The 72,089-nt window shown below is 47.7% G+C and overlaps 1 pseudogene; it reads left to right on the top strand.

Annotated features, from left to right (window-relative positions):
- The first annotated feature begins 35,681 nt into the window (after nt 1-35,681).
- On the top strand, nt 35,682-48,042 carry LOC119459241 (uncharacterized; annotated as a pseudogene).
- The last annotated feature ends 24,047 nt before the right edge of the window (nt 48,043-72,089 follow it).

Here is a 72,089-nt window from a genome sequence, read left to right on the forward strand (position 1 = left end):
TGTGGTGGGCGTTGAAATCACCGCAAAGGACTGCATGTCCGCCGAGGCGTGCTGCAAGCCGCACCAGGCTGGAGGGGTCCCACTGTTGTCCAGGACGAACGTAGACGCTCGCCACGGTCGTGTCCTGTCTGTCAAGGCGTACCGTGACAGCACAGCACTCCATGGCGCCGCCTACGACGTCCGAGACTGGGGTCACCGAGTGGGCCAGGCTGCTGCGGACGTAGATGGCAGTCCTCGGCTTCCCCTTCTTGTGGGCACCCTCCAGGCAGGGAGCGTCCGTGCAGCTCTGCGTCGAGCTGGTGGTGGCGCCAGAGTAGCCCGTGTAGCCCGGCAGCCGCAGGTCCTCGGCCACAGTGTACACCTCCTGCAGTGCGAGGACGTCGAAATCACACCGCAGGAGGTGCGCGCACAGCTCTGCATGCCGCCGCCGCAGTGAGTTGGTGTTCCATTGGAGAACACTCGGGCGGCGACGGCATTTCCCAGGTGTGGCTGGTGAGGGATCAGCCATGCTGGTTGACTGTGGTCGGGACTGCCACTGCCTGCAGGCAGATGGCTCGGAGGGGGCTCTCGGCAGGCAGCATCTCCCCGATGGCCTTCAGGGCGAGCTGCAGGCTGGCAATGATCTGGTCCCGAGGGTCCGGGCCAGGCATTGCCAGTGATGGTGGGGCTGTGGTGGGCTCGGTCCCAGGAGTGGCAGGCGGCTGGCGTCGCTGCTTCCCTGGGGCCGGTGTTGGGGGCCATCCGGGGGGGGGGGCTGCCTTCTGCTGGGGCGCCTGTGGGAGGCCGGCCAGTGTCTGTGCATACGACAGGCCCTGCACAGGCGTTGAGGCGGCCTTGGCCTGCAGGGTCTCCTCCCGGACACCAGCGCGGACTGCCCGGCGGGAGAGGGGAGCAGGGGCAGTTGCCAAGATGGTGGCCACCCTGCGTTCCTCCTGCCACCTGGGGCAAGCAGGAGTATTTGCGGGGTGGTGGCCACCGCAGTTGCGGCAGTGGGCCGCGTTGGGGCAGCTGTCACCCTGCTCGTGGGACCTCCCACAATGACGATAGCTGGAGGGCGAGTCGCAGGAGGCAGCCACGTGCCCAAAGCGGCCACACTGCTGGCACTGCAGTGGACGCGGTCTGGACGGTCGCACCCTGAACCGGAGCTTGTAGAGGCTCACATGCTCAGGGGGAACCGGCCCCGCGAACCGGATCGTAATGGTGTCAGCCTCCCTGGTGGCAGCCAGCACTGCGACTCCCGACTCGATGGCCCCCAGCAGGTCCGCATCTGCGGGGATGCCGTCGGCGCCGTGGACAAATCCAGTGCTCCTGCCTCGCTCGGCAGGCTGCCGGGCAGTCACCGGTATCCCCCGGATCTCCGTGGTGGCCAGCAGCTCCTCCAAGCACCTCGGGGTGGGGGCGTCGGCGGCCACGATGTTGCGCCTGTGATTGACTCTCACAGCGGCAACACCTGGCCGCGCTGAGAGCACCGCCGCAAGAGAGAGGCGTGGTGCTCTTCTGAAGGTGCCACCCACCACAGATGGGCGGAAGAGGGCCGTGCCAATGACGGCGGGGTCCACCGGGATGGCAGCACTCACTGGTGCCCTTGCGCGACGGCGATCGGCCCTGGACAGCACCAGCTGGAAGCCCTCAGCTGGTGGTGCATGGGTGGATGGGGCCTCCTGTGCAGCAGCCTTGGCTGTGGGTGAGCCGGTGCCCGCCAGAGAGGGCCTCGGGGCTGGAGGAGCAGCAGGGGGGGAAGCCTGTTTGGGTAGATGTAGATGTGCAGAGCTTTTCCCCGCCTTCTTCTGCTTCTTCTTCTTGTTTTTTCCCTCCTGCCTCGGTAGAGTGGGGCGGGGGGGATCCCTCAGGAACCTCGCCGCTGGGTGGGCGAGGCCGTGCTGCGTCGGACCGGCTGGAGCTGAGTCTGCTCGGGGATCGTGCGCGAGCCCCAACGGCACAGACTCGGGCGCGTCACGAGCATCCGCCGTAGCAGACGACGCAGCAGGGCTCGCGCCAGCCTCGCCGGCAGCCGGAGGAGCGACCGTGTAAAGCCCCTATATTTATAAAAGTAGCGCCATTCTTAGATCTTGCCGCCACCGCGCTTACCCCTGCGCTTCCTCCTCGCCCTCTCTTAGCCGCCTCCTGTCGCCCCAGCCTCCTCCGCTCCCCCATTGGCCAATCCGTGTCACGTGGAAGTTTGCGTCGCGCTTTTGTATATTTTTTTCTTTCCAGCGAGCTCCGACTGCCATTCTCGGGCCTGTGCGACGAAAGTGTACGCACAAACGGATCAAACGTGTTATGGACAAAAACTTCGTTGTGATGGCATGCTGCTGCGCCTTAAGTTGCCGTAACCGACAAGGCGAGGGCAAAAGGCTTTTTTTGTTTACCATCCGGCGTGCGCAAACGCTTGCTGCACACTTGATATTTGCGCCGTCTCGCATCGTCGCGTTGCTACTTCCAAAACGGCATTATTAAGACCAGTTACTGACTGACGAAGCAAAATCGCGTCTCAAAAACGTCTCCGCAGGGCGCGATCGAAGTTTTCCTCGGATTTCTTCTGGTAGCGCGTTCTGTCGTCTGCCACGGCAGGCCCGACGCAGGCGGCGCCACTGTCGATATCGCGCCTCGATCGCGCTGGTCGCGCCGAGCGCGATAGTGGAACGGAGGAGGAGGGAAGTGGATGGCGCTACGTTTATAAATATAGGGGCTTTACGACCGTGTTGATAGGCGCGCCCTCCCTCGGGGAGAGCGCGAAGGAGGCAGCGGACGACTCGCCGGGCGTCCAAGGGGCGGCGCTGGCGCTCGAGGGGAGCAGGAGAGCCGACGCGGCCGGATGGATGGATGGATGGATGAGGCTGAACCCTTTAAATCGGGCGGTGGCATACGCCACCTAGCCATGGCTATTAACATAATTTGTACTTTGTGGTGGGTGAAATTTCACCCCTGCCTTAATTTTATCCACCAATCAGATAACCTCTGTTTGGTTATTACTACCCGCTTAAAGTCTATTTTGCCTTCACTGTCCCTAAACCCCAATGCTTTGAAAAAATCAGCCCCGTTGCCTTGCACTGTAGGGTTAAGCCCCTTACAGAAAAGTATGAGGTGTTCAGCCGTTTCCTCTTCTTCTCCACACGCACAGCACAACGTGTCTATACCTTGGTACTTGACTCGGTACATCTTAGTCCGCAATACTCCCGTCCTGGCTTCAAACAACAAAGAGCTTCCCCTAGAATTATCGTAGATATTTTCTTTGGCAATTTCTTGCTTGAAAGTTCGGTATGTGCCCAGTGCTGATTTCGTCTGCATCCCTGTTTTCCACAGACCCCTCTCTGTTTCCTTAACCTTTTTCTTAACCGCTGTTTCCTGGTTTGCACCCCTCCTGCAGTCCAAATATTTGATTGACAGTTTTCTGGTCAGCTTCCTCCATTTTGTATCAACATTCCTCATGTACAAATAACTGAAAACTCTCCTTGCCCACCGCTTTTCTGCCATCTCTCTCAATCGCTCCTCAAATTCTATCTTGCTGCTGGCTTCCCTGCCCTCGAATGACGTCCATCCCATGTCACCCTGTACCCCCTGATTTGTTGTATTTCCGTGTGCTCCCAGAGCCAGTCTACCTACCCCTCGCTGCTTAACTTCCAACCTAGCTCGAACCTCTGATCTCATGCACAGGACCGCATTGCCGAAAGTCAAACTAGGGACCATCACCCCTTTCCAAATCCCTCTCACCACTTCGTACCTATTGTAATTCCACAGTGCCCTATTTTTCATCACAGCTGCATTTCTGCTACCTTCAGCCGTCACATATTTTTCATGTTCCGTTAGGTACTCAGCCTCATTGTTTATCCACACTCCAAGATATTTGTACTTATCCACCACCTCCAGCGTAACCTCCTGTATCCTATGCTCGCTGCCCTGATTATCATTAAAAGTCATGACTGCCGATTTTTCTTTACTAAACTTCAAACCTAAGCTATCTCCCTCTTTACCACAGATGTCCATTAATCTCTGCAAGTCTTCCTTGCTGTCAGCCATAAGTACAATGTCATCTGCATACATCAGTCCTGGTAATCACTGTTTAATCCATTCTCCCTGCTTGAAATAGGAAAGGTTGAAGCCAAGTCCGCTCCTCTCTAATTTTTTCTCTAATCCTTGTAAATACAGCATGAACAACAGAGGTGACAGAGGGCACCCCTGCCTAAGCCCCTGCTGTATCTCTATAGGCCCAGATACCTTGTTTTCCCATTTTATAAGCACCCTGTTACTTTTATAGATATCTTTTAAAAGATTTCTTACTCCATCTTCCACCTCTAGAGTGCCCAGTATGTCCCACAAATCCTTTTGGATTACACTGTCATAGGCTCCCTTGATATCCAGAAAGGCAAGCCATAGGGGCCTGTGTTCCTTTTCTGCTATTTCAATACACTGTGTCAATGAGAACAGATTATCTTCTAACCTTCTTTGTTTTCGGAACCCATTTTGTAGTTCCCCCAGCACCTCCTCGCTCTCCACCCATGCCTGCAGTCTGTCCTTTATAATCTGCATCACCACCCTGTAAACCACTGACGTCACTGTTATGGGACGGTAGTTGTTTATGTCGGCTTTGTCCCCCTTTCCCTTATATATCATGCTCATCCTGCTCAGTCTCCACCCGTCAGGGGCTTTACCGTCCATTATCATTTTGCTCACTGCCTCTCTTAATGCTTTCTTAGATTTTGGGCCCAATGTCTTTATCAACATAATTGGGATGCCATCAGGACCTGTGGTAAGTGGTTCTTGAGGGAAAGGGAAAGGTTGGCGCTATCTTCTGCAGCCCTTGAGGGAGCACGGCTCAGCGCCATCAGGACCTGTCGACGTGCTACTAGGAACCCTCTTCTCTGCCCTTTCCCACTCGCTTTGTGCCAGTGGAGCCACTGCACTGACTAGTCCATCCTCACCTGATTGAGCACATGCTATGTTTCGTTCTTTAAATTTTTCTGTCATCATTGTTCTTATATGTTCCATTGCCTCATCTCCCTCTAGTGGAACACCATGAGCTGTAACTATAAACCTCTGCTCTAGGCTAGTCTTATTACTCAAGGAGTTGAGATGTTTCCAAAATTTCTTCGCTGCTTTTCTATCCTTTTTGTTTACTTCTGACAACCATTGGCTCCCCTTTCTTCTGATCTTCTCATTGATCAAATTGGATGCTTCCCTTCTACAGTTTAAGAAGTTGTTCCATTTTCTGCCTACATCAGCTTCTGGTTCACCCCTCTGCTTTGAATATCTGTGTTCCCTGGATGCTTCCTGGCGTTTCTCTATGGCCTTCTTAACCTCCTCATCCCACCAGCTCTTGGGTTTACGTCTTCTGTTCCCTTTTGTCCTGACTCGTACCTTAGTAAGCTCTAGCTCAAATAGTCCTGTTAAATTTGCATATGTTCATTCTGTTTTTGTATCCTCTGAAATTACTTCCTCAATTTGCTGGGTTGCTATTTCAAGCTGCTTTTCCGAGTAAAATATCCCACCTGGTTGTTCATCTTGCCTCCTACCTACTTTCATTTCCCTTCTAAAACTCACCTTAAAACGTTTGTGATCACTACCTAGACTTCTGGAGCCATATTCATCTATGCTCATTACATTTAGCCTATCGTGCATCCTATGTGACATTAGTGCATAATCTATCGTCGACTGCAGGCTCCCTACCTCCCATGTTATGTGCCCTTCACACTTCTCAGTACTGTTGCATACAGCTAAGTCATGCATTTCACACATATCCAGCATCATGTTGCCTGTTGAGTCTGTGTACCCGTCCATGTCTTCTATGTGTGCGTTCATATCTCCTAGTATAATAATCTCGCACCCTTCTCCTAGCTCATTAATGTCACTTGATATGCATTCCAGCATTTTTTTGTTTTCCTCTTTGGCATTTGCTCCTGTCCACAGGTATACAAAACCAAGGAGTGTCTGCTCTCCTGCAACTTTCCCTTTTAGCCATAAATGCTCCTTGCATTCCTGTTTGACCCTTTGCCAGTTCATACTTTTATGAATGAATGCACCAATTCCACCCCCTTTTCTGCTGCCCTCTGTTCTATTGCAATATTCCCATGCATAGTCAGGATTACAGGGAGGTTGCTCCATGTCCCTAAGATGTGTCTCCGGCGGATCGGCGGGGGCGCCATCTCGTGCCGCGGGCGGTGACGAGGAGGCGGCAGACTCCCCCGGGCGCCGGGAGATGGCGTCGCTGTCCTCCCTGCTCTAAAACTTTACCCTGCTCTCGTCGCTGTCCTCCCTGCTCCCGTCGGCTTCACTCGTGAGAGTGAAGCCGACGGGAGCGGACGTGTCGAGTCGAGGTGCCATTTCAGCGCAGCAGGAGCAGCGTGCCAAAGAGATAAGTTTTGTTATTTTATATTTCACTTTTTGGTTTTTTAGGATGGTTAGTTTAGCCAAGCAATCTTTATAAATTATTTTAAGGCTTTCTCACTTTCTTGGTCTTCTCGCTTAGATAAAAGTAGGTAAAGAAATTTTTTCCCACATTTTTTCCAACCTTGTTAGTACGAGATGATGGTTGGTACTAGGGGGAACCCACGCGTGCATTGTTCTGAGTGCGAGCGTTCCTACGCGCTGGAAGAAACGCGGTTTAAGTCAGCACGCGAAGCGAATGGTGCAGATTTTATCTGTAGGATGTGTGTGCTAGGGTCGCGGCTAGACCGCCTAGAGCAAGACAAGGATAAGTTAGCTAAGCGGGTTGGAAAGCTAGAAAAGGAACCTAAAATCGAGCAGAAGCAGAGGAAGGAGGCAGAAGAAAAGCTAGCTAACGCAGAAATCCAGCTGAGCGCCACCATTCTGCAAAGCAATGATGAACGCATCGAGGCGAGCACCGCGAACGGAGCTGGCTCCGATGCGAGTGCAGAGACAGCCGAACCCGCCACGCCGGGAAGCAGTGGCGGAAACGTCAGTGATAGTCACGAAGGGGATACCACTGACGCGGCCGGGGAAGGAAACAAAGCCAAGGGCAAGGATAAGAAAGGAGGGGAGGGCATTGTTACTTCGGGGGCAGCTTTCGGCGGTGAGGGGGAAGGAAAGCGTCGAGTTGTCTTTGTTGGGGATTCCAACATGCGTAAAGTAGAACCGGCGATAGCAGCGAGGGTAGGGGCAGACGAACGAGTCCAGGTTAGCGCGCTTCCCGGAAAGCCGATTAGAGAGGTGATAGCGAAGGCCAAGGAACGCATGTGGATGGATGGATGGATGAGGCTGAACCCTTTAAATCGGGCGGTGGCATACGCCACCTAGCCATGACTATTAATGTGTGGGACACAATGGAGGAGAGACACCTAGTGGTGATAATGGGCGGAGTGATTGACGTACTGAACGGACGAGGAGCAGGAATCACAAAGCAAATAGCCAAAGGGGTCACCGACCTGCGGAATGTTTCAAAGGAAGTACAAATCGCGGTGTGCACGGTGCCAGAGGTTGAAAGGCAGGGTTATAAAATTGAAAGGGCAGTTCTTGCAGTAAACAGGGAAATTTGGACTCTAGCTAAAGCAATGAATTTTACGGTCATTGACATCAACCGAGAAGCGCACCGAGCAGGCCGCGAAGGAGCTTTTGTGCGTGACGGGATACATTTTAGTGAAAGTGTAGCAACACCGGTCGGAAGTCGATTCGCGGCACGAGCTGTAGCTTTTTTAGGCGGGCCCCAGGCAATCAGGAAGCAGGATTGAGTATTGAACATAGCGAAACACCAGTAAAGGGCAGAATTAGGCGACCAGGAGGCAGAAAGGATAAGAATAGAGAAGGTAAAATTTGCTACATTAACATGCAGGGTGGTCGTAAGCAGGAAAAATGGCTGGAAATTCAAACGCAACTGAATGATGAAGCGATTAGCGTGTACGCCTTGACCGAAACGCATCTACGAGATTTGGAGCAGCCGCCTGTTATTGACAACTTTGTATGGGAAGGGTGCAACAGAATGACCGGGTCAAGGAAAGGCGGAGGCGTAGGCGTACTAATTAGGCGAGGTCTGAAGTGGCGAAGGGTAAACGAGACATGTAAAGAGCATTTATGGATTAGTGGTACATGGCAAGGTAAAAAGACGTGGCTGGGAGTAGCTTACCTATGGACAGGTAGTGATAGCACGGAAAAAAATAAGGAATTGGTCGATTGCATTAGAAGCGATATTAATGAGTTCAGTAACTCGGGCCAGGTGTATTAGTGGGAGATATGAACGCGCACATGGACGATTTAGACGGATATACTGATTACAACGGCTCTCTAGTGCTGGATTTGTGTGATGAACAGAACCTTATAGTAGTTAACAGGGACAATAAGTGTCATGGACAGGTAACGTGGCAATGCGGAAACAGGCAGTCATGTATCGACTACGCCTTAGTCTCAGAAATGGTCAACGAACAACTGGACCAAATGATAATAGACGAAAATGGAAAAAAATAGCCTGGGAAGCAATCATAGACGTTTAGCATTAAAGTTTGGGAGAGATACCAGCACAGAACATGAACCAATAGCCTCAGAGTTTTTAAAAATGAATGACGAGCAAATAACAGAGATCGCAAACAACATAGAGAAGAAAATTGAGGCTTTTCCTACAGCAGTCTGGGAATATAAGGAACTGGTGGAGGTTATGCAGCATGAAATAAGGCGGACACGGCAATACAATTGTTGGATTGGAAAAAGGAAACCACGTAAGTGGTGGAACAAGGAAATTAAACAAGGTATAGAAGAGCGTAAAGAGGCATCTAGGGTTCATCGAGAAGCCAAAAAGTTGGGATTACAAGTAGAAGAGGTGCTGCTGAGATGGAATACATACAGAGAAAAGAAAAGGGTTGCGAGTGAGCTCGTGCAAGGGAAAATTAAATGCGCAAGTGAACGTTGGGTGCATAACATTCACAAAAGAGACAAAGGCGCCCCCAAAAGATTCTGGAACCATATAAAAGCACTCGGAGCTCCAACTAGAAACTCGCAAACGGCTATAAGGGATGAAGACGGTAACATCTATGAAGGCGATGATGCGCTGCGGTACATCACAGACGTTATCAGGCATAACTTCGGTACGAGAAAAAGCATAGTTCAGACAACAGAGAGGCTTGAGAGATCAAAATTCAGCATAGAAAGCTTTTATTGGAAAAAGGCAGCAGGAAATGTCCCTAACAACACGGCAGCAGGACCCGATGAAATCCCAATACAGCTAATCAAAAACCTCGGTTCAAAAAGCAAGGCACTGCTGACTAATGCCATAGAGCAAGTGTTTAGAACAAAGAATATTCCCGTTGGATGGCGTGAAAGCAAGATGAATCTCATTTACAAAGGCAAAGGAGATAAGGATAAGACGAGCTCGTACAGGCCAGTTACAGTAACGTCGGTGATATATAGAATGGCAATGCAAGCCATAAAATTAGAACTGTCGAAGTGGGTGGAGGAAAACGGTGTATTGGGGGAACTACAGAATGGGTTCAGGCTAGGCAGACGCTTAGAAGACAATATGTTTGTACTAACTCAGTGCATAGAGATTTCAGTAGCTCAGAAAAGACCTTTATGGGTAGCATTTCTAGATATTAAAGGAGCTTATGACAACGTAGACAAGGAATTGTTGTGGGGTATTCTTCAATACGAAGGCTTAGATGACGATTTCGTGGAGCTGCTGAGGGAGATATATCGAGACAACCAAGTACAAGTGGCATGGGAAGGCCGAAAAGGAAATGAAATGGTGGGAATTCACCAAGGATTGAAGCAAGGATGCCCTCTGTCACCATTGTTGTTCACGCTTTACGTCAAGGGCATAGAAAGACGACTGGAAAACAGCGAATTAGGCTTTGATTTATCCTACATGCGTAATGGACAAATGGTGCAACAGAAGGTCCCTGGATTGATGTACGCAGACGACATTGTGCTACTAGCGGACAATAAAAAAGATTTACAGATACTTGCGAATATCTGTGGGAACGCAGCGACAAATCTGGGCCTTAAGTTTAGCACAGAGAAATCAGGGATTATGATCTTTACTGAACACACGAGTAACTTCGTGGTGTCAATTCAACAGCAAGTAATACCCATAGTGAAGCAATATTACCTCGGCGTACACATAAACGAAGGAAAGAATTACTCAAGCAACCACCAAGATAATCTGAAAACAAAGGGGAAGCGGAATGCAGCATTAATGAAACACAGAGCACTGTGGGGCCACAATAAGTATGAGGTGGTGCGTGGAATCTGGAAAGGAGTAATGGTGCCAGCGCTAACATTCGCAAATGCCATTATATGCTTAAAATCGGATATATTGGCGGGTTTGGAAGTTAACCAAAGATCAGTAGGCCGGTTGGCTTTGGGAGCACACGGTAATACGACAAATGAGGCAGTGCATGGAGACATGGGTTGGGCCTCTTTTGAAGTCAGAGAAGCACAAAGCAAAATTAGTTTTGAAGAAAGGCTCAGGAACATGGATGAAAATAAATGGGCGGCTAAAGTGCACAAGTATCTCTACATGAAAAGCGTGGACACAGAATGGAGGAAGAGGTCAAGGAAGTTGGCAACCAAGTACAGGATAATCGAAACTGTAAATAGACAACCAGGGGTCATCAGAACGAAAGTGAGAGAAATAGAGACCGTGAATTGGATGCAAAGAATGGAAACGAAAAGGACAATGGAGATTTACAAGAATGAGAAGAAAGAAATTAGAAGGGAAAATCTGTACGATAACACAAAGGGCAGTGCCTTGCTATTTGAGGCTCGAGCCGGTTGCCTAAGGACGAAAACATATCGGAACAAATATTCGGAACTAGATGAGACATGTGTGTGCTGCAGTAAAGATCCAGAGACCACTCAGCACATCCTAATGGAATGCGACGGGGTCCACCCAGCGAGAACCGTAGGTAACGTGCAACTCCCAGAAGCGCTTGGGTTTAAAGTGGAAGGAAACATAAACAGATCAGCCGTAGAGATAGCCGTAGAGAATATGCTCCGCGGCATATTCAACGTACTTTCGCTGCGGGCGCCGAGGCCGATTGCGCATAGTACGCGCTTAAAATAGCGCTTTATTTCAACTGCAAATTTATGTTTAAACCATTTTGACAAGCATATATATTTGAGGCATGGATTATACAACACGACGTCTTCAATTTTGCTGTGGTTGTCAAGCGCGTCGTCTGCTAGCGAGCGCGCGTTCGCTACGCGTACGCTGGCGGACGCCCAGTTTTTCTCTCAGAACCTCTGTGCAGTACATTTTTTAATGGTTTAGTTGCTTCGGTGCGCCCATGACTCTTGACGGCCGGTGCCAAACGTAGTTTTAGCCAGGTGAACTGCTGTTTTTACCACTGTCCTCTAAAAGTAACTGGTATCTCCGCACCATGAAGGCTACGTAAGAAAATTTTATTATTGATATCGTGTCATTTTACACGCGCTTCTTGTTGGTGGATATTGATCAGGGCCAATGACCGCAGAAAACAAATTAGAGTGAAATAAACCAGATTTATTGACTGTGTGGCGCGAAGAATGACCAATGTATTTCTAGGTAATTAAATCAAAGGGTAGATTATATATACATATATATATATATATATATATATAGGTAAGGGAAAAATAACAAATAGTCTAAATGCAATAATTCAAATGAAAAAGTGAGAACTCGCGACCGGAATAAGCGCACGTGTTTGCAGTAACAAACACACTTATTAGTGAATACTGGAAATAAAACTCTCATTCGCAGAAATAATGTTCATAGCAGGCAAAATCATCTTATATATATATATATATATATATATATATATATATATATATGTGTGTGTGTGTGTGTGTGTGTGTGTGTGTGTGCGTGCGTGTGCGTGCGTGCGTGCGTGCGTGTGTGTGTGTGTGTGCACGTGTCATTGATATACTGTACGACGCCGAATAGTCATTTCCGTTCGAATGTCACGCATGACAGCACTATTGAAATCTCAAAGGTGAGTGACTGCATGCAAGTGAGGACTGTTATTCCGAATGATTTTGCTGCTGGAGAGTCGTGACTGTTGCGTAGAGGCGCAGTTCCTGAGAGAATTAACGGACGGATGTTAATAAGTCCTGATTAACAAGTTCCTAGCTCTCATTCAATATAAACGCCCCGTTTTGGGGCAGCCTGTAAATCTGCTAACTTGATTCAGACAAAGAAAACTTTGTTTGACAGTCTCACCATGTTTGCAACTCATTAAAACTGGGTGCCCCATGTGGTACGTACACTTATCTTCTTCAACGAACGCAATAGATCTGCACACATCTCTGCGTGTATGTGGGGACATGCCGTTCCTTTAATTGTTTCATTAGGTTCGTTATGATAGTGTACCGGATAACTGAACGCAGCCGTTTATAATATACAAGCTGCAGAGTTGAGCGGTCATACATTTAGGAACGGCATGTATGACCGCTCAACTCTGCAGCTTGTATATTATAAACATGAAATATAGGATAAGCGTAACATGTTTTTCTCGGAAATCAGACTCGAGAATAATTTATGTTGTTTACATCCCCAGAAATAAGCCGAAGAACGCAGCCACCTGCTTTTTTCTTTTTTTAATATAGGCAAATTTTTCGGTTTTACGTGACAAAACCACGATATGATTATGAGGCGCCCGGTTTAGTTTTTGCCACCTGGGGTTCTTTAAAGCACACCTAACACGAGTATTTTTCCATTTCGTTCCCACCTGGATTGAACCCGCGAGCTCCAGTTTAGCAGCGCAAAGTCGTATCCACGATATAGGCACTACTTAGGCTACCGCGCAGGCTTTTTTTTTTCTTTTTCTTTTTTGAAGTATCGACTCGAAAAAAAAATTCCACGTACGGCTTACGGCCAAAGATTAGCATATAGAATGGCTAACTATAAAACCGTTTTCGGCGCTCGAGGTCCGACTGCAATAAATAACCCCGTACCAATTGCTGCGCATTCTGTTACGCGAGAAAGGCGGAAACTTGAATGGAATGTTGCACTGCAGTTTACTCTTTTTTTAAATCTATATCAATGATTCCCGTAAATCTAAGTACAAGGCGCCGGATGGGGCAGATATGCTTTACTTGTTTGAAGCGGCAAGCAGGAAGGTTACATATGTTGCTTCGTCTGCGTTTCAAAAGACCTACTGATAGAAAACTATATGGGTAACAATACACACGAGAGATACGTGCTGCTTGAAGAACGAGAAAAGTATTTTTTCTCTAAAGAGAATCGTACAATAACATAGTAGAATGAAAGCCGACACTGCCGCCGCAATGCACGCGCAATCATCGAGCGGCATTAGAAAATAATAAAAAATAAATAAATAAAAGAAATAAAAGGAATTTATTCTTAAGGCATAACTACATGTTATATGCAATTATGAACCCCATTTGATTGGTCTGAACGTAAATACCAGCGCGCGAAGTTGTACGAATGACCCTGCCGAGCGGTATCGCCAGCACTTTCCAACGGCGCGACCTTGATGCGGCCCAATCCACTTCGACCGCAGCGCCGCCCCAGCCGCTCCTCCCACTCGACTAGAGTGACCTAGAATATGGGAGAGTGTCCAAAGCGCCGCGCGAATGCATGGGAGGAGCGAGGACCTTTTTGTGTGAACTCCCGCGCCGCGGCGCTGCTGTACCGGACCCGTGGGCTTTCGCCGCTGCGGAAGCCGCGCCAAGGCGGCGGGCGTCTGCTACGAGCCTGATATTTTGGTTGCTATTAGCCATGATTTGGGATATATTAAGTACCACGTCACCGCAAGGTAATACCGCAGTGACCCACCGCATAGAGAACGCGTTTGCCGGCTGTGAATACGGGTATTTTGTCTATTTCCTTCTAGCTTGCTTGGTCCGCGCTTACGCGGCTGTTTGAGTAACGCATTCCGCGCGCTTACATCATTTAGTTATGCGTGGAATGAGCAACGTGAACGTGCTGCAGAAGAAAATAAGCTGAAGACCGCGATAATAACGAAGAGAACGTAGCAGATATAGCCAGCTCATGCTCTATCGTTCCCCTTCTTTTATTTCATGCATTCGATTTGCTTTACAGGACTGCATCCCGCGCTCTGTTGTTTCTTTATTAAGGCGAAATCCTTAACTGGGCTCTTGGGAAGCGGAATGTGTCTGTTGGCCGATGCCGCGGTACCAAAAATAAGTACAAACCGCGTAACTCGCGCGGCTCGTTCACTTGGTATATATACCAAAGTGTAGTGTGGAAAGGCGCAAATGTGGGACTAAGATGACTGATGGGTCATGACATTAGTAACTTGACATACTTGCACTCACGTCCACAATTAACGATAACAATATGACGTGTGGTCATATGACGACGACCAGAAATCCCTCTGATGTTGTGGGTGTGGCGATAAAAACGTGTTGATTGCCAATATCGATCTCAATTGCGTGTCAAAATTGTCCATATATCATGAAGAACTGAAAGCACAGGTAAAGGGTACGGCGTAATGATAATAGTAATGATAATGTCTGGGGTTTTACACCCAAAGTCACAATATGGCTATGAGAGACGCCGCAGTGGAGGGCTCCGTTAATTTCGACCACCTGGGGTTCTTGAACGCGCAACTAAAACATATGTACACGGGTGTTTTATGCATTTGGCCTGCATCGAAGTGTAAGCCACCGTGGCCGGGAATCGAACCCGCGTCATCGAGCTTAGCAGTCCAACCTACCATAGCCACTAAGCTATATAGCACGGCGTGTATTGAACCTTTTCGCGGCGCTCCCGTGGGCGCTGCCATGTTTGATTATGTGGTGACGCGACCATTGCGTGCCTCAGCTGCCGCCGTTGCCTCCGTGTTTACAATGCAAGCGCGTGACGCCGGTGCGGCGCAGCAAACTTCCGTTTCGACGCATATCGTAGACGGTGACTGTGTGGACGACACGAAGCTTTGGCCACAGCTTTAGAGGACATGTAAGTGCTTTCATAGCTAATTACGCCTTGCCCAAACGGTGCGAGCAGCGTATACGGTGCTTGCACTAAAAGCGAGGCTAGAAATGTATTCCAAGCTGTCCAAACTTCCCGCTTATGAATTAAATCAGGATCACTGTTCTTTATTTGGCAAACATTTTGAAGCAGCGGTTTGTCATGTTTCTGACTCAGTAATACTAAGTTCCTCGGTGAGGGTATACTATCTGATTGTTTATTTTCAGCCTAATCGCGCTCGCGAGTGTGCTCTGCTGCGATAGATTTGTTCTTGCGGCGCACAAAACTTGGAATGTAAATGTTCTGTACTTTGTGGTAGCTTGTAGCAAAGACATATCGCTAGTCCCTCGCTTACTCTGTGGGCCGTCACGCAACGTTCAGCTTCCAACATTCGTGTCTTGGTGTAGTCGCCGTCACTCACGCTTCAGCACATTGATTCAAGTGTGCTCACATTCACTTATTATTGATACGTTAGCGATAGGGTGCGTGTAAGTTTGCGTGCGAGTAGGGGTAGATGTGTAAATAACGTGCGAAACACTTACTATGCCAGTAAGTGGCGTTAATTCCTTTTGTGACGAGCGGTACTCACTCTTAAGTGCCGGCGTTGCGGAGTTGAAGTCCTTTCTTTGGAGGTTAGCTATACAGCGCTGGCGGATGAATTATCCTTTTTTATGCTCAAGGAAAGCCGTGCATCGCGAAGTGCCGACAACACAGGCAGTCCTTATGTAGCAGCGGCGACACAGGTTGATTCCATTCCTTAATATGCTAATCACTATTTTTGCAGCTAACTACCATACGTGTCTTTCCTTTATCGTTACACATCTTGCAGCATGAATTGGGCTCAGTGCATGAGCGAACACCCACTTGCATTTCCGGCAGCTGATCGCATAGTAGCAGGGCAGAAGCAGTAGTGGTTTCGTATTCGTGCGCATTCGCCGAGGCAACGTATGGCGCGCCGCCGAAAGCGCCATCTCGTTCCTCTAGAGCAAACTGCTCCGCGAGAAGGGTCAATAGGTAAAGGGTACGCGAGAAATATGCGCGGCAAAAAACTAGACAAACCAAAATAAATGAAACGCTAACAGTGCAACATTGTGTACGTATGCCTCATTTCATAATTATAAGCGAACGTGAGTTAACGAACGTGGTGCATTAAGAAGTGACAACTCGTCGCCTTCTTGTGTTGCAAGAGCGACAACACTAAGCGAATTTTAACATGAAAGTAACTTTAGGAATATTTATTGCGTATGCTCGCTGGTTCGTACACAGTAAATATACTAATTACTGATCAATAACTACGTACTTGTAGTTATGTAATGAAAGAGGCAACACATCACCTGAACATAAACTTTTCATTTTTTGCGGTTATTGAAGGTAACTATTTTAGGGATATGTAGACAATAGCGATATTTGTAGTGCATCAAAGACAGTAATTTTCAAGACGATTTTCCACTCAGTATAAAGCAAGCACAAACATCGTCACGCGCCATAAATGCTTGTTAGTTTACGTAAAAAATCACACGTTACGCAATAACTATGGTATAATGAGAAGTTACATGTTGGTAATTTAAGAGAGGATCCACGGATTATTAAAATAAGGCTATTGCAGTAGTAACTTTTACATAACAAATTAGTAAATGGCTTCTTCTTTCTGGGGTTCTTGCCAAAACCAGTTCTGATTATGAGGCACGCCGTAGTGGAGGGCTCCGGATTAATTTTTGACCGCCTGGGGTTCTTTAACGTGCACTACAACGCAAGCACACGGGCGTTTTTGCATTTCGCCTCGATCGAAATGCGGCCGCCGTGGCCGGGATTCGATCCCGCTACCTCGTGCTCAGCAGCGCAACGCCTTAGCTGACTGATAGCTACGCCAGTAGTAGCTATCTAGTCATTTCAATGTAGAAAAAAATATTTGTTTAGCTATGGTGGCTGGATCGAATGGCTTTTCTTTCGAATATCTCAATTTGAAAAAAGCTTCGCTCACGGTGAACCTTAAGGTACATCATGCCCGAAGTTTGTATTGAAGAGATAGCGTACAGCGAGAACTGTTCGTGTACGCAGTCTCTGAAGCGAAATAAGCCAACAATATTGCGGCGTCAGAGCCGTCTTTGCTCTTTCTCTTGCTTCCCTTACACCTTCTCACTCTGCTCTGTTCATAATAAAATATTGTCGTGGCTAAAAATATTCGAATAGACCCGCCGTGGTTGCTCAGTGGCTATGGTGTTGGGCTGCTGAGCACGAGGTCGCGGGATCGAATCCCGGCCACGGCGGCCGCATTTCGATGGGGGCGAAATGCGAAAACACCCGTGTGCTTAGATTTAGGTGCACGTTAAAGAACCCCAGGCGGTCCAAATTTCCGGAGTCCCCCACTACGGCGTGCCTCATAATCAGATCGTGGTTTTGGCACGTAAAACCCCATAATTTCATTTCATTCAAAAATATTCGAATAAATACACATGCATATAGCTGTAAGCCACTACTGACCGTGAGCAAAAAGCGCGTAATGGTGAGCGAAGTGGTCACTGCACGCACGTAAGTATTTCTCTTGACTGCGCGAGTTATTTACTTTTTATTGCGATAGCAATTATATGGACACTCAAAGCAGATTTCTGCCGTTGGCGTCGCCGTCGCAGTGAGGTTCCGTATGACGTCATTTGGAGAAGAAATCGTCGCCGCGCGCCGAACGCTGTATGTGCGAGTGAAAGGGCGCGAGGGGCGCGTCTTTCACGGGGAGTGAACGCACGGCGGAGAACAAACGCGCGTTCTGCGCCGTGCTCGCTTAAGGGCTGCAGAAGTAGGCGTCTCTGTTCTCCTTCACAATCACCATGTATGTAGAGCAAACGCGCCTTCTTCCGACGAGCGAGAGGCCGTGGGGGAGGGGTAGGGAAGGGAGGCGACGTTTAGCTGCGGCACGCAGTGCCTATTTATATCAGAGGCTCCGGCAACAGTCACCAACGCCGCACGCATTTTGAGCGAACGCGGGCAAAACGCCGATGGCGTCGACAACAGTTCTGCGTGTTGCCGATGCTGCTGCATGTCCAAGTTTATACAGCTGATAAAGCTAATATCATTACTCCGTATAGCTCTCTACAAGTTTGCTATCGCAATTGATGCTTCGCCTTTCAGGTGAAACTGCGACAACTTTTTTCGTTACTCTTATTCTTGCAAGCATGGTGCTATTGCCCGCGTACACATGCGAATAACGTTTCCTTTTTTACGTTCTTTCCTTGCGCGGGCTCATTTAGCGCGTTTCTACGCACGCACAGTTACCGTAATACCGTTCCCAAACTCTAGCACCGGAGCTAGGCCGCGCTGATGAGTTTGATACGTTAGTTTTTTGCATTATCTTGCTGCCCAAGCACAAAGAAACGCTCAAATATGGGTAAACTCCATGCAGCACCACACTGTAGAAGTTAAATAGAGTTCAAGTGCTTTGCGTGGAAAATGAACGTAAAAAACTACAGCGCGTAGCAGACGACCCTCGCTTCCCGCGCGCTTCGCGAGCGCGAAAAGCCCACGGGTCCGGCGCAGCAGCGGCGCGGCGCGGCAATTCACAGAAAAGGGCCCTCGCCGGAGCCGGCGCTTTGAACACTCTCCCATATTCTAGGTCACTCTACACTCGACCATATTCTAGTACACTCTAATGTATACTAGAGTGTACTAGAATATGGTCGAGTGGGACGAGCGGCTGGGGCGGCGCATGCTTTGCACTGAGGCGCCCGACGTGGAAAAATACTGGGGCGGCGCTGCGGTCGAAGTGGATTGGGCCGCATCAAGGTCGCGCCGTTGGAAACTGCTGGCGATACTGCTCGGCAGGATCATTCGTACTACTTCGCGCGCTGGTATTTGCGTTCAGACCACTCAAATGGTGTTCATAATTGCATATGACATGTATTTATGCCTTAAGAATAAATTTCTTTTTTTCTCTTGTTTATTTATTTTTTATTATTTTTTAATAGCGCTCGGTGATTGCGCGTGCATTGCGGCCGCAGTGTCGGCTTTAATTCTACTATGTTATTGTACGGTTCCCTTCGGAGAACAAATATTTTTCTCGTTATTCAAGCAGCATGTATCTTTCGTGTGTATTGTTGCGCATAAAGATTTTCATCAGTAGGTCCTGCGAAACGCAGAAGGAGAAACATATGCAATCTTCCTGCTTGCCGCTTCAAACAAATAAAACATAGCTGCCTCATCCGGCGCCTTGTCCACAGATTTACGGGAAGTATTGTGATAGAAAAAAAAGCTGCAGCGTAACATTCCATTCAAATTTCCGCCTTGCTCGCGTAACAGAATGCGGAGTAATTGGTACGGGGTCATTTATTGCAGTAGGACCTCGCGAGCGCCGAAAACGGTTTTAGTTAATTAAATCAAATCAAAGGGGAATTTTATTAGACAATAATATAACAAAATGCATACAAAGATATTTGGTCCCATAGCCTTATGCTTAGCCATTCATATGCTAATCTTTGGCCGTAAGCCGTACGTGGAATTTTTTTTCCAGTCGATACTTCAAAAAAAGAACAAAAAAGAAAAGAAAAGAAAGCCTGCACGGGAGCCTAATTAATGGCTATATACTGTATAGTGGATACGGTCTTGAGCTCGCGGGTTCAATCCAGGTCGCGGAATTCGATGGGAACGAAATGGAAAAAGACTCGTGTACTTCTATTTAGGTGCGCGTTAAAGAACCCCAGGTGGCAAAAACTATATAAGCCGGGTACCTTAATCATATCGTGGTTTTCCCACGTAAAACCCAAGAATTTGCTTATATTAAAAAAAGAAAAAAAGCAGGTGGCTGCGTTCTTCGGCTTATTTCTAGGGGGGTGTCAACAACATAAATTATTCTCGAGTCTGATTCCCGAGAAAAACATGTTACGCTTATCCTACATTTCATGCATAAATGTAATGCCGTTCCCAAATGTATGACCGCTCAACTCAGCAGCTTGTATATTATAAACGGCTGCTTTCAGTTATTCGGTGCGCTATCATAACGACCATAATAAAACAATTAAAGGAACTGCATGTCTCACATATACTTAGAGATATGTGCAGATATGTTGCGTTCGTTGAAGAAGATAAATGTGGTACCACACGGTGCACTCAGTTTTAATAGGTTGAAAACATGGTGAGACTGTCAAAATCCTTGTCTGAATCAAGTTAGCAGATTTACAGGCTGCCCCAAAACGGGGCGTTTATATCGATTGAGAGCTAGGAACTTGTTAAGCAGGGCTTATTACCACCCATCCGTTAATTCGCTCAGGAACTGCGCCTCTGCGCAACAGTCACGACTCTCCGGCAGCACAATCATTCGAAATAACAGTCCTCACTTGCATGCAGTCACTCACCTTTGAGACTTCAGTAGTGCTGTTATGCGTTACATTCGAGCGGAAAGGACTATTCGGCGTCGTACACACACACACACACACACACACACACACATACATACATACATATATACATATATATATATATATATATATATATATATATATATATATATGATGGTTTTGCCTGCTATGAATATTATTTCTGCGAATGCGAGTTTTATTTGCAGTATTCACTAGTAAGTTTGTTTGTTACTGCAAACTACGTGCGCTTATTCCGGTCGGGAGTTCTCACTCTTTCAATTATTGCATTTAGAAGATTTGTTATTTTTTTCCCTTACATATATATCGCGAATATATATGTCTATGTACCCTTTGATTTAATTACCTAGAAACACATTGGTCATTCTTCGCGCCACGCAGTTAATAAACCTGGTTTATTTCACTCTAATATTGTTTTCTTCGATAATTGTCCCTGATCAATATCCAGAAACAAGAAGCGCGCGCAATATGACACGGTATCAATAATAAAATTTTCAACGTAGCCTTCATGGTGCGGAGATACCAGTTACTCTTAGAGGACAGTGGTAAAAACAGCAGTTCACCTGGCTAAAGCTACATTTGGTACCGGCCGTCAAGAGTCATGGGAACACCGAAGCAACTAAAACGTTAAAAAAAATGTACTTCACAGAGGTTCTGCGAGAAAAACTGTGCGTCCCGCGCTCGCTAGCAGACGACGCGCTTGACAACGACAGAAAAATTGAAGACGTCGCGTTGTATAATCCCTGCCTCAAACATATATGTTTGGCAGAATGGTGTAAACATAAATTTGCAGTTGAAATAAAGCACTATTTTAAGAGCATACTATGCGCAATCGGCCTCGGCGCCCGCAGCGAAAGTACGTTGAAGATGCCGCGGAGCGCGTCTCCGCCCAATCCAGTTCGCTCGCAGCGCCCTCGCACTATTTTTCCACACGCGGCGCCTCAGCGGCAGAGCGCCGTTCGGCCCATTCGACCATTGTCTAGTACACTCTCATGTATACGCATATATACATATATATTAGAGTGTACTAGACAATGGTCGAGTGGGCCGAACGGCGCTCTGCCGCTGAGGCGCCGCGTGTGGAAAAAAAAGTTGTCGCAGTTTCACCTGAAAGGCGAAGCATCAATTGCGATAGCAAATTTGTAGAGAGCTATACGGAGTAATGATAGTAGCTTTATCAGCTGTATAAACTTGGACATGCAGCAGCACCGGCAACACGCAGAACTGTTGCCGACGCCGTCGGCGTTTTGCCCGCGTTCGCACAAAATGCGTGCGGCGTTGGTGACTGCTGCCGGAGCCTCTTATATAAATAGGCACTTGGTGCCGCAGCTTAACGTCGCCTCCCTTCCCCCCCCCCCCCCCTTTCGTGCGTCAGAAGAAGGCGCGTTTGCTCTACATATATGGTGATGGTAAATGAGGAAAGAGACGCCTACTTCTGCAGCCCTTAACCCTTTGATGCCTAAAACTTTATTTCAGAAAGGAGCATCACAGGTACTTTAGCATACATAAAGGACGTACAAAATATGCGAATTATGCTGTCAGAAAAAAACTTATGTTTACTGATGGCTGCATAATTAGGTGTTGCTCCAGAGCAACGTTGGGCATCTGTGGTCCTACTTCACATGGAATGCCTTGAAGCAGTTGCGGCTTGGAAGGAGGCATGGGTCACTACTTATGTCACTATTATTTTATTATATTATATATTTCTTTATTATTATTATTATTATTATCTTTATTATTATTATTATTATTACTATTATTATTATTATTTTCCATTATTATTTACTCCAGTCAGTGTCATCAACCGAAAGGTTTTCTTTCCTCCATATTCTGCGAACGTTTTCTTTCTTTCTCTTGCGCTGAGTCATCAAGTCGGCACGAGAAGTAACCGGCAAACCTGCAACATTTGCGCTTGACATTATTGTCAAGCTCTTTATCGCGAAGATTGGTCACTATTTCTAGTGAAAAGGTATCAATCAATTTTCGAGTATCTCTCGGATCATAGCCGGGGTCGTCCGGGTCGCTGTCGAAGTCGACGTCGGACAATTCACCGCCCGGAAGAAAGATAAGCTCCTGAATTTCTTCATCAGTCAGCCACTTTTTTTTTCTTTTGACATCGCCATGTAAATATGAAAGACAAAAAATAAGACCTTATGACGAACCCTTATTCTATTCGGTAGAATGAGCACTCTAGCTATCGCTTTGCTTCACCTTCAGCACAGCAAAAAACTGCCACAAACGATATCATACATGTGATCACGCCTCCGCATATGCCCATTGTTGCTCCTGGGCAACACCACTTTTGGCGAGTAAAAGTTTGTTGTACAAATTGCGGCCACACCGTTTAGCCTCCTCATAAATGTCGTACGAGGCCTTATGAGCTATTCTAAGTATGACAGTTGTCATAGTAGTGTCCTATACCGCCGTAGCTGAACAAATTTACTCGCGTGTGCGGTCCTTGCGCTGGCACCTCTCAGAACAGTCAAGAAAAACAACAACAAAGGAGCGGTGCTGCCATCTCTACGTATTTACTTCAAGCTCAAGATGCTCGGTAGTCTTGGTACATTCCGTAGATGGCGCCAGTTTTATCGTTCAGCAGGGTGGGTTCAAGAAAAAAAATTGTTTTTAGGCTGTTGCTCTTGGGCAACAGTGGGCACCAAAGGGTTAAGGGAGCACGGCACAGAACGCGCGTTTGTTCTCCGCCGTGCGTTCACTCCCCGTGAAAGCGCGCGTCCCTCGCGCCCTTTCACTCGCACATACAGCGTTCGGCGGCGCGCGGCGACGATTTCATCTCCATTGACGTCATACGGAACCTGACGGCGACGCCGACGGCAGAAATCTGCTTTGGAGTGTCCATATAATTGTTATCGCAATAATAGTGCGAGGGCGCTGCGAGCGAACTGGATCGGGGTGGAGACGCGCTCCGCGGCATTTTCAACGTATTTTCGCTGCGGGCGCCGAGGCCGATTGCGCATAGTACGCTCTTAAAATAGCGCTTTATTTCAACTGCAAATTTATTTTTACACCATTTTGCCAAACATATATATTTGAGGTATAGATTATACTACGCGACGTCTTCAATTTTGCTGTCGTTGTCAAGCGCGTCGTCTGCTAGCGAGCGCGCGTTCGCTACGCGGACGCTGGCGGACGCCCAGTTTTTCTCGCAGAACCTCAGTGCAGTACATTTTTTAATGGTTTAGTTGCTTCGGTGCGCCCATGACTCTTGACGGCCGGTGCCAAATGCAGTTTTAGCCATGTGAACTGCTGTTTTTACCACTGTCTTTTAAAAGTAAATGGTATCTCCGCACCATGAAGGCTACGTAAGAAAATTTAATTATTGGTATCGTGTTATTTTACACGCGCTTCTTCTTGGTGGATATTGATCAGAGACAATGATCGAAGAAAACAATATTAGAGTGAAATAAACCAGGTTTATTAACTGCGTGGCGCCAAGAATGACCAATGTATTTCTAGGTAATTAAATCAAAGGGTACATAGACATGTATATTTACGATATATATTTGTAAGGGAAAAAATAACAAATATTATAAATGCAATAATTAAAAAAACACCGCATATCCACGGGGTGAATGATGATGAGTGGGCGAAGCTCCGGAGGGAATAATCGGTAAACCGTGAATCTTCCGTGTAATTGGCCCAGTCTCGCCGCACTAAATTGAACGATTGACTTCCACCAATGACACGCGCCATATGTGACGTCATTCCTATTTTATAACAGCGCCCTTCATTATAATTGCACCATCTCCCGCTTAAGGGGACGCTAGCACAAACGCGTTAGAAACGTGCAGTACTCTCTAGCAAGGGGGAGAGGCCACAGCGTCTTACGCAGCCGTTTACACATGCCGGAACGTGCACCGCGTTTGCCGACGCCATCACATGACTGCTGAGAGAGTATAACCCCCGTATTCATAAAAGCTCCTCGACTTGAACTTGACTTGCCACCGCCTTCAACGCGTTTCGAACGCGCTGCTCAAGGCGTTGGCAAGTCAAGTTCAGGTCGAGGAGCGTTTATGAATACGGGGGTAAGGCGGAGAGGCCACAGCGTCTTACACCAGCTTCTTACACGGGCCGTAACGCGCTAGCACAACCGTGTTAGAAACGCGTAGTCTTTCGTTAATGTTGGGTATTTATTGTCATCGTGGTGCGTGTGTCCATGTGCGCTTCGTGGCGTTGTGGTTAGCGCCGCGCGTTCGGAAGCGAGGGGTCCCTGGTTTGATTCCGCGCTACGGACACAACTTTCGGAATTGTTTTTTCTCATAAAAGTAGACGTGGCTACCTACTACTACGACGACGACTACTACTACTACTACTACTGCTACATACTACAGAGGAGGGACAGACCCACACCCTAAGGAGCTTCGCCTCTAAAAGTGAGAACCCACGACCGGAATAAGCGCACGTGTTTGCATAACAAACACACTTATTAGTGAATACTGGAAATAAAACTCTGATTCGCAGCAATAATATTCATAGCAGGCATAGTTCATATATATATATATATATATATATATATATATATATATATATATATAAACTTAACGGCTGCGTTCAGTTATCCGGTGCACTAACATAACGACCATAAGAAACAAAGGAACGGCATGTCTCACATACACGCAGAGATATGTGCAGATCTGTTGCGTTCGTTGAATAAGTACGTACCACATGGGGCACCCAGTTTTAATGGGTTGCAAACATGGTGAGACTGTCAAAAAAGTTTTCCTTGTCGGAATCAAGTTAGCAGTAGGGAGCCTACATACAAGCGCCGTTTTAAACGGCGCTTGCATTTAGGCTGCCTAGTTAGCAGATGTGCAGGCTGCCCCAAAACGGGGCGTTTATATTGAATGAGAGCTAGGAACTTGTTAAGCAGGGCTTATTAACAGCCGTCCGTTAATTCTCTCAGGAACTCCGCCTCTGCGCAACAGCCACGACTCTCCGGCAGCAAAATCATTCGGAATAACAGTCCTCTCTTGCATGCAGTCACTCACCTTTGAGATTTCAATAGTGCTGTTATGCGTTACCTTCGAACGGCAATTACTATTCGGCGTCGTACAGTATATCAATGACGCTTGCGCGCACGCACGCACGTACGCACACACGCAAACACACAAACCACACACGCACACACACACACACACACACACACACACACACACACACACACACACACACACACACACACACACACACACACACACACACACACACACACACACACATATATATATATATATATATATATATATATATATATATATATATAAACTTAACGCAGTCGTTTATAACACACAAGCTGCAGAGTTGAGCGGTCATACACTCTTAAAAAAAAGGTCGTCATATTCACTAAGTAAATACTAACACGTTACTAGTCCCAAAAAGCACTACCTTCTTAGTAAGTGCAGGTAGTAAAATGATGGTTAGTACTTTTCACTAGCTGCTGAAGCTAGTAAAAAGCACTAACTTAGTAGTAACTAAATACTACCTCGGTAGTGCAGTTACTAACACAACTGAAATATAATTACCAGCAATACAATGGGACCTATTCGATTTATAAGTGCCGCTTGCATTGTCCTATGAAGTGGATGGTATTGTAAAAGCATAAAAAAAGTAAAATAATAAATGTACATGAAAGGAACCGCGTCCTATTGCTATATATTAAGGCATTAATTGGTGGCACATACATATACGTAATGTAAATTTGCCAAGGACATGAAGCCGCACGACTCCGAGTAAGAACGTACTACATATGTCCAACAAGCAACGACAAGCAAGAAACATATAGAGGACGACCAAGGTGCTACGCAACTTTTTTTTTCTTTATTGCCGGGCTTCGACACAGTACACGAAATGAACAAACAACAATAGACAGTACGCCAGATCGCTCAAGTGGCCAAAAAGCCACTGCGGCCAAGTGTTGTTATTTTAAAATTCCCTGAGCAACTGCGGTAGGTGCATTATGCAGACAGCGCGCCATTGAGGAGAGCAAAACACAAAATCACAGACAACTCCTCGTCCCAAAGGAAGTGAAACATGCGACTGAAACAGGAGACCTGTTAGCTTTTATTGCGATAGCAATTATATGGACACTCAAAAGCAGATTTCTGCCGTCGGCGTCGCCGTCGCCGTCGCCGTGAGGTTCCGTATGACGTCATTTGTAGAGGAAATCGTCGCCGCGCGCCGAACGCTGTATGTGCGAGTGAAAGGGCGCGAGGGGCGCGTCTTTCACGGGGAGTGAACGCACGGCGGAGAACAAACGCGCGTTCTGCGCCGTGCTCGCTTAAGGGCTGCAGAAGTAGGCGTCTCTGTTCTCCTTCACAATCACCATGTATGTAGAGCAAACGCGCCTTCGTCCGACGAGCGAGATGCCGTGGGGGAGGGGGAGGGAAGGGAGGCGACGTTTAGCTGCGGCACGCAGTGCCTATTTATATCAGAGGCTCCGGCAACAGTCACCAACGCCGCACGCATTTTGAGCGAACGCGGGCAAAACGCCGATGGCGTCGACAACAGTTCTGCGTGTTGCCGATGCTGCTGCATGTCCAAGTCTATACAGCTGATAAAGCTAATATCCTTACTCCGTATAGCTCTCTACAAGTTTGCTATCGCAATTGATGCTTCGCCTTTCAGGTGAAACTGCGACAACTTTTTTGACAAACAAGACACAACCGGCAGAAGTACCAACTGCGTGACTGACAATAGCACAAAACCTAGACGTGAAACGCCGCACCATGCTCTCGGTCTCCTCGACCACTTCGACCTTTGTCTCTTGTATACCAAGCATATCGATACCTTGCTCAGTTAAAAGGCGCAGTACTTGGCTCTTCTTTTTCTTCGTGGCTAAACCTCACAGATTTATACTGGCAACTTTAAGCGTAAGAGCAGAAGCCATTTTGCAGCGGTTAGAAGAGAACGAGAGCATAGCGCTTACCTTTCGCGTCTAGCGCGTCGCTAGACGCTTTTGTTGTCACCAGTGCCGTCTGTTTGGGGAGGTCGGCCTTGTTGCAAGGCCTGCTTTTCGGCGGCTCTTGCGTCCGTCGGTACAGTTGGTTTTGGTCTTCAGCCTAGTCGTCTCCCTTGCGTCGTTTTCGTCGGAGGCTCCTCGTTGCTAGTGTCTGTCGCTTGATCCTTCTCGTTCCCGCGTTCGGCGTGCGTGCGTTTCGCTGCGCCGGTGACGCTCGTCGCTCGGGCGCCGCTCTTAACAAGGGGCTCCTGGCTGCTCCCTGGTTCCGATGTGTCCGGCTCTGGTCGGCCCTCTGCATCACTCGTCCCTCCGCCTTCTGTTCCTTCACCGTGTGTCGTTGGCGGTTGTTTGCTTTCTTCGTTGGACAAATCTTTGCCTCTTGCGTCAAGAGCCGAAGAATCCGGAGTCGCTGCTGGCTTGTCTTGCCCGGCTCTTTTTGCAGCTTCTTCCGCCTCGGCGACATCCATGAGGTGGTCCGCCACCTCCTCCGTCGATGCGGATCCTGTAGCCGCTGCGTACGTCCGTACGCACTCCGCATCACCATGGCCGAACCGTCTACATTTCGAACACCGTGGTATCTTGCACTCTCGGCGTACGTGGCCTGTGCCGCGGCAGCGCAAGCACTGCATCGGCCGTCCAGGCGCCACTACCAGGGCCAGCTCTCCTGCAACTCTTATCTGGTGCGGCAGATCCTCGACCTTCATCCCAGGCTTCATCTTTAGAAGCACGGTTCTGGTCGTTGAACCTTTTTCCTGGACGCCTTGAACACGCCACCGCTCACGGGTCACTTCGGTCACTTTTCCAAACTCCGCTAGCGCCGTCCGAAACTCCGCTAGCGCCGTCCGAGAACTTTTCCATCGGTCCGGTTTTTCTCGCGTCTCTTGCGCCTGCGCTCGCCAGTATGGATCAGTGTCTTTATAAAATTCCAGCGGCACCCCCAAGTACCTTGGTGGCGTCGTAACCCAAGCCACGTTGGCAAATGTGTCTGGGGTCGAAGGCCATTCTCCGTGCCAAAATCCCAGGCACTTACCCCAGTTTACCCCACTTCCGGTTACCTCACTGAAGCGCTTCACTCCTTCGACTGTTCTGGTAATACTTTCCTTGTCCCTGCAAAGAACCGCGACATCATCTGCATAGGCGAGCAATTTAACCTCGGTCGCCTGTAGATTGAATCCATGGATTGCATCGTTCTGTATTATATTAAGACATAGCGCTTCTATGTAGATGTCAAACAGTAGAGGGCTGAGGGGGCAACCCTGGCGTACAGAACGTCGTACGTTTATGGGGTCCCCCAGCAATTTGTTAACAATTAGCCTCGTAGTGCAGTTGCGGTACGCCAAAATCGCTCCCTCCCGGATGACTGAACCGATATTGATGTTGTCCAATATGCAAAACAAAATACAATGTGGCACACAATCAAAAGCTTTTTCTAAGTCCAACTGTAGTAACGCCACACTTGCGTATGTGGCATCACAACATTCGAGTACACATCGCGCCTTGTGAATGTTGTAAACAATGGAACGACCTTTGATCCCACACGTTTGGTGAGGGCCGACTATTTCGCCTATAACCACCTGTAGTCTCCCAGCAAGAACCTTCATATACATTTTATAGTCCACGTTTGTCAGAGCGATAGGTCTGTACGACCATACCTGCTTAAGTTTATCTACTTTATCAGTTTTCGGAATAAGTACAGTATGTGACGTCCCAAACGACTTCGGCAATGCATTTACTTCATATGCCTCATTAAATACTGCAGTCAGCAATGGAGCTAGTTGTTCCTTGAATGCTTTATAGAAGGCTGCGCTCAAACCATCGGGCCCAGGTGACTTCCCAGGGTTTAAATTATCTATTGCACGCTGAACTTCTTGCTCGCTAATGGCCGTTTCCAGTCTTAGTTTTCGTTCCTCGTCTAGTCGTGGTATCGCCCTCTAAAAAACTTCTTTAAACCGGTCCAAGTCAACATTCCGCTGATCAAACAATGCCTGATAATACTCAAAGAAAGCTTGCCCGATTTCTTCATTATCTGTCGTGCTGCGTCCCGCCCATTCTATCTCACTGACGTGATTCCGCTTTGCGTGCGCTTTTTCCATCCCTAACGCCCGCTTTGTGGGCGTCTCCGCCGCGTCTAGTTTCTGCGCTCTGGCGCGGACAAGCGCTCCGCGATAGCGTTCTTCTGCGTTCAGTACTAGCTTTTGTTTGATCTTTCTGACGTCATCCATGTATAAGCCAGGCGCGTTGCACTCCAGAGCTAGTAATTTTTCCAGCATAGTCTTTAACTGCGTTTCATTTATTTTTTCCTGGTAACGCATGCAGCTCGCCCTTTCAATAGCTTTTATTTTGATCTGTTGCTTGCATAGTTCCCATTCCTGGCCCAATTCATGCATTCCACAACCAGTGACTTTACTAATTTCTTCCTCCGCACCTCTGGTGAATTCTACATCATTGAGCAGTTGGTTGTTCAATTTCCAAAGGTCCCACTGGAAACTGCTGCCTCGTTTTTTGGTTCCAATGGAACATTCAACCATGCAATGGTCCGAGAAAGGCGCAGGCACTACATCATAGCCATGGCACTTTGGGACCAAGCATGCAGACACGTAAATCCTGTCGAGTCGAGCATGGCTGGTACCCTGGAAATGAGTGTACTTAAGCTGGCTCTTGCTCACCAGACAATCGCCCGCATCCTCCAAAGCAAAATCGTCAATTAAGCGAAAAAGAACCTCAGTACTTTTATCCCTGAAGGTGCGCCCGCTAGTTTTGTCACTGGCGCTCAGAACACAATTGAAGTCGCCCAACAGGATGAGCTGCCTTTCCGTGTTCAGATGTTGCTGAACGGATTCGAAAAAGGCCGCCCTCTCATCAACTGCGGTAGGTGCATTATGCAGACAGCGCGCCATTGAGTAGAGCAAAACACAAAATCACAGACAACTCCTCGTCCCGAAGGAAGTGAAACATGCGACTGAAACAGGAGACCTGTTAGCTTTTATTGCGATAGCAATTATATGGACACTCAAAAGCAGATTTCTGCCGTCGGCGTCGCCGTCGCCGTCGCCGTGAGGTTCCGTATGACGTCATTTGTAGAGGAAATCGTCGCCGCGCGCCGAACGCTGTATGTGCGAGTGAAAGGGCGCGAGGGGCGCGTCTTTCACGGGGAGTGAACGCACGGCGGAGAACAAACGCGCGTTCTGCGCCGTGCTCGCTTAAGGGCTGCAGAAGTAGGCGTCTCTGTTCTCCTTCACAATCACCATGTATGTAGAGCAAACGCGCCTTCGTCCGACGAGCGAGATGCCGTGGGGGAGGGGGAGGGAAGGGAGGCGACGTTTAGCTGCGGCACGCAGTGCCTATTTATATCAGAGGCTCCGGCAACAGTCACCAACGCCGCACGCATTTTGAGCGAACGCGGGCAAAACGCCGATGGCGTCGACAACAGTTCTGCGTGTTGCCGATGCTGCTGCATGTCCAAGTCTATACAGCTGATAAAGCTAATATCCTTACTCCGTATAGCTCTCTACAAGTTTGCTATCGCAATTGATGCTTCGCCTTTCAGGTGAAACTGCGACAACTTTTTTGACAAACAAGACACAACCGGCAGAAGTACCAACTGCGTGACTGACAATAGCACAAAACCTAGACGTGAAACGCCGCACCATGCTCTCGGTCTCCTCGACCCCTTCGACCTTTGTCTCTTGTATACCAAGCATATCGATACCTTGCTCAGTTAAAAGGCGCAGTACTTGGCTCTTCTTTTTCTTCGTGGCTAAACCTCACAGATTTATACTGGCAACTTTAAGCGTAAGAGCAGAAGCCATTTTGCAGCGGTTAGAAGAGAACGAGAGCATAGCGCTTACCTTTCGCGTCTAGCGCGTCGCTAGACGCTTTTGTTGTCACCAGTGCCGTCTGTTTGGGGAGGTCGGCCTTGTTGCAAGGCCTGCTTTTCGGCGGCTCTTGCGTCCGTCGGTACAGTTGGTTTTGGTCTTCAGCCTAGTCGTCTCCCTTGCGTCGTTTTCGTCGGAGGCTCCTCGTTGCTAGTGTCTGTCGCTTGATCCTTCTCGTTCCCGCGTTCGGCGTGCGTGCGTTTCGCTGCGCCGGTGACGCTCGTCGCTCGGGCGCCGCTCTTAACAAGGGGCTCCTGGCTGCTCCCTGGTTCCGATGTGTCCGGCTCTGGTCGGCCCTCTGCATCACTCGTCCCTCCGCCTTCTGTTCCTTCACCGTGTGTCGTTGGCGGTTGTTTGCTTTCTTCGTTGGACAAATCTTTGCCTCTTGCGTCAAGAGCCGAAGAATCCGGAGTCGCTGCTGGCTTGTCTTGCCCGGCTCTTTTTGCAGCTTCTTCCGCCTCGGCGACATCCATGAGGTGGTCCGCCACCTCCTCCGTCGATGCGGATCCTGTAGCCGCTGCGTACGTCCGTACGCACTCCGCATCACCATGGCCGAACCGTCTACATTTCGAACACCGTGGTATCTTGCACTCTCGGCGTACGTGGCCTGTGCCGCGGCAGCGCAAGCACTGCATCGGCCGTCCAGGCGCCACTACCAGGGCCAGCTCTCCTGCAACTCTTATCTGGTGCGGCAGATCCTCGACCTTCATCCCAGGCTTCATCTTTAGAAGCACGGTTCTGGTCGTTGAACCTTTTTCCTGGACGCCTTGAACACGCCACCGCTCACGGGTCACTTCGGTCACTTTTCCAAACTCCGCTAGCGCCGTCCGAAATCCGAATGTCCTCATCGGTCACGCCGTGAAGCATCCAGTGGAGCCGCAGCTTCACCTGTTGATTCTCCGGGTCCAGGATGAGGCACCAGCGTCCCTTCACTTTTAGCTCCTTGAAGGCGAGAAGCCGCTTCGTGGCCGCGCTGCTCAAAGTCACAGCCCAGACGTGGTTGATCTGGTACGCCCCCAACGCCACCACGTCAGGGAGCATTCCGGTCTTGGTCAGCGGGTCTCGAAAATCTTCGACTCTGAACGGTCGCACTCTCACGTCTCCGTGCAAAAAAACCGTGTTTAAAACAACACGTCCGGTGGGCAGAGTCGGCAAAATAACCTGATACTCGCTATCCTCCACTTCGTCAAGCCTGTTTCCGCGACCGCACACGGCCGCAAACGCAGCTCCGCTGGAGCTCATGATTCCTGCGTCCGATGCACACGACAGCCGACGAAAGAATGACAAGGTGCTACGCAACACTTACTAAAAGAGCAACTTCACCAGTATTTATAGGCCTAGTTTGAGGGATCACATGTGGCACCGGTGAGCACCTATGTATTTGGTTAAATAATCAAAGCTATGTGCTCAGATGTCTAAAGCCTACTGTCTGTACATATGTGTGATACGATGTCGCATATAACTGTTAATCCAACATAATGAACAACACTACAGTTAATCTCTATTTCGCATAAGACTGTTACAATCACAGCAAAATAGGCCAAGGCCAGACAAGTTAGTAGTTGCTTAGTAGTTACTTAGTAAAAACTACTAAGAAGCATTTCTGGTTAGTAAAGGCAGCACTTACTAGCTTTACTAACCACTGGCTAGTACAGAACTAGTCAGAAGGTAGTAAAATACACAGTAACCTAGTAACAACGTGCATTTACTAGCTATATACTAAGTTTATTTTTAAGAGTGTACATTTGGGAGCGGCATTACATTTATGCATGAAATATAGGATAAGCGTAACATGTTTTTCTCGGAAATCAGACTCGAGAATACTTTATGTTGTTTACACCCCCAGAAATAAGCCGAAGAACGCAGTCACCTGCTTTTTTTCTTTTTCTTTTTTTAATATAAGCAAATTCTTCGGTTTTATGTGGCAAAACCACGCTTTGATTATGAGGCACCCGGTTTAGTTTTTGCCACCTGGGCTTCTTTAACGTGCAACTAAATAGAAGTACACGAGTCTTTTTCCATTTCGTTCTCATCGAATTCCGTGACCTGGATTGAACCCGCGACCTCCAGTTTAGCAGCGCAACGCCGTATCCACGATATAGGCACTAATTAGGCTACCGCGCACGCTTTTCTTCTTTTTTTTTTTTGAAGTATCGACTGGAAAAAAATTCCATGTACGGCTTACGGCCAAAGGTTAGCATATAGAATGGCTAACTAAAACCGTTTTCGGCGCTCGAGGTCCGACCGCAATCAATGACCCCGTACCTATTACTCCGCACTCTGTTACGCGAGGAAGGCGGAAACTTGAATAGAATGTTGCGCTGCAGTTTAGTCTTTTGTTAATCTATAACAATGCTTCCCGTAAATCTGAGTACACGGCGCCGGATGGGGCAGATACATGCGGTTTACTTGTTTGGAGCGGCAAGCAGGAAGGTTACATGTGTTTCTCCGTCTGCGTTTCACGTGACCTACTGATGGAAAACTATATGCGCAACTATACAAACCAGAAATACATGCTGCTTGAAGAACGAGAAAAAATATTTTTTTTTCTCCAAAGGGAACCGTACAATAACAGAGTAGAATGAAAGCCGACACTGCGGCCGCAATGCACGCGCAATCACCGAGCGGCACTAAAAAAAAACACCGTATATCCACGGGGTGAATGATGATGAGTGGGCGAAGCTCCGGAGGGAATCATCGGTAAACCGTGAATCTTCCGTGTAATTCGCCCAGTCTCGCCGCACTAAATCGAACGATTGACTTCCACCAATGACACGCGCCATATGTGACGTCATTCCTATTTTATAACAGCGCCCTTTATTATAATTGCACCATCTCCCGCTTTAGGGGATGCTAGCACAAACGCTTTAGAAACGTGCAGTACTCTCTAGTAAGGGGGAGAGGCCACAGCGTCTTACGCAGCCGTTTACACATGCCGGAACGTGCACCGCGTTTGCCGACGCCATCACATGACTGCTGAGAGAGTATAACCCCCGTATTCATAAACGCTCCTCGACTTGAACTTGACTTGCCACCGCCTTCAACGCGTTTCGAACGCGCTGCCCAAGGCGGTGGCAAGTCAAGTTCAGGTCGAGGAGCGTTTATGAATACGGGGGTAAGGCGGAGAGGCCACAGCGTCTTACACCAGCTTCTTACACGGGCCGTAACGCGCTAGCACAAACGCGTTAGAAACGCGCAGTCTTTCGTTAATGTTGGGTATTTATTGTCATCGTGGTGCGTGTGTGCATGTGCGCTTTGTGGCGTAGTGGCATTCTGCTTCTGGTCACCGACGCGTGCGGACGCAGGATGGAAGGCTCTCTCCGAGCTGTGACAGCGGCCGACGCCGGCCGTGGTAACTCGTGCTTCTCCATACCCAAGGACTACCGTATTGTTCTGCCTCCTCTGCCCACCGGTGACGGACTGAAAACCACTGTCGTCCTGCACTGCGACATTGCAGGACGGCCTTACAGGATCGACGATTTTCGCAAGCCCTTAAAGGACGCCAACTTAATACAGCAGGTGAGCGGAATCGGTGCTTACCAGATGTCACATGTCTGGTTGATAAATTTCCGGACCGAAGACGCTAAGAAGACGCTACTTCGTGCAGGCCATATCACTGTTAAGGATCGTGTGTGCCTAGTGATTGATCCTGAAAAACAGGAGGTGCGCGTGAAGATTCACTGGCTGGCTTTCAACGACACAAACGACGCTATACGCCGCACCTTCATGGAATTCGGAGAAGTCAAGGAAGTGACCAACGACAAGTGGAAGACTGCTGATTTTGAATCCGCTGATTCGACAAGCAGGGTTGTGCGTCTTGTCCTCCGAGATGGAGTAAGCCTCGAGCGCATTCCCCATCAGATGCGAGTTGGAGGAGGAACGGTGCTGGTTGTTGTTCCGGGTCGTGCGCCCATATGCCTGAGATGCCACACCACAGGACATATTCGCCGTGACTGCAGAGTTCCACGCTGCGCGGAATGCAAGGCCTTCGGCCACGAACAAGCTGACTGCTCAAGATCCTATGCTCGCATCGCTAGTCGCAGCGCCGCTTGCGACAGCGGTGAACTTTTAATGGACGAAGAAGACGCAGAGCGGGTTGCAGCGTCTGCAGGAACGCAGGCCGGGTCTGACGGCGAAAACGCCGGAGCGTCCTCCGAAGTAGAAAGCAGCGTCCAGGAACAGTCGCTTGCTGTTGAGACCACCGTGGTGGACGAGGCCTCGCGCGGCGCGGGAGACGGTACACAGGCGAACGCTGCGGAATCCGACAAGAGCGACGCGGGAGACGCGACGCAGGCGGACACTGTGGGGTTCGACAAGAGCGGCGCGTCTCAGGACAACGGGGGAGACGCGGCGTCGACGCAAGCCGTGAAATGCAGTTCTGCGAACATGGATGTGGACGTTCCTGCTATAAAGCGTCGCCTCGAAGACACCGTCGATCCTGTGCGCGAGCAACGACAGCGTCAACAGGCGAAGGAAGGAAACTACGTCACCGGCAAAAAGAAATGCGTCGCGAACACGCGGCGTTCGTCGTCGCTTCAGCGCGACGACAAAGCCAAGCTATAGCAACGCCGCTTTGGCGCCACTCTGCAAGACGTCGCATGGCTAAGGTAAGCACTATGCTGTCGGCCTGATCCATCAACATTATAATGGCTATCAGCAATAACATTCGAGTAGCAACGCTAAATATACGCGGGCTTTCCTCCAACAGGAAGCAGAATCAACTTTACAGATTGATAACAGAGCACGAGCTGGATGTACTTGCCGTGCAGGAAACTAAAATAGAATCACAGGATCAGACAGACAGCATGGTGCGGAGGTTTACCAGAACTTATAATGTTTGTGTAAGCCATGCAAGAGGTTTGTCGGGAGGAAGTCTCTTGCTAATACGCCGGTGTTTGGGAGGTAGTGTTGACTCTGTTACAACTGATGATGCTGGTCGCCTAATAGTTTGCGATTTTACTCTACTTGATTGCAAATTGCGGTTTCTGTGCATTTACGCCCCATCAAATTCGAATGAACGGGATTTATTTTTTCGAAGTCTTGAACAACACCTTAAAACAGATAGATTTGTAATAGCACTTGGCGACTTTAACTGCGTACTGTCAGCAAGTGACAAAACCAGTCCTACACCCTACAGAGACAGCAGTACAGACATTCTTGATCAAATCATTGAAGAACACCTCTTGAAGGATGTGGGAGAGTGTATGGGATTAAATGCATGCGTGCGATTCACGCACTTCCAAGGAATTAGCCATGCGTGGCTATACCGTGCGTATGTATCAGCAGAGTTGTTAGCTTTCTGCCGCGAGTATCGAGTAACACACGTTTCTTTTACTGACCACAGTCTAGTTAAATTCGATATTGGTAAATTGAAAGAAAGAAGCAAATTCAAATGGGAAAATTGGAAGTTTAACGACAAACTACTGCATGATGACGATTTTGCAGCGCACATCAATGAAGCTGTTCAAAAATTACTCACCATCGACGAGACTACTCTGAGGGAACAGTGGGACCTGTTCAAACAAGGGGTAAAATTAAAAGCACTCGAATCTGCGAGTAGAATACAGCACTAAAAAAGGAAACAAGAAAAATCTCTTCATGAGTGTTTGGGCATTCTAATAGCTGAAGAATGCCAACAACCAGGAATGTTTAAAGACGACATCCTAGCCGTGAAGCAAAAGCTAGACGCAATTGACGAGGACCGTTACCGTGGAGCAATATTGAGATCAAGGGCTGAACGAATGGTGGCCGGTGAGACACCCACCAAACGATCTTTTGGCATAGAGAAAAAACGTGCCCATATAAACCACATTTCGCAAATTGAATCGCAAGGAGTAATCTGCGTAGAAAAAGGTGACATTCAACGAGCTTTTTACGATTATTATAGTAACGTCTTTGCTCATAGCTCGGGCAATATTGAAGCGTTTAAAAATGAATTTTTGCATTCAATGCCAAGCATAGATGATGACGCTAAAGAGCTATTGGAAATGCCTATCTCGATTGAAGAAGTGAAAATGGCAATTGACGAGCTCAACCCTAACAAATACCTGGTCCCGATGGGCTGACAGCAGCGTTTTATAAATCGATCAAACATAGCGTTGCTACTGTCTTGACTTCATTATTTAATAACGCTTATGACGTAGGTCTCCTCCCGCCGTCATTCCTAACTTCACATACTGTCTTGATTCCTAAAACAAAAGATGCCAGGCTCCTGAGACAGGTTTCTTCATACAGACCAATAGCGCTTACAAATGTGGATTACAAAATTTATATGAAGGTATTGGCTAAAAGATTGCAAATGGTCATAAACGAATTGGTTGGAGAACATCAAACGTGTGGAATTAAAGGTCGCACAATATTAACGAATATTCACAAGGCCAGGTGCGTGCTCGAATGTTGTGATACTACAGGCGAAGGAATCGCAATGATACAACTTGATTTAGAAAAAGCTTTTGATAGAGTGCCTCACGACGTACTCCTGTGTATTTTGCAGCATGTAAACGTTGGTTCTGTTATAAGAGACGGTGTTGCCATGGCGTACAGAGGTTGCACAACACGGATTATTGTCAATAAAACAGTGGGAGAGCGCATCAAAGTGCACCGTTCTGTACGCCAGGGATGTCCCCTCTCCTCTCTACTGTTTTGCTTGTACATTGAGCCATTTTGTCTAAGCGTTATCAATAGCACGAACATTCGAGGTTTCCGTCTGCATGCAACTGAAGTAAGGCTTCTTGCATACGCTGACGATATAGCTGTATTCTGTTCGAACCAAGAAAGCGTGCTTAGAGTTGTGAACATTGCAAAACATTTTTGTAGAGTCAGCGGCAGCGCTATAAACTGGGGAAAGAGCTTGGGGTTCTGGCATGGCTATTGGCTATCAACCCCAAGTATTTTCGCAAACATGTCTTGGGTGACTACGCCAGTTAAATACTTAGGTGTACCCTTGCAGCATTATAGAGACAGTGAACACTATTGGCGTGGAGAAGTTGCCGCAATACGGGAAAGCTCCGAGCGTTTTAAAGGCTTCAACCTATCTATATTTGCACGCGCCACAATTTGCAACTTGTTCCTTATTAGCAAGCTGTGGTACGTGCTGCAAGTATTACATTGCTCACGCGTTAACATTCAGAAATTGCATCGTTTTTTTGCTGTTTTTGTCTGGGGTTCCACGTGGGAAAGAACTAAACGAACAAGTATTTTTAGACGTGTCCGCCTAGGAGGACTTGGCCTGTCACATCTGTATCTTAGACAGCTGGTGAATCGTTTTATGTTTTTTCGCAATGCTACTGACCCCTTTTTACGAACTGTGTGCCAAGTGAGGTTAGGTAAACACCTGCCAAACTTAATTGTGTGGTCAGAAAATATGCCAGGTAGCATTTCTGGGTATATGAGAGAAGTGTACCTTTCGTGTCGTATCTTACAAAATCATTTCTCCCTAGAATACCTCTGTGGCGTATCGCGGAAAAAACTATACAAAGACCTATGTGATGTATTTCTTCCCGCTCCCCTGTATAGAACCCAATACAATGATGGTCCAGGTCAAGACATCTTAAAAAGGGTAAAAAACATGCCTGTTAGGGGAGGTGTCAAAACCTTCTTCTTTAAACTGCATACTAATACGCTAGAAGTAAAGACATATATGGAAGAAAAAGGAATGTTCGTACCTTGGGGCACTCACTCTTTTATATGTAGGAAACCAGAGACAATTGAACACGTTTTTCTAGATTGTTCCGGAGGTAACTTTTTTTGGGACATACTTCAAAGAACCTTAAAAAAAGAATTACCTATAGATAGCTACGGCATTAGATTTTTACCGGTCAATAACGACGAAGGCATCTCATTCGACATGATAATGCTCCTGGGCCTACATAGTATTTGGTTGTCAAGAATGGCCTATCGTCATGCAGATATTGACGCGCGGCCAATAAGGAGTTACTTTCGCGAATCTGTTAGCAGAATGGTTCAAGTGTATAAACTTCATGAACCCGAACCAGACTGGCTTCCTAGGTTAGAAGGGCTGATGTACATGCCCGAGTTTTGATTGTTCCTCTTTTCAGCCCTTGATGTGCTGATATGATTGTACACTGTATTTCTGTGTGAATTTAATAAAGGCAATAAAGAAAGAAAAAAGCTTTGTGGCGTAGTGGTTAGCGCCGCGCGTTCGGAAGCGAGGGGTCCCTGGTTCGATTCCGCGCTACGGACACAACTTTCGGAATTTTTTTTTTCTCATAAAAGTAGACGTGGCTACCTGCTACTACGACGACTACTACTACTACTACATAATACAGAGGAGGGACAGACCCACACCCTAAGGAGCTTCTCACTGCAAAGCATGCGCCGCCCCAGCCGCTCGTCCCACTCGACCATATTCTAGTACACTCTAGTGGAGACAACCCCGCTGGCGCCGCCATATTGAATCACACGAGCTCAGACTCAGCTACGCTTGCGTTCATAAATAGTGTTACTCGCGGCGCACTTCCAAGTGCTTTGCCTTGATGAGGATTTTTTTATTGGTATTGCATCTGCACATCTTTATAACCAATAGCCGTTAACTCGTCGAAGGTCGAAGACGTAAATGTATGGCGCCGGGAACATGCCCCAAGTTGCCTAATTCAATCACGTTTAATATGTCGTGTGTATGTTTAAAATACGCACTATTTTTTTTTGCGCTTCGATGCTTGGTATATAAGGTTTGCGACCCCCTGTGTGTGGAAGTTTTTCTTTTTCGCTGTTGTATTTTGGTTTACACGTCACGCCTCCCTTATCGTAGCCAGCCACTCGCGCACGGCGGTTAGTTTCCCTTCCGTTGCGCGTGCTCTTCGCGTTCGTTGCAATTATTTGACGATATCTACGCGCAATTTTGCGTTTTTTGCCCACAAAACTGTGTGCTGACAGGATTAAGCTGGTGTAAAAATAACTGCGATAAGAAAATAAGGTTTAGTTAGCGCTGTAGAGAAAAATGTAACGTAACTTTTCTGTGTCAGACTTGCGTAGTACACACAAGAAACCAAACGATGCACAAAATACATTTACTTAGTAGTGTCTAGTACAGTCAATCATGAAAGAGATATGTACATGAAAAATTATATGTACTGTGTGGCGCATGAAGGTTATGTTGAAAGACGAGATAAAAAAAATCGCAAGGTAGGCTCGACACACACAATTTGGGATAGGGAGAGGTTTTTTATTTATTCATTACATGGGGGGGGGGGGTTCAAGTGAGTACATCAACCTTATTACACACAATATAAATCGAAAACAATACAAGCAAGAAAACGCTACCGCGGGTAATATTAATCGATATCCAGCCAGAATAGATCAGCTACCATCGAATACGTCGCATCAGCCAAACACATCGATGGCGAGTACAGAACATATTATAAATAATCATTAGAACACAGATAACTACATTGAAAAAATAAACAACACTGCATACATATCGCGTACAAAAACCGTAAATGAAACTAAGACAGTCAAATACAGATTAGCAATGTTTTTCACTTCGAAAATATAGTCCATGATGATGTAGGGCTGTTGACTTTTACAGACGGCGCCCATCCTGTCGATTTCCCTCGTACTGGTCCTCTTCAAAGTGTTTCTAAGTACAAGTAAAACAACAAAAGTGATTATTGATATGAAAAGTTGCCTTGTAAATACATAGAACCCATTACAGTGCTTAAAAATAAATTTTCGCAGAAGTAATGCTGTATTACCTCGCTTCACATGTTTCGAAGAAATGCACAGGCTACAACAGACACCATGCCAGAAAGCGCCGAAACATATTGGTCCCATGATGCCCCTTAACTCTACTACACCTGGGCATACCGTGCACAGGTATTTAAAGACCGTCACAGTACGCACTACGATCGGGAATGAGCACGAGTGACCATCGGCTTACGAGCACCACGCTACAAATATATCCGTCTAAAAAATCAGCTATATAACGTAACAACCTGAGATCCGCAAGGTATATGCTGAGAAATCAGAGAAAATCACAATGCTTCCCTTGCCACGTACACAACAGCCGCTCTCCCCAGAAGAAGCACTGCGTTCTTCAGTACCAAATAACCAGTAGCGAAAAAAAAAGAAACTGAGGAAAAAAGAGAAACAAGAGACACACGATGTGTGCTTCCCGTGAAAAAGTAAAATAGGTGGTTTACATGACGATTTGTAGCTAATGTAAGACTATTTCGCGGCGAAGCATTTTCGTCAGTCCTTTATATAAGGGTACTACTCGCATAGACTGCGCCGATCAAAACGGCAAAAGCCTATGCGACGCGCGCTCGCAAACCATAGGCTACTCAGACAGCATCGGTGCAGTGCTTAGTCCGTGAGCGAACGTATAGGTACGTGAGCGAGGATTAGAAAATACTTTCTTATTTAAATGAAAAACACGGTGCGATAGTCTAAACTTTCTTGACACTTACCTCGCAAATGTAGGAGCTATCCGTTGCCTTCCAGTGATACCGCTTTACTTGGGCTTCCCATCTCTTCCTTCGCTCTGGGTCTCGGGGGAAGCGTAAACAACGAAGCCCTTTACGCGTCGATCCGTCATGTCGACTCGATGCACTTGACAAGCTTGTCATTCATGCGACTGAACACTGTCCAGCAAGTAGAAGCGTCAGCGAAGCATCCGCGCGGACTGTGTCTCGAACTAAGCACCGGCACCAAGCAATCGCAACCGCTCGCTGTGATTCAAGATGGCGTCGCAGCGAGAAAGCGGCGGCGCGGGGGCGGTCAAAGGATGGCACCACCCTGAACGGCGGCGCTGGCATCGAGGCACCCTACGTTCGCCAGGATGCTGGAAGCCAGCCGTTTTCGCGCGTCCGCGTTGTTCGCGGCTACGCAAAGCGCATTTCGAGGCAATTGAATTGCATTTAAACATGACGGCATCCTGCGCCGTTCTCTTTCGTTTCAGTCAACACCGCAATCACCGCCATACCGGCACGCATCGCGAAGTGGCACCACCTGATGTGAGACCGCACAATTACTGTTGGCGGCGGTCACCTCAGCACCCATCTCGCGATCCCGGCACACGGCAACAACTCCGGGCGACGGAAACGCGTGAAACGTGTGAGCAACGTCCGCTGCATTGATGTGAATCGCGATGACTACAAGTGTACGCCACGATACCTTCTCGGAAGCCAACTTCATCGTTTGTGGTCGCGAAGTGGCCAGCAAGCTATCTCGCACGTACACGCTCGCTAGCGCACTTTCCCATGTATGTACATATATCTGAACACCACACTTCGCATACACTAGGCAGTTGTGTAACGCGCGTTAACAGATTGAGACAGCTGATTCGGGCTTCAAAAGCTACGCACAGCCACGCAGGGCCCTTACACAATCATTCAGCGTGCTATCAACGAGTGCTTGGCTGTCGGACAACCCCCCAATCTTACGAATCCGGAAGACCTCGCTACGCTGCACTTAATAACCGTACTGTAGCTTTCACACGCTTTTTACTTTCAGGTAACGCCTGTCGACGCTGCATTTTTGTTTGTTTTTCTTTTTCTTCTACATGACACCCACAATCGTCATAATCACGTCGTGCTTCATGCAGCGCCTACAGTGTTTCTTCGTTATTCCCGTCGGCTAGCTTTTTCTGGTGCAATTCCGCCCCCCGGAACAAATTCGCCGCAGGAGCAATGGCACTCCTGTCGACTTATTTCAGTAAAGCTCAGCTCCGCGGCTCGCAGAAAAATCGCTTTCCTCGGCAGCTACTGCGCAGTGGCTGGATAAGCGGGAGTATATTTATGCCCTAATTTTAATTACAATCACTGTTGAAAACTCAAGTGCACAAGACGGAAACCCTTCAATCTTTCTACTCCGTAATTTAGCAATAGAATGCGAAACGGCAATTCCGCAAACACAACTAAAGCGAAGACAATTCATGTACAGTCAACCACAAAAGTTTGCGGACCACGCGAGCGCGTGGCCAAGAGCCTCTTCGCGACACTTCCGCTACGTCACCAGCAATCGACAGCAGCGCTACGTTGAAGACGCATCCCTCCTTAAATCTATGGCCTGTCTATTTTCGCACTGTGCGCAAATATTTTCTACCTATCTCTTTCAACGTGACGCGCTCTTTGTTAGCCAGGGCTACTTGCTTATATTTTGAGAGCAGAATATCAGTACAAGTAATCAGACAGCGTATTCTTCGGCTGTTATCAGTTCTATTTTCGCGTAGCCACGCTGTTTTTTTTTTCGTGAGTGCGTGAGTGAGCGGTGAGGCAGCCATGGGACACAGATGCTTAGTCAGTAGGCAGAATTTTTCCGTTCCTCCCCCATCGCTAAGTGACAGTATCGGCCGGGATTTGATCGCCTGCGCCCAGGTTTTGCTGCGCAAAGCCCGAACCACCGTGCTGCTATAGTGGTTACATTTAGAAAAATAAGAAATAATCGGGTGCGATGACTCTTTTTATAACCCTTTGCGACACGGCGTCCTCGTTTGGGGACTCGAACTTCGGAGGCGCGTCCCACGCCACGTGTTTCTTCAAATGACCTAAAACTCAGTGTGCATATTCGTGTCCGCTTCCTGATGGGACAACTAGCGGTCAGTTAACTTCATTGTCCTGCGTATTGCTGCAGATGATCACTTTGCTGGAGACACTACCATGTTAGACAATCGTTCGACGTGCCGCGTTCCAAGACCAACGTCAAGAGTATTTTTTTTCTCCGGTCGACACGAATACAACCGAAAAAGCAAGTGTGCATGCGTTTCGGGCCTAATAGTTGATTCTTTTTATGCAAGCATTGAAGCTGACGGATTTCAGAATAATTAGATAATGAGTTATACGCTAATTAATTTTTTTACTGAAACTCGCACAAAACAGCACATTGCTTCGTCTTCTTTCTTGGAATGTAATAGTGAGCGTCTTGAAATGATGCCATGCGCATTTGACGCATTTGCAGACAGTGCATCATAATTCGTGTCTGAAGGGGATGAATTTATTCACAAGACATTAACAGAAGTGTCATGAAACATAGGTCTCTCAATGATCTAGTAGGAAGTGAAATGTCCGCCGTTTTCTAGCACCTTATTGATGCGTGTGGGCATCGACTCGTACAAAGATTCAGTAATCTCCGGTCGACCGCGCAGGCTTTCCCATTCTTGTGCAATCGCTTGCCACAGCGTATCGGCCGTGCGGCCGCGGTTGGCTCGTGTGGACAGCCGTTTCTTCAACATGCCCCAGACATTTTCTATGGGATTCAAGTCGGCGCCACATGGAGGCCACTCAAGCTGGCAAACAGCATGTTCTTCTAGCAATAACTGGACGATACGTGCTTTATGGATCGGGCTGCGGTCGTGTTGAAAAAAATAGCAGCCGTCGCTGAAGGGACCGTCCAGCGCATACGGAACGAGGTGTCTAGTGATGACGTCGCAGTACCGTGACGCAGTGAAGGGCCCTTCCAGACGCACAAGGGGACCAAGGCCATTTTTGCTGATTGCTCCCCACACGCTCACGGAACACCGTCCACTGGATAGAACACTCTGTGTGTAATTAGGCAGATATCTGCAAGAAATAGCATACAATTGGGTTCGAGCGGCGCGTCTAAAAATGTTGTGATTCCTCTTGCGTATGAACTTTATAATGCTGTTATAGAGTTGCAATAGAAAACGTGCAAACATCATTAGATAGTACTGAAAGACCCACTGGCAGCTTTTAATTAGCTTCAGAGTAAGTAGTACTATGAAACAATTGTTAATGTTTTCAACATAATACCATTACAGAAAAATCTCGTAATGTCCAAAAGCTCATTTTACGTGAAACATGTTGTGATGCAGAATTAGCTTCGTGAATTAACTGCCAATACACTGTAAACACACCTGCAGTTTAGTGGACGCCAAACCCGCTTCCGTTGGTCCGAGCGCGTGGAAAAAGTTGACTCGTCGCTAAAGATGACATCGCCCCATTTCTCTGTTGTCCAATCTTTCATTGCTGTAGCGAACATGAGTCGTTCTTGTAGCTGGCTGTCTGAGAGGCAGGGCTTCTGTGCTGCTACGAAAGACTGCAGGCCAAGCTCACTCAGCCTTCTTCTTACAGTCTCAGACGATACCGTGAGCGAGAGCGCTTCTCGGATATCCTCTGCACTTTGAAAAGGATCAGCCACGATGGCGGCCGTAATCAGGCGGTCCTCTTCCTCAGTCGTGGCCCTTGGACGCCCACTGCGCTCCATATCTGTGAATCTGCCATCGTCGCGGAAAGCTTGAATAATCCTATTCACGGCAGTCCGGCTCCTGTTGGTTCGGCGGCAGATTTCGCGCTGAGGTATTCCCTCTATAAATAAACGCACAATGTGCCTTCTTTCGTCAAGTGGAACACACAGCGGCATCTTTCCAAATAGGCAATCACCACGTGGCCTGAAGCAAGTCTACTACGTTTTCAGCGACTGATGCGAAGATGCGCCTATGTGTGAAAGAAAATTTTCTATGCATCCGCTTTTTCTTTATTTTTGATGACAGTGAAACACCTCCCTACCCTTTCTCTCAAGACGCAGAAGCAGCAACACTCATTGGACCAAGATGCTGCCAACCAAAGTGCGCCAGTAAACGTCGCGTAAAAAATCGTCGCAGCGCTTCGTGAAACTTATCTACCCACTGGCACACCAGTCGACAAAGGTTGCAGTGATTGCTCCGATACTGCTATCAAGCCAGATATGTGGCGGTCTTATCGCAGACAGCGCTCTGCGTCAACACAACGAACTAACAATGTCATGCACGGGAATAAAAAATTAACAGGCAGGCGAGTACCAAGAGGGCTCATATCCGGGAGAGCGCCCCTGTCGCCGCTAGGTGGCGTACCGCTAGGTGGCGCGGATAGGCAGTCTGGCACGCGCTCGCGTGGTCCGCAAACCTTTGTGGTTGACTGTACAGTACACCTCAGTAAAGTATACTGCTCACGTGCGTGCATCACTTTTGCACACAAGGCAACAGTTTCTCATTCATGTATCACATTTCTCCTCTTTACATATGTTGTTCTCTTTCTGTAGTTTAGACGATTGCGGTATGGCTTTCAGCTGCTGAGTCGCGAAATGCTTCGCTTACTTAGTTTTGTGCATTGTATTTCATGTACTACATGAAATGTCTGTTTCCTAATAAGTCCCTTCCTCTCTCTCATGCGACAAGTTTCGTTCACATGAGCCCAGCGGTTGTGTCGTAAAATATTTTTATTGCGTGCTACATGTATTTGAAAAGGGAAGTCAGAGTTGGCTCCCGAGCTACACGCATCACGAGTGCACTGTAAAATAATTTACACCCCTAAGGGTTTTTTTGAGTGTATAACTAACTCCCTAGCACCCTTGAAAAAGATGGTTTTTATAGGGAGTTACACCCTTATGATGGTTCTTCTAATTTGCAATAGCACCCTAGTAACGAACAGTTGTATTTTTTGGAAGCGGGTAGTGACGCACGTGTTGCAATGTTGAAAGCAGTGTAGGGTGGCAGTTTTAAACCGTGTTAAGGGAAGCTAGTGGAGGTAGCCGGAGAGCGAGATTGCCGTAGGGCTTACCGTGGAGCTTTGCTCAGGTATTTTGGCGGGCTTTCTCGTTAGGTGGTCGGGCTGACGATAGCGCGGCAGGCTAGGAAAGTCAGGGGTGATGGCGAGCTGGTACAGTGCGAGGAGTGCAAACGTTGGTGCTATTTGGACGAGACGCAGTTCGCAAGTTTAGCCGACGCTGAGGACGCTAGCTTCGCATGCAGGTCGTGTGAAGGATTTAAGGGGGCTGTGCGGCGGGTGGAAGGGGAATGGTCAGCTAGTGTGGAGGAGCTCAAAGGGGAGCTGAAGGTGGAGCAAGAGCAGCGGATTGAGCTCGAAACTTGGATCGGCGAGTTGCTTGGCAGGGAGGGGGCCGACGCCAACCTGGTAAAGCGAATAGCTGGCGAGCTACAAGAAGAACAGGAAAAGCGGGCCGTGCTGGAAGAGTGGGTGGAGGTGCTTATGGCACAGGTGGCGCGTAATCCCGGGTCGGAGCTGCGTCAGGCGGGCGGCGGGGACAGCGCGGAGCCTCAGGCAGAGGCATGCTATGAAAGCAGGGAGGGACACCTAGGGGCCGTAGCCGGCAGCAACACGGGAGTTCCAGAACGCTACAGCGAGGTAGCGCGGCAGGCTTCGGGTGGGACGGGACGAGCGGCAGGGAGCCCGTCGCAGCGTGTCAGTGGCACACGGCGGGAGGAGAACCAGCTTGCGCGAACTGGAGGGCAGTAATCACAGGCGGGAGGCGAACGTGTAGAGCGAAGGGTCGTGGTGGTGGGGGACTCCAACGTAGCGTGGGTTGAGGAGGGAGTCCTTACAAAAGTGAAGGCAGACGAGCGGGTAAGGGTGGAGGTCCAGTTAGTGAAGTGCATGGTTGACGCAATGGCAAAAGCTCAGATGGTGGTATGGGACAAGATGGAGCACGAAAATCTCGTCGTTATCCATGCTGGTCTCAACGATGTACTGAAGGGAAGGAGCCAGAACCTAAAGAGACATTTAAAGGTTGGGTTGCGTAAACTCAGAGAAGCCTCTGTGAGTGTGCATGTGACCATATGCACAATCCCAGAGGTCCAGGGCCAGGCTAGCGGGATGGAACGGAGTGTGGTTGAGGCTAACCGGGTCATTAGGAATCTGAGCCGAACACTTGGGTACGGCGTAATGGACGTAAACCGGGACGTGTACGAATCTGGCTCCCACCCTTTTGCACAGGATGGCATTCACTATAGTGGTGCCACGGGCAAGAGGGTAGGTAGTAGGATAGGGCGCCAAGCTACGGTTTTTTGGGGGGACCCAGAGCCCCAAGGCTACCAGTGTAAACGAAGACGGACCCAGAGAGGCCCCAAGATTCAAGAAACGTAGAGTCTGTAGAAGAAATAGACGTAAGCACCAGGGGCAAGGTTATTCTGACATAGGGTACATTAACATGCAAAGTGGCAGCAATAGGCTGAAGTGGAAGGAGATAGATGAGCAACTAAGGCAGGAAGAGCTGATGGTATACGGATTTGTGGAGACACATCTTGGGGACGTGGAGCAACCGCCCTGTAATCCTGACTATGCATGGGAATATTGCAATAGAACAAAGGGCAGCAGAAAAGGGGTGGAATTGGGGCATTCATTCATAAAAGTATGAATTGGCAAAGGGTCAAACAGGAATGCAAGGAGCATTTATGGCTAAAAGGAAAAGTGGCAGGAGAGCAGACACTCCTTGGCATTGTGTACCTGTGGACAGGAGCAAATGCCAAAAAGGAAAACAAGAAATGCTGGAATGCATATCAAGTGACATTAATGAGCTAGGACGAGGGTGCGAGATCATTATACTAGGAGACATGAACGCACACATAGAAGACATGGACGTGTACACAGACTCAACAGGCAACATGATGCTGGATATGTGTGAATGGCATGACTTAATTGTATGCAACAGTACTGAGAAGTGCCAAGGGCACATAACACGGGAGGTAGGGAGCCTGCAGTCGACGATAGAATATGCACTAATGTCACATAAGATGAATGATAGGCTAAAGGTAATGAAGATAGATGAATCTGGCTCCAGAAGTCTATAGGTAGGGATCACAAACGTATTAAGGTGAGTTTTAGAAGAGAAATGGATGTACGTAGGAGACAAGATGAACAACCAGGTGGGAGATTTTACTCAGAAAAGCAGCTGGAAATAGCAACCCAACAAATTTAGGAAGTAATTTCAGAGGATACTAAAACAGAATGGACATATGCAAATTTAACAGGGCTATTTGAGCTAGAGCTTGCTAAGGTACGAGTCAGGCCCAAAGGGAACAGAAGACGTAAACCCAAGAGCTGGTGGGATGAGGAGGTTAAGAAGGCCATAGAGAAACGTCAGGAAGCATCCAGGGAACACAGATATTCAAAGCAGAGGGGTGAACCAGAAGCTGATGTAGACAGAAAGTGGAATAACTTCTTAAACTGTAGAAGGGAAGCATCCCATTTGATCAATGAGAATATTAGAACGGGACCCAATGGTTGTCAGAAGTAAACAAAAAGGATAGAAAAGCAGCTAAGAAATTTTGGAAACATCTCAACTCCTTGAGTAATAAGACTAGCCTAGAGCAGACGTTTATAATTACAGCTCAAGGTGTTCGGCTAGAAGGAGATGAGGCAATGGAACATATAAGGACAATGTTGACAGAAAATTTTAAAGAAACGTAGCACGTGCTCAATTTGGTGAGGATAGACTGGTTAGTGTAGTGGCTCCACTTGAACAAAACGAGTGGGAAAGGGCAGAGAAGAGAGTTCCTAGTAGCACGTCGACAGGTCCTGATGGAATCCCAATTATGTTAATAAAGACATTGGGCCCAAAATATAAGAAAGCATTAAGAGAGGCAGTGAGCAAAACGATAATGGAAGGTAAAGCTCCCGACGGGTGGAGACTGAGCAGGATGAGCATGATATACAAGGGAAAGGGAGACAAAGCCGACATAAACAACTACCGTCCCATAACAATGATGTCAGTGGTTTACAGGGTGGTAATGCAGATTATAAAGGTATATCTACAGGCATGGGTGGAGAGCGAGGAGGTGCTGAGGGAACTACAAAATAAAATGGGTTCCGGAAACAAAGAAGGTTAGAAGATAATTTGTTCTCATTGACAGAGTGTATTGAAATAGCAGAAAAGGAACAGAAGAAAATATCTATGATAATTCTAGGGGAAGCTCTGTTGTTTGAAGCCAGGACGGGAGTATTGCGGACTAAGATGTACCGAGGCAAGTACCAAGGTATAGACACGTTGTGCGGTGCGTGTGGAGAGGAAGAGAAAACGGCTGAACACCTCATAGATTTCTGTAAAGGGCTTAACCCTACAGTGCAAAGGAACAGGGCTAATTTTTTCAAAGCATTGGGGTTTAGGGACAGCAAAGGCAAAATAGACTTTAAGCGGGTAGAAATAACCAAACGGAGGTTATCTGATTGGTGGCTAAAATCAAGGCAGGGGTGAAATTTCACCCACCACAAAGTACAATATATGGTAATAGTCACGGCTAGGTGGCGTATGCCACCGCCCGATTTAAAGGTTTCAGCCTCATCCATCCATCGAGCGGGGGAGCCGCCACAGCCGGCGGATCGGAGGGAGCGCCATCTTGTGGGGTGGGCGGAGACGAGGTGGCGGCCGTCTCTCCCGGGTGTCGGGAGATGGCGCCGCCGTCGTCCTTCCTCTCCGAGCAGGGTGGGGCGCTCGGTGGCTGCTTGCGGCGGCCGGCTGCCTCGTCCTCCTCGATCTCCGCTTCGCGGGTGCGAGACAGCCCGCTAGACAGCCAGGCGGCCACCACCCAGCCTGGACGACCAGCCAGATCGCCGCCCTATGCCAGGATCCGCTCCAGGAGCACGAGCTGGCAATCGCATTGACGAAAGCGAAACGCCGCAGTGCCCCGGGAGCGGACGGCATCACGTTCCAGATGCTCCAGAACCTGGATAGGGCAGCCCGAAGGCAGCTCCTGGGGGCCATGAACGAGGTCTGGGAGACTGGACTGCTTCCGGAGGCCTGGCTGACCATGGTGGTGGTGCCCATCCGGAAACCAGGACGGCCAGCCACGGCCATCACCTCCTACAGGCCAGTGTCGCTGACGTCCGCGGCCTGTAAGCTGATGGAGACCATCGCACTGGGACGGCTGGACTGAATTCCAGGGGCGGTGGACTTTCTGCCCGAGCAGCAGACCGGCTGCCGTCGGCACCGGTACACGGCCGACTCGATTGCCGACGTGATTTCTACGCTGGAGGAGGCGAGAAGTAATGGGGAGGTGGCCCTCCTCATACTGCTGGACATCCAGAGCGCGTTCGACGGCCTGCCACACTCTGTCATCTAAAACGCGCTGGACGGACTTGGCATCGGGGGCTGCCTCAGGCAGTTCATCAGCACCTTCCTGACGGGACGGACACTCCGGGTGAGAGTCGGACGGACCCTGAGCAGCCCCCGCAGGGTGACCATGGGCGTCCCCCAGGGCTCGGTGCTAAGCCAATTCCTCTTCAACACGGCCCTGGCGGGACTCCCCGTAGCGATACCGGCTGACCCAAGGTTCCCAACCCAGTGCTCCATTTACGCAGACGACGTGGCACTGTGGACACATGGACCGAGGCGCAAGCTGCAGTCCATTCGGTCATCACTGCAGCGATCCCTGGGTGCAGTGGCCTCCTACTGCAGAGGAGCGGCATCCCTCTCTCACTCCACTGGCTCCCCTCCCATGCAGGGATAGCCGGAAACGAAGAGGCGGATGCAGCAGCCAAATCAGGCCCATCAAGAGCCGGTCCAGGTGAACACTGCGGTAGCAGCGACAGACTTCTCGAGACACCGCCTGTTGAAACTGCTCACCGCTGCATGCGTAAACAAAATGCATGCGTAAACAAAATCACTCGCCTTATGAATGAGCCATTTTGCTTCAAGGCAATGGGCAATACGGCACACTACGACACTCAGGCTCAGTCATGGACAGCTGTGACAAAAAAATTCTATTGCAAACAAGTTGACTGCCACTTGTAACAACATCGCATGGTCATCCTTTATTTTTTATAATTGGTTTCTTCATTTCTTTCAAACTCCCAAGTTTTTTTATAATGCTGTGTTCTCGCCAGTAGATTTTAGTGTGGTTCCACTTGTGGCTTGCATGTATCGCTGGCTTACATGCATTAACGACTAGTGAATGTTCATGCGACAGCGAGGGAACAATAATGCTCTTGCTGGTTGTGTTTGTTGCTATCATCTGTGTAACGTACCTCTGAAGCATATTCTTTTTGGTAATGGCGAAAAGGTTAGCATCGCCAAAATTGAAAACTGCCTTTATTTTTTTCCAATTACAATATAAATTGGGGAAAGGACCACAGACTAAAAGCTACAAAAGTGTTATTAGCTTTTGTTAGGAGTGTTCTCGTCTGGTGCTGCACGTATGTTTGCCACTTATCTGTGGGGGGTTCCATTTTGTGTTGTTGGGGTTGAATTACAGTTGGTTTATTTTGAACAGCAGTGGCGAGCATGCCAGCTGTCATGGCTATTGGCTAGCAGTAAATGCATTGCTTAGGTGGGAAGTTCTTTGGCGCAGCCAAAGCTTAGCCTCTCTTTCCTAGTTGCAAGCAACCTTCTATTTCACTAGACAGCCTTGGATTGCTTGCAAACTGCCCAGTCTGCTATTGATGTTGGCACCTTGAGAGGCAGGCAGGTCCTACTTTTAGTAGCGGCACATCGATGTTCTTGTAGAAATCCACTTGCGATATTTCTGTGCCAAGCCTCGTAGACTGCTGCTGAGAAGGGAGCTGCTTTGTTACATGCATGGACTGTGGTCATAACATTTAGTTTTTCGACCTTAATGATAACTTCCATTTGGGGCTTGTTGGTGTGGCCACAAGCTAAAGTAAAGTGAGGGTTTAACTCATTTTCTCAGATTTGAATGCTTTGTTTCCCCCCTTTTCGATCACCGATGTAGTATGTTTATTTATTATTGTTTGCACCTGGTCATCAACATGCTTCAAAAGTTATCAGTAGTCATGTCAGCCGACATTGTTTGCAAGGTGTCTATAGTATTACGATTTTTTTCTGTTATTATGCGTCAGTAATGACATGTGAAAGCTGTCGTTAGCGAACTGTGTCTGTCGTATGATTTGTACAAACTGTTGCACTGCATAGTTTTTTCCCCAGTACTTTGCACTACTGTTTCGCTACTTTGTTTCTATACAGTATAGAGTCAGACTCTGGAGTTTTGCAAGACGCGTAGCGCCACCTGCCAGTGCGAAGAGGTAATAATTGAGTAGTGCAAAGTCCGACTCCCTTGCTAAGTTAAATCGTTGTTTCGCACTCGCTAGCTGCTTATGCAACTTAACAAGGGAGTCCGACTTTGCATTACTCAATTATTACCTCTTCGCCCCAGCAGGTGGCGCTACGCGTCTTGCAAAACTCCAGATTGGTTTTGGTTCATATTGCGAAGGTTTTGCGCATTTAACACCCAGAAAGAGAGCTATGAATTTCTCCACTACTCAGACGCACCGCCGAACTGCCCTAAAGCCATGAAGTGCTTGTTGGCTCACTCGTCAGAACGATGGCGAGCACGTCTGCAACAGCGACAGCTCCGCGCGCTGCGAAGAAACGCCGCAATCGACGCTACTGTTGCGTTGTAAATTGCCATGAACGTGATAGCTGTCTCGAGCTAGAGTCACGTTCCCACTTACCACGAAGCTCAGCAGTATCTTACCGTGCACGCACTCCGTGTAACACGGAGTGAGCAGCTACAGTCGGACTCAAGACGTACACGCACGATCAACATCATAATCCACGCAGCATCTCCGCACGTGCGTTCTGAAGGCTCAACGTTCCGGTTTTAACTAGCAAATGCTAACACATGTTAAAACGAATAAATCCCAAAATATTGTTGCCGTCGGTTGTGCCCCACGAAAGCGGACACGCACGCATATCCATTCGCAGCAAAACTTCTTTTACATTGTACACGTACTTCGCTTTGCTGAGCTTCCTCCCTTTCAGAAGCGTGGATGGGCGGAAGAAACTTTCCAGGTCCTTGATTTTTAGGAAACCGTGCCTCAACATAGCCGAAAGAGGGGCTCCATTGTGGCCTATGCAGTTTCGCATGCGGACAGCTCTCTCTGCACTACTCAGTTTGCGCCAACTGCGATGGGGGCGCTAGTGGCGGGTTTTTCCGCAGCGCCGTCTGGGCAGAGTCTGAAGTCTATAACATGGTGTGTCCTGAGCATTTATGCAGAAGTGTTTAGTTTACAGTTGCTGTTTTTAATGTTTGTATAATATAGTCCTAGTTTACTCGTGCTGTTATATAAAACAAGTATCTATCACTATGTCCCCGCAGGGGCGTCTGCGTCAGCAGGCGTTTGGTGTGTTGCGACACCACGTACCCGAGCACATGGGGGTTGGCCCCTTCCGCGTGTAGCCGTGCGCGGCTTAGCCGTGTCCGGGGAAAAGGGGATCCTGGGGGTTGAGTCAATACCGGGTGTTGGACCTTTATGGCCCCTCGGTGGAGGCAACACACCTCTTCGGCCTCTGCTTCACATAGACGGCACCCCTGGGCTGACCCACCCAGGGGAAATCGGCAGTTGCCTTTTCCTGTCCTCCTCTTAAATCTTCGTCTTTCTCTATCACTTTCAATCTATCCTGTCTTCTGTTCACTTCCTTTACTTCCAATTTCCCAGGCAGCTAGGGTTAACCTTGTGTGGGTAGCCAACCTTGGATATTTGGTTATAGTGGTTACATACAGCTGGCGTCTGCAGGTCTTGTGTTTACAGGCCCTGGAGCATCCCCTTGTTGGGATCCATGGTGGGTGGCTGGCGTTGCTGCCGAAAAATCCATATATACCTATGGCAAGTTCATTCCCTCCACTCCGTGATCGCCGTCTGAAACGAGGGCGCACCGATGAAGTCTTCCAGTTTTTTGGTCACCAAAGAGAAACTTTTCCCCGATTCCAAGTAATTCACTCAGAAAAAAAACAGACAAATCAGTACGAACATTTTCACCCTTCCTTGTGTCAAAGACTTTGACTGATATTTTGGGACCAGGCTATAAAGCATCCAGGATGGCACACGGTGATCTCCTCTTGGAGCTCCGTGATCTGAAACAATATGAGAAACTGCCTAACCTAGTGTCATTTGGAGAAGCTCAAGTAACAGTAACCCCGCACCGTACCATGAATACCACCCGTGGCGTTGTATCAGATGATGATCTGTTGCAGCTGAGTGAGGCTGAACTCCTAGAGGGTTTCAGTGAGCAGAATGTAATCAATGTTAAGCGGATCAAGATGAGGCGCGACGGTAAGGAAATCCAGACCAAGCACCTGATACTTACTTTTAACTCAAGTGTTTTGCCAGAATCCATCGAGGCCGGATACATCAAACTTCGTGTTAGGCCATACGTGCCAAATCCTCTTCGATGCTTCAAATGCCAGCGGTTCGGCCACAGTTGACAGAACTGCGGAGGCCGCCAAACGTGTGCGAAATGCAGTGCTCATGAACACTCCTCCGAGTCTTGTGAAAGCTCTCTACATTGTGTTAACTGTGATGGGGAGCACGCCGCATACTCGCGGTCGTGCCCATCCTGGAAAAAAAGAAAAGGAAATAGTAACTATTCAAGTAAAGGAAAACATAACCTTCAAGGAGGCACGCAGGCGGGTATCGTACCTGCCGAAAACAAGCTTTGCCGAAGTGGCGCGTCAGGGGGCAGCGCCACAACGGCGTCCGGCGGCTGTCCGGCCCACACACAGTGAGCCGGCAGTGACGCCATCCGCCCCCTCGGCGGCTGCAGCTAGCGCTGCTCCGCCAACTCACAAGAAGGGGCCATCGACCTCCGGGCTGGTGGCCTTGAGGGCCTCGTCTCTCGAGGCGAGGTCTTCTCGTCAAATCAACGGCTCGCAAGAGCGCGTGTCCAGCGCCTCGCAAGAGGCCATGGACACAACAACCAGCCAGACGGCGCCACCAGCGCCTCAGGAGCGGGGAGTATCTCGCTATCGCTCCAAAAAAAGAAAAAGCCCGCATCACAGGGCCCGACAAGGGCTCTGTAGCTTAAGTTAGTCTCCTTAACACCACAGCACAAAAACACTTTCAACATGCATACATAAATAATACAATGGAACGTCAGAGGACTCCTACAAACCTCGTTGACGTCAAAGAAATCCTACACAAGTTTAATCCGAAGGTGCTGTGTATTCAGGAGACACACCTTAAACCTACACACTGCAACTTTCTCCGGCAATACGCCATATTTCGTAAAGACCGCGATGACACAGTCGTGTCTTCCGGTGGTGTGGCTATTGTAGTCGATAGAGGTATTGCCCGCCGGGAATTAAAACTTCGTACGCCCCTAGAGGCAGTTGCTCCCCGCAGGGGCGTCTGCGTAAGCAGGCGTTTGGTACACCACGGACCCGAGCACACGAGGGTTGGACCCTCCCGCGTGTCGCCATGCGCGGCTTAGCTGTGTCTGGGGAAAGGGGGATCCTGGGGGTTGAGCCGATGCCGGGTGTTTGGACCTTTAAGGCCCCCCGGTGGAGGCAACACACCTCTTCGGCCTCTGCTTCACATAGGCGGCACCTCCAGACTGACCCACCTGGAGGAAATCGGCAGTCGCCTTTTCCTGTCCCCCTCTTCAATCTTTTGCCTTTCTCTCCCACTTTTCGATCTTTCCTGTCTTCTAGTCACTTTTTCTCACTTCCGAATTTCTGGGCGGCAAGGGTTAACCTTGTGTATTATATCCAACCTTGGATATATATATTAGGTTATAGTGGCGGTGTATAGCTGGCGTGTGCAGGTAATCTTCAAACCTTGTACTGTCCCCTTGTTGGGCTTCATGGTGGGCGGCTACCATCGCTGCCGAAATCAATAAACCTGCATGGCATTAGCATCATTCTCTAAACTACCTGATCGTCCTCTCTCAAAAAGAGGGCGCACCGAAGAAACAGCTCAATTATTCTTTCAACGCAAAGAAACCTTCCCACGATTCCATGTCATTCATAGTGAAAACCCTGGAAAGACCGTAAGAATGATTTCACCGTTCACTGTTGCGAAAAATCTCACCGAAACAATTGGTCCCGGTTACAAAGTTACAAAGATTGCGAACGGTGACCTCCTTCTTGAGGTCCGCGACAAACAACAATACGACAAAGTCCCAAATCTGGTCTCACTCGGTGGTGTGAACCTCACAGTGACTCCACATCGATCCATGCACAAAAGCAGAGGAGTGATTTCCGATGATGATCTGCTGTACCTGACCGAGGAAGAGCTCCTAGAGGGCTGGAAGGAGCAGAATGTCACCATAGTTAAGAGAATAATAATCAAACGGGGAAACAAAGAAATTCCAACTAAACATCTGATCGTCACCTTTGCGTCCAGTGTGCTGCCAGAAACGTTAGAAACAGGATACACGAAAGTCCGAGTCCGACCATACATACCGAATCCTCGAAGGTGTTTCAAGTGTCAGAGGTATGGCCACGGTTCATAAAGTTGCCGAGGCCGACAAACCTGTGCCAAGTGCGGTGACCACGATCACCCTTCAGATGAACGTGATGGCGCACTCCACTGTTCGAACTGTGACGGTGGACATTCAGCTTACTCTAGAGCTGCCCTACGTGGCAAAAAGAAAAAAGATATAATCACCCTCAAAGTAAAGGAAAACATTTCATTCCAGGAATCGCGAAAGCGTGTATCATTTCTTCATACCACAAAGTATGCTGATACGGTGCGCAAGGGGGTAGCGCCGCAGCAGACTCCGGCATCTGCCCGGTCCACAAAGACTGTAGCCGCGGAAGTGCCACCAGCCCCCCTGGTGAAAGCAGCCAGCACTGCTTCGCCGTCCCTAATGCAAGGCCCATCGACCTCCGGGTTGGTAGCTAAGGCTTCGTCCCTTGAGGACGAGGTCTTCACGACGACCACACCGCTCACAAGAGCGGACGTCCAGCACCTCTCAATAGGCAATGGACACTAATCCTAGCTAGACGGCGCAGCCAGCGCCGAAGGAGCGCCGCGAGTCTCAGGACCGCGGCAAGAAAGACAAACCCCGCATTACGGCGCCCGGGAAGGGCTCTGTAATCTAACCAATCTTCTTAGACACACAGCACAAACCTCTTTTTATTTAGACATGAATACTGAAATATTACAATGGAATGTCAGAGGTCTTCTGCGGAACCTTGATGACGTTAAAGAACTACTACATAAGTTTAATCCAAAGGTGCTGTGTGTCCAAGAGACAAACCCTAAATCTAGACATACCGATTTTCTCCGGAAATATGCCATTTACCCCAAAGACCGCTACGATGCTGCCGCATCATCTGGCGGTGTCGCAGTTATAGTAGATAAGGGAGTTGCCGCTCAGCAATTACAGCTGCAAACGCCTCTTGAGGCAGTTGCAGTTAGAGCTGTGATATTTAACAAATTAGTTACAATTAGTTCCTTATATATTCCTCCTGGTTCTCAACTATTGAAAACAGACCTCCAGAACTTTATCGATGAACTTCCTGGGCCCTATATAGTTGCAGGAGATTTCAATGCGCATAGTACCCTTTGGGGAGATTGTCATTGTGATGCGAGAGGGCGCCTAATAGAAAATTCCCTGTTTTCCTCGGGTGCCTGCTTACTTAACAAGAAGGAACCTACATTCTACAGTCCTGCACACAAAACATTTTTCTCGATAGATCTTACCATAGTGTCAAGTACTCTTATTACCTATCTGGAGTGGAGTGTTATTAGGAACCCATATGGGAGCGACCACTTTCCCATTGTTTTAAACTGTGCAAAACAAGATGAAAACACTCCACATGCTCCCAGGTGGAAGGTAGACTCAGGCGACTGGAAGCGATACAGAGAGCTCACGTACTTGACCTGGGATGATATTTGTACACTCAATGTTGATGACGCAGTGGCATACGTAACAGCATTTCTTCTCGATGCAGCGTCAATATGTATTCCGGAAACTAATGGGACGCCTTCAAAACGTCTTCCCTGGTGGAATGACGAATGTAGGGAAGCGCGCAGGAAGCAAAATAAGGCTTGGAGTCGTCTTCGCGACTCACCAACAACAGAAAACCTCACCATCTTCAAGGAAATAAAGGCTCAGGGTAGACGAACACGCCGCCGTGCCAAAAGGGACAGATGGCAAAAATCCATGTCTAGTATAAATTCTTACAGAGACGAGAGGAAAGCTTGGAACAGAGTCAAAAAATTAAAAGGCCGGCAATCTCAGCCTCTGCCTTTAGTCAATACCGAGAGAGACATGCTTAAAGAACAGGCTGATACTTTAGGAGCACACTTTCAATACATTTCTAGTTCCTCCCACTACTCTGACACATTCTTGAGCTATCAGCGACAAGCAGAACGAGTGCCTCTGGTTCAAAAAAGCAGACAGACTGAACCATACAATCATCCATTCAACATGGCGGAATTTCAAGCTTCACTGAACTGCTGCAATATTTCGGCTCCACGAACCGACCGAATACTTTATGACATGATAAAACACTTAAGCTCTGAAACCCAGAAAGCACTATTATCACTTTTTAACGCCATGTGGTCTGCCGGGTACATTCCTTCCTCTTGGAAAGAAGCAATTATAATCCCAATTCTCAAAGAGGGCAAGGACCCGTCCCTGGCCAGCAGTTACAGGCCTATTGCTCTGACAAGTTGCCCATGCAAACTGTTCGAGAAAATGATTCACCTACGCCTGCTTCACTATCTCGAAATTAATAAAATACTAGACCCCTTACAATGTGGGCTCAGGGAACGTAGATCTTCAACAGATCACCTGGTTCGCATTGAGGCTAACATCCGTGATGCCTTTGTACACAAGCAGTTCTTCCTGTCGGTATTGACATGGAGAAAGCATACGATACCACATGGCGCTTCGGAATTCTCCGTGATCTGTTTGGTATGCGAGTCCGAGGCAATATGCTGAACGTTATTCGAAGTTATCTTTCCAATCGCACGTTCCGCGTTAGAGTCGGTAACGCCCTGTCCCGTCCATTTACGCCGGAGACTGGTGTACCAAAAGGCGGTGCGCTAATCTGTACCCTCTTTGTCGTAAAAATGAACTCGCTGCATACCATCATTCCACGTACATTGTTTTACTCTGTATATGTGGATGATGTACAAATCGGTTGCAAATCATGTAATCTGGCTATCTGCGAGCGACAAGTACAACTTGGTTTAAATAAGCTGTCTAAGTGGGCGGACGAGAACGAATTTAAACTAAACCCTCAGAAAAGTACGGCCGTTCTCTTCTCTAATAAGAAAGGTATATTACCAGACCCCGTTATTTATCTTAATGGAGAACGCCTATCTGTGAGTCGCGAACATAATTTTTTAGGTGTCATTCTAGACTCTAAACTAACATTCATATCCCATTTGAAATATTTGAAAGCGAAGTGCCTGAAGACGATGAATCTGCTGAAGCTTCTGTCACACACAACCTGGGGTTCTGACAGAAGCTGTCTCCTTAGCTTGTATAGGAGTCTCATACGTTCGCGTCTTGACTATGGTGCCGTGGTGTACCATTCTGCAACACGCACTGCCATAAGAACCCTAGACCCAGTCCCCCACCTTGGTATTCGTCTGGCAACAGGTGCCTTTAGGACAAGCCCCGTTGAAAGCCTCTATGTTGAGTCCAATGAATGGTCTCTGCATCTTCAAAGAACATATCTCAGTTTCTCCTACTAATACAGAGCATCCATGCCATCCAACTATTCAGGACCTCTCCACTGCCACACTTCATCGTAACCGCCCAGCTATTACAACACCTTTGTCCCTACGCTTGCAAGGATTGGCAGAAGAAATAGGTATTCCACTAGCAGAAAATACCCTTATGGCTCCCACTCGCCTGCCACCGCCGTGGGAATGGCATACCATAGAGTGCGATATCTCTTTTGTCGAAACAACAAAACGTGCGCCTGAGGCACACATACGCTCGCACTTCCTTGAACTTCAGGCGAAGTATTCCCGCTCAGAATTCTATACAGATGCCTCGAAGTCATCTTCTGGTGTTGCATATGCAGCCCTAGGGTCGTCGTTTTCGACGTCCGGTGCTCTAAATACAAACATAAGTATTTTCACAGCTGAAGCTTACACAATACTTTTAAGCGGTAAACATATCAAGAAGACTAATTTCAATAAGGCTATCATACTCACAGACTCATTATGTGTTGTAGAAGCCCTAATGAGCTTCCGAAGACACACGAACTCCGTCTTTAATGAGCTATACACCTCACTATGCTCAGCATATGTGCAAAACCAGAGCATTGTCTCATGTTGGGTACCTGGCCACAGAGGAATAAAATGCAATGTAGCTGCTGATGAAAATGCTTCGTTAGTTACTTTTATTGAGACCGACGTAAATAAACCCATACCAGCTACAGACCTCAAGCCCTTCTTACGCCATAAGTTGAGGAAGTATTGGCAAAGCCAGTGGGATGACGAATTATCAAATAAACTGCACACCATAAAACCAATATTAGGAAACTGGATATCTGAGAGAACAGCAAGACACAAGGAAGTGCTCCTTTGTAGATTAAGAATAGGGCATACTTACGGCACTCACTCTTTCCTACTGAATGGAAGTGATCCTCCGACATGTACAAAATGTGGCGATAGTCTTACAGTCCTCCATGTTCTTCTTGAGAGCCCTGAAGCAGAAGCAGAGAGGAAAAAGTACTTCCGTTTCGCATATCGTGACCACTTACCTTTACACCCTGCATTTTTCTGAGCAAAGAACCGCTTTTTGAATTTCAAACAGTACTGAAATTTTTTGCTGAAACCAACATCTTAAAAGTCATTTGGGCCGGATACTTGTAGCACGACCTTGTATTGTACTTGTATTGCAGCTGCAATACAAGAGCACAATTGTAAGCACGTGCCTACCAGTCCTTGCCCCCAAGGGCTCTGTGAGGTACTTGTGCTGCTGTCACCTCCAGGTCATGCTAACTATTCTTCATCGCAAATATTTTACGATCATAGTGCACATCACAAATCATTGCGATACTTTTAGTATATTTATATTCTAAATATCTTAGTGATTGATTTTAGGCCCCTTTACAGCCACATTTATCCACCATTATTATCTAATTTCTTAATTTATTAACAAACCATTCATTGATTACTCATCACTACGTACATGGCGCTCTTTGGCCATATCTGGCCCTTGCGCCAATAAAAACTACACATCAATCAATCAAATCAGAGGCAGTTGCTGTCCGAGGGGTGTTGTTTGACAAGGTGATCACTATCAGCTCTATATACATCCCTCCCAATTATCAACTACGTAAAACCGAATTTCGAAACTACATAAATTAACTTCCGGAGCCATACATAGTTGTCGGAGATTTCAATGCACATAACACTTTCTGGGGAGACTCACGTTGCGATTCGAGAGGTCGCCTAATTGAAAATTTTCTGTTTCATCAGGCGCATCATTACTTAACAAGAAAAAGCCAACGTATTACAGCGTTACACATAACACATATTCATCCATTGACTTAATAAGTACATCGAGTACACTAATGCCATACCTCGAGTGGTCCGTTCTGAAGAACCCCCTTTGGGAGCGACCACTTTCCAATTATGCTAAGCTTAACAAAACAAGATGGATGCTCGCCACATGTTCCCCGATGGAAGGTTGACTCTGCTAACTGGCAACTTTTCCGAGAAATAACATATTTAAGCCGGGATGACATTGCCTCTCTTAACATAGACGATGCTGTTGCGTATATAACAGGTTTTATCACTGACGCTGCAGAAAGGTGCATACAACAAACTAATGGACTTGCTAATAAGCGTCGCCTGCCTTGGTGGATCGAGGAATGCCAAAAAGCACGTAAAAAGCAAAACAAAGCCTGTGGATTGTTTCGCAACTCCCCAACAGCCGAAAACTTGATTAATTTTAAACAAGCAAAATCGCAGGGCAGGAGAACACGCAGACGTGCTAAAAGAGAGAGCTGGGAAAAGTACATCTCCAGCATAAATTCGTACACCGATGAAACGAAAGTCTGGAATAGGGCAAGTACATTAATAGGTCCCCCGCAGGGGCGTCTGTGCAAGCCGGCGTTTGGGGGGTTGCGATACCACGGACCCGAGCACACGGGGGTTGGACCCTCCCACGCGTAACCGTGCGTGACTTAGCCGTGTCTGGTGAAAGGGGGATCCTGGAGGTTGAGCCGATGCTGGGTGTTCGGACCTTCAAGGCCCCCTGGCGGAGGTAACACACCTCTTCGGCCTCTGCTTCACATAGACGGCGCCTCCAGACTGACCCACCTGGAGGAAATCAGTCGCCTTTTCCTGTCCCCCTCTCAAATTTTTAATCTTTCTCTCTCACTTTTTCATCTTTCCTCTCTTCTAGTCACTTCTCACTTCCGAATTTCTAGGCGGCAAAGGTTAACCTGGTGTAGCTATTCAACCTTGGACATTTTATATTAGGTTATAGCGGCGATGCATGGCTGGCGTCTACAGGTATTCCAACCTTGTAGCGTCCCCTTGGTGGGCTCGGTGGTGGCTGGCTACCATCGCCGCCTATTTTTCCAGTTTTATATGGCAAACCCTTTTCCCCCGCTGCCTGATCGCTCCCTGAAAAGGGGCGCACCGACGAAACGTTCAACTTCCGCATGAAACCAATAGAAACATTTCCCAAGTACCATGTGATACATAGCCAAAATGAAACAGACTGTCCGTACGATATCCCTATTTGTGGTCGCAAATACTCTTACAGAAGCAATTGGCTCAGGTTACAAAGTAACTAAGATGGGAAGTGGAGATCTTCCTTTAGAAGTCCGTGACAATCTCCAGTACAACAAGCTGTCAAAACTTGTGGCGTTTGGGGACATTCCTGTCTCCGTGGGCCCACACAGATCAATGAACACTGTGCGCGGCGTCATCTCTGATGACGACCTGCTTGAACTTAGTGAGATTGAGTTGTTGGAAGGATGGCAAGAACAAAACGTGGTAAAGGGCCAAAGAATCAAGATAAGACGCGACAATAAGGAAATCCCAACCGAGCATGTTATGACCTTTGGTACAAGCAACCTCCCTGTGACGACTGACTCCCGCAGGGGCGTCTGCACAAGAAGGCGTTTGGTGAGCTGCGCCACCACGTACCCGAGCACACGAGGGTTTGACCCTCCCGCGCCTAACCGTGCGCGGCTTAGCCGTGTGCGAGGAAAAGGGGATCCTGGGGGTTGAACCAACGCTGAGTGTTTGGACCTTTAAGGCCCCTCGGCGGAGGCAACACACCCCTTTGGCCTCGGCTTCACGTAGACGGCACCCCCGGACTGACCCACCCGGGGGAAATTGATAGTTGCCTTTTCCTGTCTCTCTCTCTCTCCAACCTTCGTCTTTCTCTCTCTCTTTCCATCTCTCCTGTCTTCTTTTCACTTCCTTTAACTTCCAATTTTCCAGGCAGCAAGGGTTAGCCTGGTGTAATTTATCCAACCTTGGGTCTAATATATTAGGTTATAGTGGCTATGCACAGCTGGCGTCTGCGTCTCCTTCGGGTCTCGTAGCGTCCCCTTGTTGGGCTCGGTGGTGGGCGGCTGGCATAGCTACCGAAATCAATGTTACCTTTATGGCTTTTTCGTCATTTGCCCGACTCCTTGATCACCCTCATAAACGAGGGCGCACCGAAGAAGTTTTCAAGCTTTTTGGACACCAAGTAGATAACTTTGTACGATTTCACGTGATACACTCTCAGAAAACTGAAAAGTCAGCGAGAATCATCTAACCTTTCCAGGTTGCGAAATCACTGATAGAAACTTCTGACCCAGGTTACAAAGTCTCTAAGTTGGCAAGCGGTGATCTACTTCTTGAACTCCTTGATAAAATGCAATATGGAAAGCTACCTAAACTTGTGTCTTTCGAGGCCATTCCAGTGAGTGTCACACCACACCGTTCTATGAGCACCATTCGTGGTGTCATCTCCGATGATGATCTAATGGAGCTGAGACTGAACTTTCGGAGGGATGGAGTGACCAGAATATCATCAATGTGAAAAGAATTAAGATGAGGCGTGATGGTAAAGAGATTCAAACAAAGCATCTAATCCTAACATTCGGCTCAAGTGTGCTTCCCGAGATTATCGAGACAGACTATGTAAAGATCCGAGTCAGGCCCTATATGCCAAATCCCCTCCGCTGCTTCAAATACCAGAGGTTTGGCCACAGTTCTAAGAACTGCCGAGGCCGAATAACCTGTGCCAAATGTGCTGATGAACATCCGTTTGAATCTTGTGAGAACGCGCCACACTGTGTGAATTGTGATGGGGAGCACGCCGCGTACTCGCGGTCCTGTCCATCTTGGAAGAAGAAGGAGATCGTAACGATTAAAGTCAAAGAAAACATATCATTAAAAGAAGCACGAAGGCGGGTTTCCTACCTGCCGAAGAATAGCTTTGCTGAAGTGGCGCGTCAGGGGGCAGCGCCACAACGGCCTCTGGCGGCTGCCCGGCCCGCACACAGTGAGCCCGCGGTGACGCTATCCGCCCCCTCGGCGGCTGCAGCTAGCGCTGCGCCGCCATCCCAGAAGAAGGGGCCATCGACCTCCGGGCTGGTGGCCTCAAGGGTCTCGTCTCTTGAGACGAGGCCTCCACGTCCAACACAGCGCTTGCAAGAGCGCGTGTCCAGCGCCCTGCAAGAGGCGATGGACACAACAACCTGCTAGACGGCGCCTTCAGCGCCTAGTGAGCGGTGAGATTCTCGCGATCGCTCCAGAAAAGAAAAGTCCCGCATCACAGGGCCTTATAAAGGCTCTGTGAGCTAATTTGCATTCCCTGAACACACAGCCCAAACTCCTTTTCAATAGGAACACGCAAATATTGCAATGGAACGTTAGGGGTCTCCTTCATAACCTTGATGATGTGAAACAGCTCCTTCTTAAATGTAGTCCGAGGGTGCTGTGTGTCCAGGAGACGCATCTCAAAGCCGAGAACACAAACTTTTTAAGGCAATATGCCATTTCTCGCAAGGACCGTGACGACGCTACCGCCTCTTCGGGCGGTGTCGCTATAATAGTAGATAAAGGTTTTGATGATGATGATGTGTGGTGTTTTATGGCGCAAGGGCCAGTTATGACCAAAGAGCGCCATGCCAGTGTTTGTGAGTGTGCAGTGGAACGATGAATTCTGAGAAGTACATGAAGCATGGCTGTAAAGGGGCCTAAAAATAATCGCTGTAAAGTGCGTAAAATATACATGTACTAAAATCATGGCAATGACTCATGAGGTGTACTATGAAATGAAGAATGCACTGAGAAAGAATGACACGGTATTTAAAATATTTAAAATGCAGTAATTGGCAAATAGCACTACTGCCTAAACAGAGCCCTTGAACCACAAGGGCCTGGAGGCATGTGCTATAAAAAACTGCTATCACAGCGACATCCTCTGGAAAGAGGATGCGCTACGACCTTAATGGGCTAATAACATGCAGGACCACATCGTTCACGAAATCGACGACTGCTTTGGCGTTATAAAGCAGTTCTTCACCAAGAAACATGATGGGATGAAGAGGCACATGATACCGGTACGCTTGAGGAAAATATTTCTTTCTCTCTGTTTCGGCTTCTCGACACTCCACGAGGACATGGAGGACGGTCAGCCTCTCACCACATCTGCCACAGGTTGGCGGTTCATCACCAGTAAGCAAAAAATTGTGGGTGCCATATGTATGTCCTATTCTTAGACGACAGAACAGGACATCAGTTCGTCGTGTTTTCGTTACGGGGGGCCAGAAACCTAATTGTGGTTTTATCAAGTGAAGCTTGTTATTTATTTCAGCATCCCACAAGCGTTGCCAGTGGCTTCGCAGTTTCTTTCGCAGGAAAGGCTTCAAATCTGTTGCAGGAACAGCAGCTGTAGGGAGATGTAATGCCTGAGATGTAACTGATGTGGCCATTTGGTCTGCTCGAACATTACCCTCAATGCCTCTATGGCCCGGCACCCAGCATATAATGACATGCTGGTTAGATATATACGCTTTACACAGAATGAAATAGAGCTCATTAAGTACCGGGTTTTTGTGTTTACAGAGTGATTACAATGCTTTCACAACACTTTGCGAGTCTGTAAATATGATAGTCTTTTTAAGTTTTGATTTCATTATATACTTTACAGCCGATAATATTGCATAGGCCTCAGCCGTAAAGATACTTGTCTCCGGATGCAGTACACCGGATTCCGAAAACGATGGACCGATGGCTGCATAAGATACCCCGTCATGTGACTTGGAAGCGTCTGTGTAAAACTCTGTACACGAGTATTTAGATTGGAGTTCTAAGAAATGCATTCGAATGTGTGCTTCTGGCGCGTGTTTAGTGACCTCTACGAACGATGTGTCACATTCTATGAGCTGCCACTGCCACGGCGGCAATAGTTTCGCTGGAGCCATAGGACATTGTTCAAGCAGCGGAACACCCATTTCCTCACTGAGGTTCCTCACACGCAAAGAGAAAGGCTTTCTCGCTGCAGGTCGGTTACGGAAGAGTGTGGCAGCGGTCATATCGTTTATTGTGGAATAACAAGGATGTTCAATGTTCGCTTGTACTTTCAGAAAATATATAAGACTGCTGTATGACCGCTGCAGATGAAGCGACCATTGATTCGATTCTACGTAGAGGCTCTGGATTGGACTTGTCCTGAAAGCACCAGTAGCGAGACGGATACCCAAGTGGTGAACGGGGTCTAGTATTTTTAACGCACTTGGCGTTGCAGAATTATAAATTATTGACCCGTAATCAAGGCGTGAGAGGACAAGACTTTTATACAAGTTAAGCAAACACTTTCTATCACTACCCCAAGTCGTACGCGACACAAGCTTTAAAAGGTTCATTGTCTTCAGGCATTTTGCCTTCAGATGGTTAATATGAGGAATGAATGTGAGTTTACAGTCTAAAATGATTCCTAAAAAGTTGTGCTCGCTGCTCACAGAGAGCGCATCTCCTTTGATTGCAATACTTGGGACTGGCGTTACGCCTCTCTTGTTAGTAAAGAGTATGCAAGTGCTCTTCTGAGCGTTAACTTTAAAACCATTCTCATCCGCCCATTTAGACAATTTGTTTATTCCAAGCTGCACTTGTCGTTCGCAGATGGCAATATTGCATGACTTGAAGGCTATCTGCACATCGTCGACATAAACAGAATAAAACATAGTGCGTGGGATGACTGTGTGCAGGGAACTCATTTTTACGATAAATAGTGTGCAACTAAGCACGCCCCCTTGTGGCACACCGGTCTCTTGGGTGAATGACTTAGAAAGAGCGTTACCCACTCTTACGCGGAATGTGCGATTCGATAGGTAACTTTCGATTGTGTTTAACATGTTGCCACGGACACCCATCGCAGAGAGATCTCGGAGAATGCCGTAGCGCCATGTTGTATCGTAAGCTTTCTCTAGGTCAAGAAACACTGAAAGACAGAACTGTTTATGTATAAATGCATCCCTGATATAAGACTCAATGCGAACAAGGTGGTCTGTTGTGGACATACCTTCCCTGAAACCACATTGGAAGGGGTCTAGTAATTTGTTATTTTCAAGGAAACAGATTAAGCGCCTGTTGATCATTTTTTCAAATAGTTTGCACAGACAGCTTGTTAGCGCTATTGGCCTGTAGCTGCTGGCTAGGGACGGGTCTTTGCCTTGTTTAAGCACGGGAATGACTATAGCTTCCTTCCATGAGGACGGGATATATCCATGCGCCCACATGGCATTGAAAAGATACAGGAGTGTTTTCAGCGCTTCAGGATTCAGATGCTTAATCATTTCATATATGACACGATCACCGCCTGGCGCAGAGTTATTGCAGCAAGCGAGGGATGCTTTCAGTTCAGTTAAAGTAAATGGATAGTTGTAGACCTCACTCGATGAACCTTTTTGTTTTAGGGGCTGTCGCTCTTCGCGTTCTTGGACTCTCAAAAATGCTTGTGTGTAGTGGGACGCACTGGAAACATGTTTGAAGTGTTCGCCCAGACAACCAGCCTGATCTTCCAGGCTCTCTCCTTGAGTACTTACTAAGGGGAGTGGGTGTACCTCCCGTCCTTTTAATTTATTTACTCGATTCCACACTTTCGTCTCATCCAGTGGCGTAGCCAGAAATTTTGTTCGGGGGGGGGGGGGGGCTCAAGTTGCAGCGCGGCCTCCTCCTTATAGAAGTTGTCGAGGCATCAAATACATGAATAATAACTGCATTGCCATTGCCAATGCCATTGTATATTAAATGCTGCAAACGAATTATTGAACGCTACGCACTGTGAAGACAAGTAAAATATGTATTTTTTCCTAAAACAATATGTTCGCATGTCGCAAAAATTGTGGCAGAAATAGCTGATATCAATGCTTCCGCGTTTTTTTTGTCTATTTAATAAGTAAAGAACATATCACGCGAACTTTATAACTATATCAGTTCGAAACGAGCAAAGAAGTGCATGCAGCTTATATGAAAAACGTAAAGGCCATAAGATGAACAAGTTGAGGACAAATATTTTGATGAATCTTTGTCATTCAAAAACCTTGTTTACATTTTTGTACATATGCAAGGGCCAGTGAAAAACCTCAATGACGCTGTCCTTCGTTGGAATGGATTGCACAGAAGCAGCTGTTAGCGGTCGTATATTCTAATTGCACCGAAATTATAGTCGCAGCAGTGAGTACATATAAAAAGCAGGAGTTCTGCAAAATGTACATTAGAAATGCGAAGATAGAATGGAATATACAAATGCGAAGATAAAGGGCAAGAAAGTGTCGCTGGAAACCAAGTTCACCGCTTGTATACACAAAATCTCGCAACAAGATACTTAAATATACATATAAGTCTGCAATAAATCTACGTATCTAAGGAAACGTCACTGTATATAATGCGTCAAACAAGACAAACATGTTGCGCAGTCACAGATAGTAAACTTCATGCATACGAGTATAAAGACAGACGATCCAGGCAGGAACAAAACTATGATATCAGAATTCGTGATATGCATTTGGGCCATGCTGCGGTCGCGACAGCACCATGTGGCTAGAATAATAGAAAAGAATGCAGAAATCAATACGAAAATGCGTATTTTAACTGCCTGCAGAGCGGCAACAGTTATTCTGCACGCAAAATAAAAGAAGGGTATTGCTTCGTTTCAAAAAATGAAGTAAAATCATCTAGCTAAACAGGAAAGAAAAGGACAAAAGAAAGTCACAGATGATGCTGCAAGTTGATTTACCCAACATCCGAGTGCGTTTTGGGGAAACGCCGCATGTGCCGGGCTTTCAATGAGCAAGGTCGGTCAAAATTGGTTATTGATGTCCCCGTAATTTTTGTATTCGCACGATAATTTTGATAACCATGCTGTTACCATAAACTGTGAAAATTTCTGTGGTTTTAAAAGCTAATGAACAGTCATACGTTTTCATAATTATTATAATAATATTTATAATAATTATTATTTTATAATAATTATTATAATTATAGGAACGTGAAGGAACAGATATTTTTACATGCATTTATTTTTGCTGCTTCGCTATCTAAACGATAAACTTCACTCGGCGGGGAAGTTTAGCGAAGCGTTTAGTAACTTCGGACACGTTGATGGCGACGTCTCTGTGGGCGTATAGAAGTACCAGCATAACCATGCGTTCCTCAGACATTGTAGAGCGCAAGTGATATTTTAGTAATCTCATGTTTGAAATTTTCTCTGCGCTGGCAGTGGCAGTGGAAGGGTGGCTAGAATCTGCAGAAGTTTGTACACATGTACATTTAACCTGCAGTCTCAATGAGAGAGGGCATCTATTGCTGTGCTAAAACCCAAACACACTTATTCGATATCGTTTGCTGAGCACCACGCTCGACAAGGTAGACAGCCGTGCCCTCACGGAAGCCAGAATTCTTGGTCCCTGGTCCCAGCCGACGTCGGAACGAACTGCTTGAAAAGCGCTAAAGCGAAACTGAGACATCCACACAAATGTAGCAATTTGCTACAATGGAAACCCAACCGGGTTCCTCAAAAGAAAGCTTCGCAGTTGAAGAAAAATGGTATAGTGGCTGCCCTGGAAAGGCGGTGGTCCCGGGTTTGAGTCCCGGACCAGGACGAATTTTTCTTCAACTGCGAAGCTTTCTTTCGAGGACCCCGGTTGGGTTTCCATTGTAGCAAATTGCTACATTTGGGTGGATGTCTCAGTTTCACTTTAATTACTTCTCTCCACCTAGCGAATTTCCGCTGAACTATTACGTCATATACTTGCCTTCGCTTCGAGTTGTCGACAAATTCGACTTCGCCCTGCCATCTGCTAGCCGCCTGGTTAGCTCAGATGGTAGAGCGGCTGCCCCGGAAAGGCGGTGGTCCCAGGTTCGAGTTCCGGACCAGGACGAATTTTTCTTCAACTGCAAAGCTTTCTTTCGAGGAACCCGGTTGGGTTTCCATTGTAGCAAATTGCTACATTTGGGTGGATGTCTCAGTTTCGCTTTAATTACTTCTCTCCACCTAGCGGAATTCCGCTGAACTATTACGTCATTTAAACGCGCTAGTACGCTTTTTAAAAGAAACAGGACTTAGTGAAAAACTATAGAATGTGCGGACTGATACGTTTCTTTTTCTTTTCTTTTAATCTTCTCTTGTTTTCTATTTTTTTCAGCCCTTACTCCATCCCCGTGTGCAGAGTAGCCAACCGGACACTTAACCTGGTTAACCTCTCTGCCTTTCACTGCTTATTTTCTTTCCTTCCTTCCTTTATTCATTCGATATCGTTGACATCTTTGTTTATGTACCTTGCACAAACAGTAAGCTGTTCGAGTCCATCAATATCCGTCGCTTCGTCAGCAAGTACGGAGAAGCAGTCTGCAGTGTTCACTTTTGCATCTAGGCTTTCTTTGATAATTTCACCACAAATTTCTATAATTTGGTTTTGCACGTCTGATTTAAATACGAGGCATTACTGGGGCAACTTTCCAAATGGTTCTTCAGATGTGTATCTCCACAATCAGCTCGCATGCGAAGAAGCGTTCTGGAAATAACAGTATTTTCAGCGGGGGCTTTACTTAAATTCATAGGACCAGTGTCCCTATCGCCACGGAGAGCAAGACCTTGCCGCCCGCAAGAAAGAACTATCTCAAATTAAATAGGCCGTTGAGTTTCTTCTGTTCTCTCTTATTTTACTTTGCCTGCCCTGGTCCAGCTTATCGATCACATTGTACGCGCTTCCTGAAAATGTTTGGAGAAAATTATCAGATGCCAGCTGGCAGTCACGGTGATATTTAATATTTTAGTGTGCGTGGAAGATTGCGAGCGCGTGCTTCCATTTCTGGAACGGCTTAGACACGCGCGTTCGAGTGCGTGCATGTTGGCCCAAGTTTATAAAAACATTAAACACAGAAAGTTCCAGAATTAAAAATCAGAAGCACGCCTTTGGAAATGTCAGTGCACTTTCGCGTCAAAAGTTTATGAGAACTTCATACCCATCAAGTTTCGGAATTTAAATCAATGCGCTCCGTAGATTCCGGGGCCGCTGCAAGATGCTGCGACGCGCCCGCTCGCTACCGAAAAGCCCTTGAAACTTTGTGCTCGGATGGGGCTCCTTA

The sequence above is a fragment of the Dermacentor silvarum genome, chromosome 7, assembly GCF_013339745.2.
Source record: "Dermacentor silvarum isolate Dsil-2018 chromosome 7, BIME_Dsil_1.4, whole genome shotgun sequence".
Classification (NCBI taxonomy): domain Eukaryota; kingdom Metazoa; phylum Arthropoda; class Arachnida; order Ixodida; family Ixodidae; genus Dermacentor; species Dermacentor silvarum.